Genomic DNA, 69,490 nt, shown 5'->3' with positions numbered 1-69,490 from the left:
AAACATGCATCCCAAATGGCGAGAGACGGACCATTTGGGTATTTACAAGCATGACCGAGGAACTCCAGCTTAGCTTCCAGAGAGGGACTTGAACCCGCGACCTCCGGATTTCAGGTCCGTCGCCCTCATCACTCGACCACGCTGCCTCCTCGACTTGTAATTTTTTCACGCTAATTGGCAAATATACTGCATGAAAACGGAAGCCAATTTATGTAAAATGCAAACGGAGAGCTTTAAAACCATAGGCTATTTGATATTTTTGGCATTTTTAAAGCTCCTGAAAATAAAAAGTGGGTGAAATAAAATGTTTAATGTTGAATAAAAACCTTTATGGGCGTTTCATTACTTTGAGTTTTTCATTATTTTATGAAAAGTCATATCTAGCATAGCTTTATAAATCTAATAAGGCCCGGCTTCGTTCAAAATATTATTACTTTATTATCACTGCACTAAAATGTAACCCATGGCTTTGATGTGTTTGTGGCCATTATCTGGTGAGTGTGTTGCCTCGTTTCCACACGTATTGGAGTCATCATGGGCTCCTCCTGTACCAAACCCGATTCTGGAATCACAGGTGTTGCAGTCGTTTTCCTGGTTACTAATGTAACCAATTCTCGCTTTAGTATATGAAGTCCCAGTACTCCTTGCGTTGAAGCCTTCTGTGTTACAGTTGAGCTGCAAAGATGCCTCTGAACCAATCAGCGTCTTCCACGTGTTACGACTCAGTGAGGTGGCGCGGTATTGTCTATCAGCGATCAGTGAGTACAGAGAGTTGGCCTGCTTGTTGATGACAATGAAGTTGATCTGTTGGCCGATCTTCATACCAAGACAGATCTTGGAGAAGGATGTGTTCCAGTAGGTTGGTAACTTGGTCTCTTGTGAGTCAAACACAGTCTCCCCTCCAGGAAGGTTGTATTCATTCTTATCGCTCCAGTACCCCGAGTCGTAGTGAAAAGTGTTCTAAAAAGAATGAAAAAACATATTTTCGAAGACTTTTCTAAAATTATCCAGAAGATAATCAATGTATATTTTTGTCAGTACTGACTTTTCATTCCGCCTGATACGTTTCGGTTGAAAAAGGTCTGCATACGAGCCATGTGGCCCATTAGGCCAGCGTTTGTCCCCTGTTGTAGTGACTAGTGCTATTTGTTACTTCCCCTGGATGGGATGCTAGTCCATCACAGGGTTATCCCCCATTTATACACTTGAGTGGAGAAAAGCACCATGACAGTGCAGTGTCTCGCCCAAGAACACAACCCAATGTCCCCGGCCGGGGCTTGAACCCTGACCGCACGATCCCAAAGTCGAATGCAATTACCATGAGGCCACCTTGCCTCTCCATAAGCCTGAGCTATGGTTATATAGTATTTTAATATCAGATTGAGCTAGTGACGTAAATATACAATACTGACAAATTCGTTGATATGTCCAATGTTTTCAAGATAAAACTAACCAAACACTCAGTGGTTGTGGCCTTGGATTCAGATTTCGCTGAAAAACAGGCGTCCCAATATCGATGTTATTGCTTAGGCCGGTAAAGCTATTTGCTTTCTTAAGCTAACCTCCAGTTAGCGAGGTTGTTCCCAGGCAGCGTTGAGCGGATTACACTTCATCGTCGAAATGTAACTAGTTTTGTATTACTTCGCTGCACTATTGGCTTAAAAAGACCCCGCCCCACTTTGCCATCCAATCAGAAGTAAAAACCCAAAACCAATCGTGACGTTTGACGCCTTTATTTTGATTGAAAACTCAGTGGAAAATCTCAATTTTTGAAACCACCATTCTGCGCTATACAACAGCTGATCAGTAAATACCATACCTTGTTGCCGTCCATCTTCATGACCGGGGTCCATGCTCCATTGCCACATCCAAAGTCTCCCATGTGACACAGAACGGTAACTGCTTTTGAGTTAAACCGGAGCAAAACCAGCTGACTGGCGTTCCTGCTGTTGGATATTAAAAATCTGTGAGAACCGGAGATGGTACTGTTATTGTAATGGATTGTTAGTTTTATAGTGCACATTTCTACGAGGCGTAGATTGCATTCATCTTGACATGATGCCATCATATGCATGTGACCGCGCGACATTGGAGGTGATGAATTGTGGAAGCCATAATTCACGCTTCCAAATGATTTATATAGATTATTAGTATAAATCTATTAGCGTTCTATCAAGAATTCCGTTCTCTGATTGGCTACGCTACTCACCATCTATTCTGTTGTAGATAGTGAGAAGCGTGCTAGTGTGCGCTATTTAACAAAGTCACGGCCGCGTCTTGGCGTTTTCAAAGTGTCTGTGAACAAGATTTATATAAAGTTTTGAACGACTGGTAGATTTATACCAAAACAATTTCTCGATTTCTACGCGTGATAGTTGACGAGGGCGTAACCCTCGTCAACTATCACGCGATAGAAATCTCGAGCTCATAGTCTAATTGTTTAATAGAAACGATAACTACAGCGAAATAACCAGTTGTTTTATGAAATCAATCACACTTAAACCGGCGACAAATCAGCAACCATTTTAAATTTCTTTTGTTGGCTAATTACGCCCAGTCCACACTACGCCAGAGAAATTTGAAAACGAAGATTTATTTCTACGGTTAGGCTAACCGTCTCCTCTAATGCGGAGAAACTGTCCACCGTGAGCGAGGCCGGAGGAATTCAAAAACGACGGCTTTGCGTTTTAGGGTAAACAATAAACATTTTGAAAACGAAGCTTTTCGGAAACGATAACAAAATACGCCGTTGTGATAAGTTGGAATTTACGTTAATTCCTTTCTTACTGCATTTCAAGTGTTTCAGACCCCGTCCACACTGCTCGCCGGAGAAATTTAAAACGCAGCTTTACTTCTTCCGTTAGGCTTTATGGGCTACCTTTCACACTAATCCGCCACGAAAACGAAGCTTTTCAAAACCGCTCCTCAAACCGGAGCAATTTGAAAACGCCGGCTTTGCGTTTTAGGGTGGACAGAAAACATGTGGAAAATTGAGCCTAACGAAAACGATGGCAACACGATAATCGTGCGATTTGCTTGCCCGCGTCTTCCTCAAACACATATCAAAATGACGGACGAAATGGTGCGTTTTCCATTTTTTTTTTTTTCGGGGTAATATGGACGGAAAACATTTGTTGTGTTTTCCGAGTGAAAACGCCGTTTTTCAATTTCTCCGGCGTAGTGTGGACGGGCTTCAAATACTTCAAGAAAAATTTCATCAAAGCAACTATAAAGCGAAGAAACAAACAAAAAAAAAATCGTAAAAGATTCGATGTGGATTTTAAATTCTGTTCGCGCAGCCGTGTTTATTTTCACAAAGCTTGTTGAGAAATGATGAAGTCATTAAGGCGCTTTCAAAATACAGCATTGCGTGAATTTGGAGATCTGAACGTGCTTCTAATTGATATCATCTGGCGGCTTTTAAAATTTACAGGTTCAACACGGAAACTTCTCCTTCGTGGGTTCACTGACTGAACAATGGCATAATTATAATAAATTATGACGCGGGCAGGTACGCAATTCACAGGCAACTAAACCACTCCGTATCCGAACCACTTCTAGAGATATAGGCTCAAAACTCAAGGAAAAGTTGAAAAGAACCTTTTAGTATGGGTTATTATTATTATTATTATTATTATTATTTTATTATTATTATTTTTTTATGTATTATTTGAATTCCGGCCAAGATCGTCTTTAAGATGAACAGGTTTTGCTGTGCACTAATTAAACTGCACTTGTAAACTCTAATTAACTTTCCATCTAAAAGTAGACAAATGAAAGAAACAAAACTTTTAATTATTTAAGACTAATTTCCATTCAAGATTAAATCAACTAACGCATCAAACGCACCACAATTTGAAAACGCAACAATGATTGGTCGTTTTGGATTTGTGTTTAAGGGATATCTTCCCGCGGGGAAATATCATGGTTATCGTAACGTCATCGTTTTCGAAAAGCTCCGCTTTCGAAACGTTTCCAGTCCACACTAAAGCGCAAACCCGACGTTTTCAAATTCCTCCAGTTTGAGGAGCGTTTTCGAAAAGCTCCGTTTTCATGACGGATTAGTGTGCACGGTAGGCCTGACCGTAGTAAACTGTTCACAGCCTCTCTATTTACGCTCTCGAAAGAAAAAGCGAGCGAAGCGAGCGAGAAGCAAGCGGGGGTGGGAGGTATGTGGGGTTTGCGAGCGAAACGAGCTATTTATCTCCGTCCTCACCACCTACCCAGTCATATTCTCCGTTTTGCACTGGCGTCCAGTTCTCTCGCGATTCTATCGGCGCGTTCAATGGTTGAATAAAAAATACGCGAAAATAGAGGGCTGTGAGCAGCCTAGACCGGAGAAATAAAGCTGTGTTTTCAAATTTCTCCGGCTTAGTGTAGACGCTGCCTTAACATGCTGGGGCTCTACTACTGTGTATCATAAATCCATGCTTTCAAAAAGGACTCATCGTAGAAACAAAATAAAACTAAAAAACAGACAACGACAACAAAAAAGACAACAGCGAGGTAATCACTTACTTGCTTAATTCGTACGCTTTATCGCAAGAGCCTGCAACAACTGAAAAAGCGAAAAACATTGCCTCGTCAAGGATGAATATGACAAATTAAAAAATTTAGTCACTTTTACCAGTCTTCCGGGCTAAACTAACTTAAAAATAAATAAAAAAACCGTGAAAATTTTGAAACGCAACATTTCTTCTAATGGCATAGTCAGAATGGAACCAAACTTTTATAGCAAAGTTACGCTGTTCTTCTATGAGGTGACAGTACCGCCTGGTTAGAACACAACTTGGAAAGGCCGCTCAATTGAATAAAAGGGGGATAAGCAAAAACATTATAGTGTTGTTGATTCAATGCACCTTTTTCACAGTATTCTCCGGCGAAGTTGTTTTTGCAATGGCATTTAAACTTGTCGTGTCTGTAGCTCGGCAGACAAGTACCTCCATTTTGACACGGCCAGGACGAACAAGGCGACTGCAGAAAAAAAGACATATTTAGTCTGCCATTGACTGCGAGTTTGTAAATACTGTAGCTGTGTTAATGCTGTCTTATGCTCATTCGCCATCATTATTTCAATCGTGAAGGAAAATCTTCTACATATTAAGGAACTAAAAAAAAAATCTCACCACAATGGAAAAGTGATGTGAACTCTTATTTCCCCCGTAGTCGTTGGGGTTTCTGTATTTATCAGAAGAAAGCAGCTCGCACCAAAGTACTCCGTTAGCTCCTTTGGAGGCGGCCATGTTCACAGAAAAACACAAAGGATTGCTGAGGCATTCAAAGGTGCAATCAAAGATGTCGTACACGGTGAATGTTCCAACTCGAGACACATTCAGATAATGGAACTCCACTTTTATAAACACATGCTGTCGGACAGTTTCTGAAACAGAATAGGCATCCTTGACGAGTAACCCTGCGTTTGAAAAAAAATAGATATCAAACTGAGAAAGTGAATAGCATTTTTGAACTTTGTTGGTTTACTGGTTTTTAAAATGTAAGACATGATATCTCCCTTGTATGTTTTTAAATAATTTTATCAAGAGCCAAACAATCCGCTTCTAAACCTCTTTCTCGTTGCAGTTATGTTCTCCGACCTATCATTTTTTTTTTTTTTTTTTAAACGACTTCTGCTTGACGAGTAGGCGAAAAGTTACACTGATGGTGGGCCACTGAACCCAAGACTGTTTGAAGCTTTAAACTTCGAAAATTGGAATACTTAGAATTGGAAATACTTACATCAAGCTAGTTAATCGCCAAAGTAAACCTGTCGTCGCCGAATGCGGCAATGTTTATTTTTTTAGAATAGCGGCATTCTCCATAGTCCCTGACGTGCACAACAAACACACGGTGCACTTGTCAGTCATGATAACTATTATCTGAGATACCGGAGCACGCAGGCGAAAATGCAGTATCAAATATTTACTAAAACATATTTAATGCATTGCGTACGAAATCAATTCTTCACGGATATGAAAGGCCTGCAGCCTTCTACTTTGGTTGCATGGACCAGTGAAGATGACCGAAAGGAAGTCTAAAATCAGTCTAAGAATATAAGGACCAGACAATGTGAGGACTTACCAGAGTAAGCACAACATAACGAGAAAATGATCCCAAGCGAAATATAAAGGATGTAGACCATGATTGCATCTTTCTGCTTGAAGTGAATTGCCGTTAAAGAAGACTCGTCTTCTTGATAGCGGCTGGAGAGTTTTAGCAAGTTTTCCACTCTATTCCGCAGATGTTCTTGTTTCAAGAATAATGTTAATGAAGGTTTTTTAATGGTTCATCACCTTGTGTTGACAGAATTAAACAAAGCAATATTTATATACATAACGCCGCGGTTATGTTTTGGCGAGTAACCGGTGAAAGTCAAATAATTAATAGCCTTAAAATGGCAATTTGGAAAGTTCTCCATAGCGGACGGCTAATGGCTAACTTTTTTTCTCTCCAGGTTGAAATGCTAAAATACCGAAAAAATTATTCTAATTTTACAGATGACATAAAATTTATCTTTAATTTAATATTTTACATTTGAAATTGCAAATGTAATTGCTATGGCAACGTTTGATGCAAAATTTCCCGATACAATGAAAAAGTCAAAACTCACGATCGTAAGTGAAATTTATAACCCATGATATTAAAATGTTGTTAAGTAGTATACTTGTAAAATTGAGAAATACTTTCACTTGCGTTTTGTCAAAATTCAAATAATTTAGAATTTTGTCAAAAAGCGCGTGAAATTATTTCGTAATTTCACTTGTCTTCATTTTCGTATACAACACCCATGAAAATTACATGTAATTACAAAAAATTACATATAATACTCAGGAAACCTACGGATTATTACATACTTTTACCCGACGGTTTTTTGAAAGTTTTAAAGTTACAAATGTTCTAGATCTCTCCTTTTCCTGTAACCATGGTAACCTGTTTAATAACATAACAACATCTAGAAAGAGATTTTCCCTTGATCATAGGTTGCTTTGTTTGTATAAATTGTTTTGACAAAAGTTGTTGTCTGAGTATTTTGGGTACCCGGGTAGTCTTTCGTTCTTCCGTTGCTTTATCGAGAGTAACGTTGTTTCAGTGCGAGGAAAAAAAAAAACGTAGCCGCACGTATTCTTTGTTTGTCCTTGGTAACGCGCCGAAACACTAAACGTGGATCAATTGGCGCTTAATTTAAGCTTAATCACTAATAAACACTTTTAGCATCACCTGGTGCGCCCAGCTAAGTCGGTTCTATGTTGTTTAATTGTAGAACGAGTTTTCCTCAGAACAGCTGCATCCGTTTTAACAGAATTCCACAAAGAGGTTTGTTGGTTATATATTTTAATGTGGAATAACTTTAAAAAATTCTGAAAAACACATTGATTCCATTTCAAAACTAATGGATCGCTAAGTTTTAAGTTCTGGTCTTATTTACCGCTTCCGCGTAGGATACAGGAGTTTACTATCCGGTGTTAAAATGCTAAACAAAGTGTATGAAAGTTAGACGTTTACATTACTCATGTCAGGTTTCGACATGTTGTCGTTGTGCTATTTCCAGGGAAGATGTTAGGCACTGTGTCGTCAAGTCAAGAAGCCGTAAGGTTTTAACTGATATTACTGTAGAATACCACACAGCGACAAGAGTGAAATCACCAAATAAGCTGGAAATAAATAGAGATTATTTTTTCCTCAAGCATCTGAGCGGGCCTGAATCTTAAATCCTCGAATTTGATTGGCTAATCATACGCAGGTGACCGGTCCAGCTTTTTACGATACGGTCCACGGGCCGGATTTTTTCCCTGGTTCCTTGAATATGATGTTGCGAAGTTCATCGTCTAAAAAAGAATGAAAGAAATTAAGAGTGCCTGCCTGTAAAAATCAGACAAATTCTTAATTTCGCGGCAAGGGTCGAAAATTCGATTTTGCTCATATCCTTATGGTAGATAGACTAGGGCATGGCAAAAACTACTGGATAGTTTTTTTGGCAAAATATCCTTTTATTTCAAAGAAGTATGCAAATAACCAAATTCCGTTAAAATCGTCATTTGACGCACCATTTTATTAAGCAAGTTTGAGAGCCTCGCATGCAAAACCACATCATTCTTCCGTCTTTAAAACACTCAAATATTTTTGTGCAATGTTTAAATGTGTACTGGGTTGATTTTAGGGAAAGTTGCGTTGTCGTTTTGGGTGCAAAATAATTAAATTTCGAAGACATGTATTTCATTCACTTAAAAGTACTTCGTGAATATAATTAATTTTCACCATGTGCGAAACCTTCAAATGGATCAAGCTTCTGGTGGTTGAATCGCAGAAGGATGGTCTACAGATTGCTGTAAAAATTTCTTTGGGCAAATGATTGTGAGCGACGCGAGAGCTTTCCAAAGTACGTCAAAAATGCAAACATTTGACCATCCGTCGTCAAATTTCAATTTACGGGTTAGACGTATATTTTAGCATGCGCCACATGACTTGACCTATGTTAAGTTGAAATAGACACAGAGCTGATAATTTCGAAATGTTCTAACCTCATTTGCTGTAAAAGGCAGGTCCAAAGTCGATTTGACGTGTTTTTCTCACCATTCGTCGCACATAAAGCAGAAGTTTGCTTTCGTTTACGTAACGTCCGATGTACATCGCCAACTGTCAACTTATTTAACGGTCGAATACCATAAATCTGTGACCCTCTTCCGACACATATGATCACCACTGCATCTAAGTCAAAAACAGCTAAGTGATTTGTAGATAGTTGCTTGCTTTGCACTGCACCAAACTATTACGTTTGATCATCATGGTTTGATGGCTTGAATCCTTGCTTGCAGCGGTTCCTTGGTCGTCACGCAATGCTGTCATCCCATTTTAGGGGGTAGGGGTAGGACAATTTCTATCCTAATACGTAAGGCTTTGTAAGGCTTGGAATCACTGGGAGCATACAATCGTGTTGAGTAGGAAGAGATTGAATTAAGAAATGAAAAGAATGAATAGTTTACCATTGCCCCTATTGTTATCTTTTACTCGACCACCGCTACCTACATGCCCTGCGTAATACTGTAACGCTAAACTCATACCTAGGTCTTTTCGCGCTATGCAATTATTTTTGTTTATACAGGTAATACAGTGGGCTACTCCCGGGGAAATGGGTGGTGACCGCTTAATGGGACTAGCCGCTCAAATAGAGGTTGGTGCACCTTGAATATTTAATTTTTGACCATCTTTCTGCCCTTATGAACATCACTGCATCTAAGTCTAAAACGGCTGAGTCATTTGTAGAAAGTTGCTTGCTTTACGCCAAAATATTGCGTTTGATCGATTGCTGACCAGTGTTGATAAGCGTGTCGGCGCAGCACAATCTTACAGCCGTTATTTGTTCTTCACGCAATGCTGTCACGGCATACGCTGCACATTATTATCTATTTTGTATAGAGTACTCTCAGGATAAGTGAAAAAATTTAATCATTGTTCATCTGTTTGTTCATATATATAATAATATGTGTATATTTATATAATCGTGTTCTATAGTGTACGTGGCGTCGGTACAAATCATGTTTGTTGTACGTTCTGAAGTTTCAGACAACAGCTGATAAAGCTAGTGCCTGTACTCACTAGAATTTTAAGAAAATCGCCAAAAACAAATTATAGATCAATGAAGCAAGAACTACCTAAAATAAAAATAGGAAATCACAACGTGTCTAATTCGTGAGAAAAACAGACTAAATTTAATTAGTAATTACGTGAGTAAATAGCCCTGGCCATGCCATTTTATTTGGCGTATTTTGTTTGCTTGGTGGCGAGGCATTGGTATGTAACAGAAAATAGTGGACTGTTGTCAATACAGTCGAAAATTATCGTCAGTAAAATATTGTAAATGAAACACGTATTGACCGGTTACCTCTGCGGCCACCATTTGGTCACTCCTATAAGGGTTTCATTATTGTCCTTACCCCTATTAAGCGGCCACCCAAAATTTAAGAACTTTGTTTTGGAAAGGGCGATGGCAGATAAGAGTCTGAAAGTGAAGTGCATGACGAGTGATAATTCAAACACACGTCTATCATGATTGTCTTGAATTGACTCCATGTTCGCCAAGAAATGTACAGCCCGACAGTGAAAAATTAAATATTCAAGGTACACCAACCTCTATTTAAGCGGCTAGCCCCATTAAGCGGTCACCACCCATTTCCCCGAGGGTAGCCCACTGTATTACATGTATAAACCAAAAATAATTGCATAGCGCGAAAAGACCCAGGTATGAGTTTAGCGTTACAGTATTACGCAGGGCATGTAGGTAGCGGTGGTCTAGTAAAAGATAACAACAGGGGCAATGGTAAACTATTCATTCTTTTCATTTCTTAATTCAATCTCTTCCTACTCAACACGATTGTATGCTCCCAGTGATTCCAAGCCTTACAAAGCCTTACGTATTAGGATAGAAATTGTCCTACCCCTACCCCCTAAAATGGGATGACAGCATTGCGTGACGACCAAGGAACCGCTGCAAGCAAGGATTCAAGCCATCAAACCATGATGATCAAACGTAATAGTTTGGTGCAGTGCAAAGCAAGCAACTATCTACAAATCACTTAGCCGTTTTTGACTTAGATGCAGTGGTGATCATATGTGTCGGAAGAGGGTCACAGATTCATGGTATTCGACCGTTAAATAAGTTGACAGTTGGCGATGTACATCGGACGTTACGTAAACGAAAGCAAACTTCTGCTTTATGTGCGACGAATGGTGAGAAAAACACGTCAAATCGACTTTGGACCTGCCTTTTACAGCAAATGAGGTTAGAACATTTCGAAATTATCAGCTCTGTGTCTATTTCAACTTAACATAGGTCAAGTCATGTGGCGCATGCTAAAATATACGTCTAACCCGTAAATTGAAATTTGACGACGGATGGTCAAATGTTTGCTTTTTTGACGTACTTTGGAAAGCTCTCGCGTCGCTCACAATCATTTGCCCAAAGAAATTTTTACAGCAATCTGTAGACCATCCTTCTGCGATTCAACCACCAGAAGCTTGATCCATTTGAAGGTTTCGCACATGGTGAAAATTAATTATATTCACGAAGTACTTTTAAGTGAATGAAATACATGTCTTCGAAATTTAATTATTTTGCACCCAAAACGACAACGCAACTTTCCCTAAAATCAACCCAGTACACATTTAAACATTGCACAAAAATATTTGAGTGTTTTAAAGACGGAAGAATGATGTGGTTTTGCATGCGAGGCTCTCAAACTTGCTTAATAAAATGGTGCGTCAAATGACGATTTTAACGGAATTTGGTTATTTGCATATTTCTTTGAAATAAAAGGATATTTTGCCAAAAAAACTATCCAGTAGTTTTTGTCATGCCCTAGCCTATCTACCATGAAAATATGAGCGAAATCGAATTTTCGACCCTTGCCGAGTTATTTTCCATTTTTATGGACAGGGACTCTTAATAATTAAGTTTTAAAAATTAGTTGCAAACAAAACAGGATAGTCTTTCTGAGTACAATATTGTTCTTCGTTTGAATTATTTGAAATATTGAAACGATTTATTTGAAACGCTGGAAGAGGCGACAATGTAGAAAGTTTCACTAGAGCATATTTCATGTTTTGCCTACGAAATCAATTTAGCAGGAAAAGCCCAGTCGACCCTGTGCTTGAATAGACCAGAAAAATTCAGGCTCTGTAAGACCATCTACTTGAAGACTCACTATAATAAGACAATAAAAAACAAGCTAGGAGAGCATGCTTACCAGAGCAACCACAACATAACGAGAAAATGATTCCAAGTGAAATATAAAGGATTTAAGTGTAGATTGCAAATTTGCGCTTAAACTGAATCGCCTGAAAAGAACCCATCATCTTCTGGAAGATAACTCAAGAGTCTCAGTCCGTTTCAGCAAGTTTCCGCTTTTAATTTGACCGCAGTTGTCCTTGGTTTAAAGATTAGTAAGTGTCATAATTCTAAAGGCTGGTTGGCCAATTTTGCCAGTATTGAATAAAGCGATTGGTTGCTAAGATGCTGCAGCGGGTGTTGACTAAAATTGCTAACTATCAACAGCAATTTGGAACGTTGATATTGACAAACTGGTAAGCACTTCATTGCCTTGTTTGCAACTGGTTCCTTGAACACAATGTCGGGACATTCGTCGTCTTTGAACTACACAAATTAAAACTTTCTATTTAAAAAATGCAAAAAGCCATAGTCTATGTGGATTTCTCTTCTCTGAGTACATTTTTTCTGATAGAGGACTGCATATCAGAATTTTTGTTTATAACTTTATTCTCCAATTTTTACTTTCGTTTCTCCCGCAGCGGGTGGCAATGAAAATTGCTAACTATTAACAGAAATTTGGAATGTTGATATTGACAAATGGGTAAGCACTTGATTGCCTTGTTTGCAACTGGTTCCTTGAACACAATGTCGCCACATTTGTCGTCTTTGAAATACATGAAATACATTAATTAAAACTTATAATTTAAAAAAATGCAAAAAGTATAGACTATGTGGATTTCTCTTCTCTAAGTACATTTTTTTCTGATAGAGTACTGCATATCAGAATTTCTGTTTATAATTTTATTCGCCAATTTTTACTTTCGTTTCTCCCCCAAAATTGTTTGGATTTCAAGGCCTTTACAAGCTGCACGGTGTTCTTCCCGTGTTGTGTTTATGCCAGCATTAAAACTGTAGTTTTCGTCGTTGAATTATTGACTATCTATTAGTCCCACATAACTCAATGGACACATAACATCGAATAGGTTAATATTCAAAGTAAACCTGTCTTCACGGAATGTGGCTATATATATATTTTTTCAGAATAACGGCATACTCCATAGTTCCTGACGTGCACAACACTCGGCGCTCTTGTCGGTCACTATCATCTGAGATATGGGAGCATGCAGAGGGCAATGCAGAATCAAACATTTACTAGAGCACATTTAATGCATTGCATACGAAATCATTTCTTCAGGGATATGAAAGGCCTACAGCCTTCTACTTTAGTTGCATGGACCAGTGAAGATGACCGAAATTCGGGTCGTGTAAAACCATGGAAGACTCAATCAAGACAATAAGTAACAGACAAGGTAAGGACTTACCAGAGCAAGCACAACATAACGAGAAAATGATCGCAAGTGGAATGTAAAGGATGTAGACCGTGACTGCAGATTTAGGTTTGAAGTGAATTTTCGCCGAAGAAGACATCATCTTCTGCAGCTTGAGAGTCTCAGCTAATTTCTGCTTTATTCCGCAGATGTTCTTGTTTCAAAGAATGTTAATGAAAGCTTTTAATGGTTCTATACCTTGTATTGACTGAATTAAGCAAAGCAATTGGTATATAAATAACTGCGCTGTAGTCTTTGACGAGCGAGAGGTGAAAATCAACTAATAGATAGCTCTAGAAAAAACCGCAATTTGCAAAGTTGACCTTGACGGACGTTTCACGGTTAACTTTTTTCTCTGCAGGGTGAAATACCAAAAATACAGACCAAATTATTTTAATATGGCTGGTGACATAGAATTAATCCTTAATTTAAAAGTTTACATGTGAAATTACAAAATATAATTTCCATGGCAACGTTTGATGCGAAATTTCTCGATACAATAAACATTCAAAAATCCACGATCTTAAGTGTAATTTATCACCCATGATATTAAAAAAGATTATTAAGTAGTATACTCGTAAAAATTAAGAAATAATTTCACTAGCGCTTTCTCAAAATTACCTCGCCTTTAGGTGAGAAAAATTATAACAATTTTGATAAACGCGCGTCACTCACGTTCATTTCACTCGTCACCAGTCGTAAAATTATGACACTCAGGAATCCTCAATTTTCCGTAACCATGGTAACCTGTACATTCAGAAGGCTGTCTTAATACTCTCAAATATTGTGACAATCAACAACATCTAGAAAGAAATTTCTCCTCCATCTTCGTTTTCTTTAATTGTTTGCATGAAATGTTTCGACAAAAGTTGTCTGCTAGGTATTTTGGGTACTCCGGTTGTCCTTCGTTGTTTTAACGAGGTTAACGTTATTCAGTGTAAGGGGAGGAAAAAACATGGCCGCACGTATTCTTTATTTGTTCTTCGAATCTCGCCGAAACACTAAGCGGTAAATTGACTCTTAACCACTAATAACCACTTTTAGCATCGTCTGGTACACCCTAAATGGCTTTTACGCTGTTTGTAGGACACGTTTTCCTCTAAACAGCTACATCTGTTTCAAGCGAATTCCACAGGGGTTTTAATCTGAGCGGTAGAATAATAAGTGGGATAACTTGAAAAGAATTCTGAAAAACATACCGATTTCATTGCAATACTAAAGACGGATAGCCATTTCATAAATCTGAGGCCCCGTCCACACTTATCCGGATATTTTTGAATCCGCAACTTTTTCTTTCCGGATACAGCTTCCGTCCACACGCATCCGGCGAATTCGGCAGCGAATCAGGATATTTGTGAGTGCACAGTTCGACCCTAAACGAGTGTCAGCTTATAACAGACCTAGATCAATTTCAGTTTATCAGGTTCGGCCGGTAGTCGGCCTCAACATCAGGATTCTGCGACTACTAATCGTTTAGGTACAGGCCAAAAATAATGCACGCGCAAGAAGTGGCACAAGAAGTTCTTGCGCCGCAAGAAGTAAAAATGTCGTGTTTTTGCGGTTTACCCACAATAACATTCGAAACGCAAGAAGTTGAAAGACTAACCGCAAGAAGCCGCAAGAAGTTGAAAATCTAACCGCAAGAAGCCGCAAGAACTTATGAATCTTACCGCAAGCCGCAAGAAGGCGCAAGAAGTTGTTGCAGATCAAACAGTCTGTTTGTTTATGAGTGCCCCATGTTGGTGGTAGAAATGCTCAGCGTTTGCTCGCAATGTTTTCCATAAGATATGTCACTGCAGTGGGAAGAGATATATTTCCAACAGCTAAGACCAGATCTGGATTTATGTCTGCTTATACTGTGAAAATAATATCGAACGCACTCGCGTGTTCATGACACCTACGGGAAAAAAGCCCTTCGATCACTTGAACAGTCTGCTGGCAGATTATGCGATAATCACAAAACGTCTCCAAATAATGAAGCTCATGAAGAAACAGTCCACGTAGAAAAATCGAACTACGATGTAGTCAGTCTGGGTTCCAACGCTTTTTGCTTCTGAATGCAAAATTCATTATCATTCAGAAGGGTTGACTTCTTCTTGCGGATATGTGAGCGAAGACAACTTTCGTTCAAATCGCACACTGAACCGCAAAGACTGCGTGTGCACTACGATGTTGTAAATTTCTTTAAGAACTTTTCGCAGAGTTAGTATTACAGGCGAAAAGCCCTTGCAGAAAATATATTTTGTGTTTCTAAACAAACGGTAATCAGGGAAACTTGAAAGTCGCCTATGGAAGCGAACTTCGTAAATTCTACCCTGTTTGCAATGCGGTAAAACATTACCGGTATAACTACGGTTGTGATAAACGCATAAATGATCTTCTAAACAGCGAAATCTCATGAGTTTGCCTTATGCATTCCTCTTATTTCGAAGAGAATCCCATTGAACGAAGTCTTTCAAGACAGCATACACTGATAACAATCATGTTGTTTTGACGCCTTGAATTTGCATAAACTCTTCAAACATTACTGATGCATGAAAAGTCACGCTTTTGTCATGCATATATGTAGTCCTGTGCTGGGAAACTTGCTTGTTTCAAAATCTGGGTTACACTTGGAAGCTACTTCCCAGTAAATATGTGATTTTTTAACCTTTGTCCCGGACAGAAAAAGCCATTTCAAATGAGCTCATTTCGCGCCGCTATCACACCGTGGGTCCGGGACTCCGGGACACATCGTAATAATAATTGTAAACAGTAAAATTTCCTTCATGTCGCCGAAAAGCAAAACAAAGTGAAACCAGTATCTAATTCAGAAACAACCGATAAAAAATGTACTGTTACTAAACTGATGAAAATAATTATGAACCAACAAAAAACCAAAGCCCTTATCTCTGTCTCAATCTGTAAAGTTATTTCGAGACACTCTCGATTCACAGGTTGCTCAGCACGTGACCAAAATCTTCCCACTGTCAGTGATAAAATCTACCGACTGATTTATTCGCGAACGAAAACTCTCTCCAAGGACGATCTCAACAGCGTTTAGACTTTATATGGCTTACACTTTAGAACTTATATTAGTCACATCATTAAGAAGCTTCCCAAGATCTCTTGTGTAACGGTAGCCGTATACGTACTAAGGTCGACGATTTGTTCAGTCGGTACGACTGAGAATCAACTTCTTCTTCTGTTATGTTTGTTTACGTTTTGATGGATTGAAATACAGCTTTATAGAACATGTAAACTGCAGCTCACGCCGATCAAAGAATTCGAAGTTTCATCAAAGGCGCATCCGTTCATTACTTTTTCTTTGGCCGTTCCCGGGGATCGGTCCAAATTCGAATTAAGTTAGACTCATGAAAAGTTCGTTGCCTGAACTGAACTTTAGAGTTTAAATCGTCAAGAGTTAAGAATTTGTCGTTTTAATGTTTCTTACGGTAAGAGCGGCGCTAGTTCTGTTTTTTTTTTCGTTGTGTCTGTTAGTTGTGTTTTTTAGAACCCGTCGCCAAGACGGTACTGTCTTGATACGGATTTTCGCGTGCTAAGATGTTAGCGCAAAGAAGTTCTTGCGGGTTGAAAATCCTACCGCAAAGAAGTTCTTGCGTATCGAAAATCCAACCGCAAAGAAGTTCTTGCGGTTTTAACTCCTAACCGCAAAGAAGTTCTTGTGTCTTGCAGGATCCAAGCGCAAGCGACCCGCAAGAAGCCGCAAGGTCAGCAAGAAGTTGACGGCTTGCGGATCCAAACAGAAGTTCTTGCGCGTGCATTATTTTTGGGTTGTACTGTAGTAACTCACATAGCTGCTCGAATTTTTTGTCGTTCGGATTCACCGGACTGCACAAGTCACGAAGAACGCTGCAAGTCTTCTTGTCGATCACAGAAATTGTTACGGCCACCTCATTCTTTTCTGCTGCACCGATAACTGCTTCCGATGCACTGGTTGGATAACTTCTAACGTTGTTTGCAACAAAGAACTGATCAAGTCCCTGCGAATAAACTGTAACTCACTCGGTCGTAGGATCAAATTTTCCAATGGCACCTAATTAGCGGCGAAGCCACGCCGGCGACTACCCTGGGTGCCAGAGGTTTTTCTTGCGAGGTTTCCGGTGTCGGTCATGTCTCATGATCAGCAAAGTATTTCCATCTGCCGCGTGCGCCGAAAAACCTGTGGAACCCAGGGTAGGCGGCGACAACCAAAAGCGTGAAAACACGAAACAGCGATGTTAACAATGTTAGAAGGAATCATGCGTTATACAAGTAATCCAGGAAGTACACAAAGTAACATCCATCCCATCCTCGTCACCAAATATTATAAACAGGGAAACGGAACCGTTCGAATAAACGAACGAGAATAAGCAACACACGCAAAACAACACTCTTTTAATCCACGTGTCGGGCCAAGCACATGCGCATTACAAACTCAAGAGGTCCTATGACGTAACAAGAATCTATGACGTAACAGTACCCTTAGAAGACCTTGGCCAATCGCACGTTTAATGTTATAATTGCCCTTCAAAACTCTGATAATCTCTTCTATAGATTCTGTCGCTACGGCATCAGACTTCATATGAAATACGACTTTCTAAAATGCTTCAATAAGACTCCTTTGTCATCTTTGCCTCTGCAAGCCTGTAAGATGTTACACGTCAGTCTTTATTTACCTTGGGTCACGCCAGAGATACGCCATCTCATGACTCTGAGATACAAAGTTTTCTTAAAAGCCAAACAAACAGACAACCATGGTCTCTGGTCTACACTAGCCTACATAGATTTTTTTGGTGAGATAAAAGATTGCAAGTACACTGGATGATAGTTAAGGCCGCTGCTTATAGTCAAGCGTCACAACCAACCAATACTGGGAATCAGGAGACCAGATGGGAAATTAGAAACTTCTGATCATGGGATAGCGCAAGTTCTTCATTTACATTTCTCCACTGTAAAGAAAGAGTTGTCAAGTGACCTCCTGCTTGTAGCCAAGAGCACCGTTGTACCCACGTCACTCGTGTAATGCCTCACGTGGGTATTACTGACAGTCTGAAACAGCTGAAGTCTGCTAAGGCCTGTGGTCGTTTCGCACCAAAACTACTTAAACACGGAAGCAAAACGCTGCTTCCATCATTGCAAGAGAAGATCATTGTTATCTCTTTATTCCAAAAGTGCTGTCTGCAATTCTGTTCCCGTTTCGTAGAAGTCTACCATAAATTTTACCTATGTTTCTCGGGGGTAGGAACGTAACATATTGGAAGCAGAGGTGGTATCAGATCTGTCAAGTTTAAGCTGGTTGGCCAGCTGTTGGGTAGGTTTAGGGGTATGGGTAGAGGAAAGGATTATGAGTAAAAGTTTACTTTTTTTCAGATATATATTTTTTATTTTTTTATTTTATTCCTCTAATTCCTCCAATTCCTCCAATGGTAAGATATTCTTACCATTCTTTATTGGTATGACTATTTTTGAATCCGGAGTTTTGTAGGTTTGTTTCATCATAAGTTCGAAGATGATGGATTGAACATACATCAGTACGAAAACACTTATGGAGGTGCTATATATGCTTATATAATAATTTACGTTTTATCGTCACAGTGTTAGTGCTCTGAAAGTTACAACGTGTTCGAAAGCCTTAAAATTCCCACCACGGTCTCAAAGAACGCTAAAAAAAACAAGTTTGGGGAGGGATAATTAAAACTTAAAATAGTAAGGTTTAAAAACTGCTGAAAGTTTTTGATGGCATTGGGTTTGAACTATATGCGATGAAAACTCTAACAATGGCAAAGGATGATTATTTTGTTTTAGGGTCAGAGTGAATTAGGACCCTTTGAGTGCATATTTAATTTATTATTTTGCTTATCAATGTACCAAGTTTCCATGCCACTTTCTTCTCACTGCACCAGGATGTAACCCATGCCTTTGATGTGTTTTCTCCATTGTCAGGGCATGTAATAGCAGTGTTTCCACTGTTATTGGTGTCATCAGAATACCCTCCTGTGCTAAACCCGAAACAATTTGTCGAAATCATTTTAGTTTCTAGTTTGCACTTTTCTGTTTTTCTATCTTCTACAGGTCAGTCTAAAGTTTCTATGTCAAATTCTTGTCACTGCACCAAGATGTATCCCATGGCTTTGATGTTTTTGTCTCCATTGTCAGGACTTAAAGAGGCAGTGTTTCCACAGGTGTTGGAGTCATCAGGACGCCCTCCTGTACCAAACCCGATTCTTGAGTTGCAACTGGCACAATCATTTTGCTGGTTGCCAAGAATACCAATTCGTGCTTTGGAATAAGAGACTCTGGAACCAACAGCATTGAACCCTTCTTTGTTACAGCGGAGCTGCAAGGAGGCCTGTGAGCCAATCAGCGTCTTCCACGTTTTACGACCCAGTGAGGTTTTGTGGTATTGCCCTTCAGCTATCAGTGAGTACAGAGAGTTGGCCTGCTTGTTGATGACGATGAAGTTAATATGATTGCCGACCTTTATACCAAGACAGATCTTGGAGAAGGATGTGTTCCAGTAGGTCGGTAACTTGGTCTCTTGTGAGTCGAACCCAGTCTCCCCTCCAGGAAGGTTGTATTCAGTTTTGTTACTCCAGTGCTTTGAGTCATAATGAAATGTGCTCTGAGGAGAAATAGAAGAAAATAAACTTCCCAAAACCTGTTTCTATTTAATGGAATTTACCAGACTAGAGATAACGTAAACAGTTTTCACATGTGATGCATGGCTTAAAAGGGGTTGACGAAACAACTGAATTGTGGATTGAGCTTTGAAAGCCTTGGTTTACAGTTATAATATACCTTGCTGCCGTCAATCTTCATGACAGGTGTCCATCCTCCATCTCCACATCCAAAATCTCCCATGTGACAGAGAACAGAAATTGGTTCTGAATCAACGTGGAGCGTAACCAGCTGACTCACCCTCGAGCTGTCAAGTACAAAAATGTCTTTCAACAGGCTGCCTTTAAATCGGCAATCTTCTGTGATTAGGCTTAAGAAACTTCCACTTTTGATTTTTACAGTGTAGAGGTCACAGGAAATAAAATAGTTACTCAAATACTATTGGCACTAAGATCCAAGAGTGTGCCCTTTTGTTTCAGCCTACACCTTTTTTAAAGCGAGAAAATGTATTCTACTTATTAAGTAATTAACTATGTAGTTTATCTGTTAGAGTCCCAGCCCTCATTGCTCAAGTTTTTTTCGTTTTGTCTAGAGTGGACTCCATTTCCAGCCGTTTTCGTAGTCCGGTTGTGAGCCTCCCTCCATGGTGTGGGTGCGGCCTTCCTTGCGTGCTTTGAACACTTTTCCCGAAAAGTTTAATGACTTACTTGTGTAGTTCATAGAGTTCCTTGCATGTTTTTGGGGGACCTATAGTAGAGGAATTAGAATAAAACAACTCACTGAAAAGTATTTTGATTAACAAACAGGTTTGTTTGCCGGTTTTTCTTCGTCCCTCCTTAACTAACTAACCATGGGTCTTCTAGGATACACGCATAGTGGCCACTGCATCGTTTTAACTTTTCAAGCAAATTAATAAGATAAGAAGGAGCTGGAGTTTGTGCAAGTGGTGTTCACATCACAAGCATAATTCGATGGGAAAGGACAATATATTTTGGAAAACTGAAAACTCCTTCCCCTGTGTGTTAAATAGATTAATTAATTTATCTATTGCATTATTTAATTAATTATTTTAATTCACCTTTACGACAGTTTGTTCCTGTGAATCCAGGGCGACAGATACAGCGATATCCTTTGCTAGTAAATCCAGCTTGACAGGTTCCATTGTTTAAACATGGGCTACTACTACAGGAATTCTGTTAGGAGAAAAAGTCGAGATATCTTCTATTAGACTGATTTTCAAAGTGCATGAGAGGGTTCTCGTCTCTGAAGCAGGTTGGAAAAAGTTTTAAATATACAATGAACGTCTACCACGCACAGCAAACAACAAATTGGAAGGAGTTCAAAGAAGTAAGGTAACCTTAGCATAATGGAATTTTAACTGTAAAACTTTTATTTTACAAATTTACATTGTGGGCTTTCTTTCAGTTGACTGTAATTAATCGGGAGTCTTTTGTATGACAGTACCTCGATAGCAAGATAGGTAAAAGCCGGTTTATTTACAAGAGAATTTGCAAACTGTTTTTCATCTGTAGCGTTGTTCAGCTCGCATTTGTGTTTTCCTCCCTTCAATGGTCCTAAATTGATGGACACACAATTGGGCTCCATATAGCACATTAAGCGACAGCTCCCTTCACTGGGCACTGCCTCACTTTTGATCACGTGGTTCTTCATTGCCTTGTTTGCAACTGGTTCCTTGAATATGATGTTGCGACATTCATCGTCTAAAAAAGAATTAAAGAAATTAAAAATTAAGTTTTAAACGTTAATTGCAAACAAAACAGGATGGTCTTTCTACGTGCAATATTTTCTGTTTAAAGACTGCGTATCTAAATTTCCGTTGAGCTTTTTATTATTATTTTTTTAATTATATTTTTGCCTTTATTTCGCCATATATATTGCTTACATATACTGCATGATTTACTTTCTAAATTTTTATTATGCCGATATTCATATACAATATTGCTCTTCGTTTGAATTATTTCACGCATAACATAAAGGGTGGTAATCGATTTTTGACCGTTGTCATCATTTGAGATTCTGGAAGAGGCGATAATGTAGAAAGTTTCACTAGAGCATATTTATATTTTGCCTACAAAAACAATTCGACAGGAAAAGCCCAGTCAACGCTGCACTTTCATAGAGACAAATTCAGGCTCCGTAAAACTATCTATTCCGAAAATCCAACTAAGACAATAAAAAAACAAACTGGGAGAGTATGCTTACCAAAGCAACCACAACACATCAAGGAAATGATTGCAAGTGAAATACAAATGATGTAAAGGTTGATTACAAATTTATAGTTAAACTGAATCTCCAGTGAAGAGGCCATCATGTTCTGGATGATAAATTAAGAGTCTGAGGGAGTTTCAGCAAGCTTCTGCCTTTAATTTGACAGCAGATGTTCTTGTGAGTAATTTCGTAAGTCTAATGGTTGGTTTTCCAATATTGACAGTTTTGTATAAAGTGGTTGGTTGATAAGATGCTGTAGCGGGTGGCAATGAAAATTAGCTAATTATCAACTTAAACAGTTAGCTATAAAAAATTGCCAAAAAAACTTTTCCTAAAAACATTTAAGAAATTTTTAAAAACGGTTAAAAAATACACGACGTTTCGACGTTCTCGGACGTCATTATCGATGACGGCAACACGATCAGAATAGTTCTTCCCTTCAAAGATCAGATAGCCGGTAATGCAGTCCGTAGGCAATTACGTGATCTCAGCAATAAGATTGCCGTCACTTTACAGCCAAGTTTTGTGAGGAAAAAATTGGAGCAAGATCATAAGCCGAAAGAAATTAAGCCGAGTATCGTAAGTCACCATTGCGTTGTTTATAAATTTGAATATGATCCGTGTGAGGCAGATTATGTTGGTTATACAGCCCGACACCTTCATCAACGCATTGCTGAACACAAGTATTCGGCTATAGGTAAACAACTTTTAGAAGTGCACGGTGACAAAACCTTCTTAATGAGGGCCAATTTCGCGTTCTCAAGAAGTGCCACGGGAAATTTGACAGCCTCGTTTACGACATGCTATTCATCAAAGAACTGAGGCCTAGCCTTAACACTCAGAGTGACTCCATCAGTGCTAAACGCTTTGTTTAGCTTGTAGCATATTTTTATGTTACCTCTTTTTTTTAATGAACTATTGTTTTCCTTGTATTTATAGAATATTGATACTGTTTTTTTCACTTAATAATGACGTCGGAAAACGTCGAAACGTCGTGTATTTTTTAACCGTTTTTAAAATTTTCTTACATGTTTTTAAGAAAAGTTTTTTTCGCAATTTTTTATAGCTAACAGAAATTTGGAATGTTGATATTGACAAATGGGGAAGCACTTGATTGCCTTGTTTGCAACTGGTTCCTTGAACACAATGTCGCGACATTTGTCGTCTTTGAAATACATCAATTAAAACTTAATGTTAAAAAAATGCAAAACGGTATAGTCTATGTGGATTTCCCTTCTCTGAGTACATTTTTTTCTGATAGAGGACTGCATATCAGAATTTCTGTTTATAATTTCAATCTCCAATTTTTACTGTCGTTTCTCTCCCAAAATTATTTGGATTTCAAGGCTTTTACATGCTTCACGGTGTTCTTCCCGTGTTGTGTTCATGCCAGCATTAAAACTATAGTTTTCTTCGTTCAATTATTGACTATCGATTAGTCTCACCCAATTCAATGGACACATAACATCCAGCTGGTTAATATCTGTCTTCGCGAAATGTGGCAATATTTTTTTATTCAGAATAACGGCATACTCCATAGTCCCTGACGCGCGCAACACTCGGCGCACTTGTCGGTCACTATCATCTGAGATACCAGAGCACGTAGCTAGGTGATAATGCAGTATCAAAGATTTACTAGCGCATATTTCATGCATTGCGTGCGAAATAATTTCTTCAGGGATAGAAAGGCCTGCAGCCTTCTACTTTAGTTGCATGGACGAGTGAAGATGACCGAAATTCGGGTCGTGTAAAATCATGAAAGACTCAATCAAGACAATAAGTAACAGACAAGGTAAGGACTTACCAGAGCAAGCGCAACATAACGAGAAAATGATCGCAAGTGAAATGTAAAGGATGTAGACCGTGATTGCAGATTTAGGCTTGAAGTTAATTTCCGTCGAAGAAGACATTGTCTTCTTGATGGCAGCTTGAAAGTCTCAGCTAGTTTCCGCTTTATTCCGCAGATGTCCTTGTTTCAAAGAATGTTAATGAAAGTTTTTAATGGTTCAATACCTTGTGTTGACTGAATTGAGCAAAGCAATTGGTATATAAATAACGCCGCTGTAGTCTCTGGCGAGCGACAGGTGAAAATCAACTAATTGATAGCTATAAAAAACGGCAATTTGGAAAGTTGACCTTAACGGACGTTTCATGGTTAACTTTTTTCTCTCCAGGGTGAAATACCAAAAATACAGACCAAATTATTTTAATATGGCTGGTGACATAGAATTAATCCTTAATTTAGAATTTTACATGTGAAATTACAAAATATAATTTCCATGGCAACGTTTGATGCGAAATTTCTCGATACAATAAGCATTCAAAAATCCACCATTGTAAGTGTAATTTATCACCCATGATATTAAAAAAAATTATTAAGTAGTATACTCGTAAAAATCAAGAACTAATTCCACTAGCGCTTTGTCAAAAGTCAAATAGTTTCCCTCGCCTTTAGGTGAGAGAAATTATAAGAATTTTGATAAACGCGCGTCACTCACCGTCATTTCACTCGTCACCAGCCTTAAAAATGTGACACTCAGGAATCCTCAATTTCCCGTAACCATCGTAACCTGTACATTCAGATGGCTGTCTTAATACACTCAAGTATTGTGACAATCAACAACATCTAGAAAGAAATTTCTCCTCCATCTTCGCTTTCTTTAATTGTTTGCATGAAATGTTTCGACAAAAGTTGTCTTCTAGGTATTTTGGGTATTCGGGTTGTCCTTCGTAGTTTTAACGAGGTTAACGTTATTCAGTGTAAGGGAAGGGAAAAACATGGCCGTACGTATTCTTTATTTGTTCTTCGTATCGCGCCGAAACACTAAGCGGTAAATTGACTATTAACCACTAATAACCACTTTTAGCATCGTCTGGTACACCCTAAATGGCTTTTACGCTGTTTGTAGGACACGTTTTCCTCAAAACAGCTACATCTGTTTCAAGCGAATTCCACAGGGGTTTTAATCTGAGCGGTAGAATAATAAGTGGAATAACTTAAAAAGAATTCTGAAAAACATATCAATTTCATGACAAGACTAACGACGGATAGCCATTTCATAAATCTGAGGCCCCGTCCACACTTATCCGGATATTTTCGAATCCGCAACTTTTTCTTTCCGGATACAGCTTCCGTCCACACGCATCCGGCGAATTCGGCAGCGAATCAGGATATTTGTGAGTGCACAGTTCGACCCTAAACGAGTGTCAGCTTATAACAGACCTAGATCAATTTCAGTTTATCAGGTTCGGCCGGTAGTCGGCCTCAACATCAGGATTCTGCGACTACTAATCGTTTAGGTACAGGCCAAAAATAATGCACGCGCAAGAAGTGGCACAAGAAGTTCTTGCGCCGCAAGAAGTAAAAATGTCGTGTTTTTGCGGTTTACCCACAATAACATTCGAAACGCAAGAAGTTGAAAGACTAACCGCAAGAAGCCGCAAGAAGTTGAAAATCTAACCGCAAGAAGCCGCAAGAACTTATGAATCTTACCGCAAGCCGCAAGAAGGCGCAAGAAGTTGTTGCAGATCAAACAGTCTGTTTGTTTATAAGTGCCCCATGTTGGTGGTAGAAATGCTCAGCGTTTGCTCGCAATGTTTTCCATAAGATATGTCACTGCAGTGGGAAGAGATATATTTCCAACAGCTAAGACCAGATCTGGATTTATGTCTGCTTATACTGTGAAAATAATATCGAACGCACTCGCGTGTTCATGACACCTACGGGAAAAAAAGCCCTTCGATCACTTGAATAGTCTGCTGGCAGATTATGCGATAATCACAAAACGTCTCCAAATAATGAAGCTCATGAAGAAACAGTCCACGTAGAAAAATCGAACTACGATGTAGTCAGTCTGGGTTCCAACGCTTTTTGCTTCTGAATGCAAAATTCATTATCATTCAGAAGGGTTGACTTCTTCTTGCGGATATGTGAGCGAAGACAACTTTCGTTCAAATCGCACACTGAACCGCAAAGACTGCGTGTGCACTACGATGTTGTAAATTTCTTTAAGAACTTTTCGCAGAGTTAGTATTACAGGCGAAAAGCCCTTGCAGAAAATATATTTTGTGTTTCTAAACAAACGGCAATCAAGGAAACTTGAAAGTCGCCTATGGAAGCGAACTTCGTAAATTTTACCCTGTTTGCAATGCGGTAAAACATTACCGGTATAACTATGGTTGTGATAAACACATAAATGATCTTCTAAACAGCGAAATCTCATGAGTTCGCCTTATGCATTCCTCTTATTTCGAAGAGAATCCCATTGAAAGAAATCTTTCAGGACAGCATGCACTGATAACAATCATGTTGTTTTGACGCCTTGAATTTGCATAAACTCTTCAAACATTACTGATGCATGAAAAGTCACGCTTTTGTCATGCATATATGTAGTCCTGTGCTGGGAAACTTGCTTGTTTCAAAATCTGGGTTACACTTGGAAGCTACTTCCCAGTAAATATGTGTTTTTTTAGCCTTTGTCCCGGACAGAAAAAGCCATTTCAAATGAGCTCTTTTCGCGCCGCTATCACACCGTGGGTCCGGGACTCCGGGACACATCGTAATAATAATTGTAAACAGTAAAATTTCCTCCATGTCGCCGAAAAGCAAAACAAAGTGAAACCAGTATCTAATTCAGAACCAACCGATAAAAAATGTACTGTTACTAAACTGATGAAAATAATTATGAACCAACAAAAAGCCAAAGGCCTTATCTCTGTCTCAATCTGTAAAGTTATTTCGAGACACTCGATTCACAGGTTGCTTAGCACGTGACCAAAATCTTCCCACTGTGAGTGATAAAATTTACCGAGTGATTTATTCGCGAACGAAAACTCTCTCCAAGGACGATCCCAACAGCGTTTAGACTTTATATGGCTTACACTATAGAACTTATATTAGTCACATCATTAAGAAGCTTCCCAAGATCTCTTGTGTAACGGTAGCCGTATACGTAGTAAGGTCGACGATTTGTTCAGTCGGTACGACTGAGAATCAACTTCTTCTTCTGTTATATTTGTTTACGTTTTGATGGATTGAAATACAGCTTTATAGAACATGTAAACTCCAGCTCGCGCCGATAAACGAATTCGAAGTTTCATCAAAGGCGCATCCGTCCAATCATTACTTTTTCTTTGGCCGTTCGCGGGGATCGGTCCAAATTCGAATTAAGTCAGACTCATGAAAAGTTCGTTGTCTGAACTGAACTTTGAGTTTAAATCGTCAAGAGTTAAGAATTTGTCGTTTTAATGTTTCTTACGGTAAGTGCGGCGCTAGTTCTGTTTTTTTCCGTTGTGTCTGTTAGTTGTGTTTTTTAGAACCCGTCGCCAAGACGGTACTGTCTTGATACGGATTTTCGCGTGCTAAGATGTTAGCGCAAAGAAGTTCTTGCGGGTTGAAAATCCTACCGCAAAGAAGTTCTTGCGTATCGAAAATCCAACCGCAAAGAAGTTCTTGCGGTTTTAACTCCTAACCGCAAAGAAGTTCTTGTGTCTTGCAGGATCCAAGCGCAAGCGACCCGCAAGAAGCCGCAAGGTCAGCAAGAAGTTGACGGCTTGCGGACGCAAACAGAAGTTCTTGTGCGTGCATTATTTTGGGTTGTACTGTAGTAACTCACATAACTGCTCGAATTTTTTGTCGTTCGGATTCACCGGACTGCACAAGTCACGAAGAACACTGCAAGTCTTCTTGTCGATCACAGAAATTGTTACGGCCACCTCATTCTTTTCTGCGGCACCGATAACTGCTTCCGATGCACTGGTTGGATAACTTCTAATGTTGTTTGCAACAAAGAACTGATCAAGTCGCTGCGAATAATCTGTAACTCACTCGGTCGTAGGATCAAATTTTCCAATGGCACCTAATTAGCGGCGAAGCCACGCCGGCGACTACCCTGGGTGCCAGAGGTTTTTCTTGCGAGGTTTCCGGTGTCGGTCATGTCTCATGATCAGCAAAGTATTTCCATCTGCCGCGTGCGCGAAAAAACCTGTGGAACCCAGGGTAGGCGGCGACAACCAAAAGCGTGAAAACACGAAACAGCGATGTTAACAATGTTAGAAGAAATCATGCGTTATACAAGTAATCCAGGAAGTAAACAAAGTAACATCCATCCCATCCTCGTCACCAAATATTACAAACAGGGAAACGGAACCGTTCGAATAAACGAACGAGAGTAAGCAACACACGCAAAACAACACTCTTTTAATCCACGTGTCGGGCAAAGCACATGCGCATTACAAACTCAAGAGGTCCTATGACGTAACAAGAATCTATGACGTAACAGTACCCTTAGAAGACCTTGGCCAATCGCACGTTTAATGTTATAATTGCCCTTCAAAACTCTGATAATCTCTTCTATAGATTCTGTCGCTACGGCATCAGACTTCATGTGAAATACGACTTTTTAAAATGCTTCAATAAGACTCCTTTGTCATCTTTGCCTCTGCAAGCCTGTAAGATGTTACACGTCAGTCTTTATTTACCTTGGGTCACGCCAGAGATACGCCATATTATGACTCTGAGATACAAAATTTTCTTAAAAGCCAAACAAACAAACAACCATGGTCTCTGGTCTAATTATCACACGCTAAGGAAGAAGGTCACCCATGAAATCCGGTTTGCTAAGAGAGTATACTACATAGATTTTTTTGGTGAGATAAAAGGTTGCAAGTCATACTGGATGATAGTTAAGGCCGCTGCTTATAGTCAAGCGTCACAACCAACCAATACTGGGAATCAGGAGACCAGATGGAAATAAGAAACTTCTGATCATGGGATAGCGCAAGTTCTTCATTTACATTTCTCCACTGTAGAGGAAAAGCTGTCTAGTGACCTCCTGCTTGCAGCCAAGAGCACCGTTGTGCCCACGTCACCCGTGTAATGTCTCACGTGGGTATTACTGACAGTCTGAAACAGCTGAAGTCTGCTAAGGCCTGTGGTCGTTTCGCACCAAAACTACTTAAACACGGAAGCAAAACGCTGCTTCCATCATTGCAAGAGAAGATCATTGTTATCTCTTTATTCTAAAAGTGCTGTCTGCAATTCTGTTCCCGTTTCGTAGAAGTCTACCATAAATTTTACCTATGTTTCTCGGGGGTAGGAACGTAACATATTGGAAGCAGAGGTCAGATCTGTCAAGTTTAAGCTGGTTGGCCAGCTGTTGGGTAGGTTTAGGGGTATGGGTAGGGGAAAGGATTATGAGTAAAAGTTTAGTTTTTTTCAGATATATATTTTTTATTTTTTAATTTTATTCCTCTAATTCCTCCAATTCCTCCAAGGTAAGATATTCTTACCATTCTTTATTGGTATGACTATTTTTGAATCCGGAGTTTTGTAGGTTTGTTTCATCATAAGTTCGAAGATGATGGATTGAACATGCATCAGTACGAAAACACTTATGGAGGTGCTATATATGCTTATATAATAATTTACGTTTTATCGTCACAGTGTTAATGCTCTGAAAGTTACAACGTGTTCGAAAGCCTTAAAATTCCCATCACGGCCTCAAAGAACTCTAAAAAAAACAAGTTTGGGGAGAAATAATTAAAACTTAAAATAGTAAGGTTTAAAAACTGCTGAAAGTTTTTGATGGCATTGGGTTTGAACTATATGCGATGAAAACTCTAACAATGGCAAAGGATGATTATTTTGTTTTAGGGTCAGAGTGAATTAGGACCCTTTGAGTGCATATTTAATTTATTATTTTGCTTATCAATGTACCAAGTTTCCATGCCACTTTCTTCTCACTGCACCAGGATGTAACCCATGGCTTTGATGTGTTTTCTCCATTGTCAGGGCATGCAATAGCAGTGTTTCCACTGTTATTGGTGTCATCAGAATACCCTCCTGTGCTAAACCCGAAACAATTTGTCGAAATCATTTTAGTTTCTAGTTTGCACTTTTCTGTTTTTCTATCTTCTACAGGTCAGTCTAAAGTTTCTATGTCAAATTCTTGTCACTGCACCAAGATGTATCCCATGGCTTTGATGTTTTTGCCTCCATTGTCAGGACTTAAAGAGGCAGTGTTTCCACAGGTGTTGGAGTCATCAGGACGCCCTCCTGTACCAAACCCGATTTTTGAGTTGCAACTTGCACAATCATTTTGCTGGTTGCCAAGAATACCAATTCGTGCTTTGGAATAAGAGGCTCTGGAACCAACAGCATTGAACCCTTCTTTGTTACAGCGGAGCTGCAAGGAGGCCTGTGAGCTAATCAGCGTCTTCCACGTTTTACGACCCAGTGAGGTTTTGTGGTATTGCCCTTCAGCTATCAGTGAGTACAGAGAGTTGGCCTGCTTGTTGATGACGATGAAGTTAATATGATTGCCGACCTTTATACCAAGACAGATCTTGGAGAAGGATGTGTTCCAGTAGGTCGGTAGCCTGGTTTTTGTGAGTCGAACCCAGTCTCCCCTCCAGGAAGGTTGTATTCAGTTTTGTCACTCCAGTACTCTGAGTCATAATGAAATGTGCTCTGAGGAGAAATAGAAGAAAATAAACTTCCCAAAACCTGTTTCTATTTAATGGAATTTACCAGACTAGAGATAACATAAACAGTTTTCATGGGGGTTGACGAAACAACTGAATTGTGGATTGAGCTTTGAAAGCCTTGGTTTACAGTTATAATATACCTTGCTGCTGTCAATCTTCATGACCGGTGTCCATCCTCCATCTCCACATCCAAAATCTCCCATGTGACAGAGAACAGAAATTGGTTTTGAATCAACGTGGAGCGTAACCAGCTGACTCACCCTCGAGCTGTCAAGTACAAAAATGTTTTTCAACAGGGTGCCTTTAAATCGGCAATCTTCTGTGATTAGGTTTAAGAAACTTGCGCTTTTGATTTTTACACTGTAAAGGTCACAGGAAATAAAATAGTTACTCAAATACTATTGGCTCTAAGATCCAAGAGTGTGCCCTTTTGTTTCAGCTTACACCTTCTTTAAAGCGAGAAAATTTATTCTACTTATTAAGTAATTAACTATGTAGTTTATCTGTTAGAGTCCCAGCCCTCATTGCTCAAGGTTTTTTCGTTTTGTCTAGAGTGGACTCCATTTCCAGCCGTTTTCGTAGTCCGGTTGTGAGCCTCCCTCCATGGTGTGGGTGCGGTCATCCTTGCGTGCTTTAAACACTTTTCCCGAAAAGTTTAATGACTTACTTGTGTAGTTCATAGAGTTCCTTGCATGTTTTGGGGGTACCTACAGTAGAGGAATTAGAAAAAGAAAAACAACTCTCTGAAAAGTATTTTGATTAACAAACAGGTTTGTTTGCCGGTTTTTCTTCGTCCTTCCTTAATTAACTAACCATGGGTCTTTTAGGATACACGCATAGTGACCACTGCATCGTTTTAACTTTTCAAGCAAATGAATAAGATGAGAAGGAGCTGGAGTTTCTGCAAGCGTTGTTCACATCAGAAGCATAATTCGATGGGAAAGGACAATATATTTTGGAAAACTGAAAATTCACAAGATCTTCCCCTGTGTGTTAAATAGATTAATTAATTTATCAATTGTATTATTTAATTAATTTTTTTAATTTACCTTTACGACAGTTTGTTCCTGTGAATCCAGGGCGACAGATACAGCGATATATCCTTTGCTAGTAAATCCAGCTTGACAGGTTCCATTGTTTAAACATGGGCTGCTACTACAGGAATTCTGTTAGGAGAAAAAGTCGAGATATCTTCTATTAGACTGATTTTCAAAATGCATGAGAGGGTTCTCGTCTCTGAAGCAGGTTGGAAAAAGTTTTAAATATACAATGAACGTCTACCACGCACAGCAAACAACAAATTGGAAGGAGTTCAAAGAAGTAAGGTAACCTTAGCATAATGGAATTTTAACTGTAAAACTTTTATTTTACAAATTTACATTGTGGGCTTTCTTTCAGTTGACTGTAATTAATCGGGAGTCTTTTGTATGACAGTACCTCGATAGCAAGATAGGTAAAAGCCGGTTTATTTACAAGAGAATTTGCAAACTGTTTTTCATCTGTAGCGTTGTTCAGCTCGCATTTGTGTTTTCCTCCCTTCAATGGTCCTAAATTGATGGACACACAATTGGGCTCCATATAGCACATTAAGCGACAGCTCCCTTCACTGGGCACTGCCTCACTTTTGATCACGTGGTTCTTCATTGCCTTGTTTGCAACTGGTTCCTTGAATATGATGTTGCGACATTCATCGTCTAAAAAAGAATTAAAGAAATTAAAAATTAAGTTTTAAACGTTAATTGCAAACAAAACAGGATGGTCTTTCTACGTGCAATATTTTCTGTTTAACGACTGCGTATCTGAATTTCCGTTGAGCATTTTATTGTTCTTTTTTTTTTTATTACATTTTTGCCTTTATTTCGCCATATATATTGCTTACATATACTGGATGATTTACTTTCTAAATTTTTATTATGCCGATATTCATATACAATATTGCTCTTCGTTTGAATTATTTCACGTGTAACATAAAGGGTGGTAATCGATTTTTGACCGTTGTCATCATTTTAGATTCTGGAAGAGGCGATAATGTAGAAAGTTTCACTAGAGCATATTTATATTTTGCCTACAAAAATAATTCGACAGGAAAAGCCCAGTCAACGCTGCACTTTCATAGAGACAAATTCAGGCTCCGTAAAACTATCTATTCCGAAAATCCAACTAAGACAACAAAAAAACAAACTGGGAGAGTATGCTTACCAAAGCAACCACAACACATCAAGGAAATGATTGCAAGTGAAATACAAATGATGTAAAGGTTGATTACAAATTTATAGTTAAACTGAATCTCCAGTGAAGAGGCCGTCATGTTCTGGATGATAAATTAAGAGTCTGAGGGAGTTTCAGCAAGCTTCTGCCTTTAATTTGACAGCAGATGTTCTTGTGAGTAATTTCGTAAGTCTAATGGTTGGTTTTCCAATATTGACAGCTTTGTATAAAGTGGTTGGTTGCTAAGATGCTGTAGCGGGTGGCAATGAAAATTAGCTAATTATCAACTTAAAGAGTTAGCTATAAAATATTGCCAAAAAAACTTTTCTTAAAAACATTTAAGAAATTTTTAAAAACGGTTAAAAAATACACGACGTTTCGACGTTCTCGGACGTCATTATCGATGACGGCAACACGATCAGAATAGTTCTTCCCTTCAAAGATCAGATAGCCGGTAATGCAGTCCGTAGGCAATTACGTGATCTCAGCAATAAGATTGCCGTCACTTTACAGCCAAGTTTTGTGAGGAAAAAATTGGAGCAAGATCATAAGCCGAAAGAAATTAAGCCGAGTATCGTAAGTCACCATTGCGCTGTTTATAAATTTGAATATGATCCGTGTGAGGCAGATTATGTTGGTTATACAGCCCGACACCTTCATCAACGCATTGCTGAACACAAGTATTCGGCTATAGGTAAACAACTTTTAGAAGTGCACTGTGACAAAAACCTTCTTAATGAGGGCCAATTTCGTGTTCTCAAGAAGTGCCACGGGAAATTTGACAGCCTCGTTTACGACATGCTGTTCATCAAAGAACTGAGGCCTAGCCTTAACACTCAGAGCGACTCCATCAGTGCTAAACTCTTTGTTTAGCTTGTAGCATGTTTTTATGTTACTTCTTTTTTTTTAATGAACTATTGTTTTCCTTGTATTTATAGAATATTCATACTGTTTTTGTCACTTAATAATGACGTCGGAGAACGTCGAAACGTCGTGTATTTTTTAACCGTTTTTAGAAGTCTCTTAAATGTTTTTAAGAAAAGTTTTGCGCAATTTTTTATAGCTAAATGTTTTAAAAAGGCACTTCTTTTTATCAAATTAAAGAACAGAAATTTAAAGAGTGGAAATTGACAAATGACTAAGCACTAATTTCTCTTTAAAAATATAACCAAATTATTTTGGCCGGCTTATTACTGCATACTGGGCCCTAGCCAGAAAAAAATAAATAAATAAATAAATAAATATGACTGAGGCCATGTCCATGGTTTACTCTCCCTAGGTATTAAGAGTGCTCATGATGACTATAAACAACAAAAACGGCACTGGCACAACAGCCGAAAAAGTAAATTATGCTGTAATTATGCAAACCATGGACAATTAACAAGTGTAAAACAGCGACTTTGTCATCACGCTCCTCAATTCATTGAGAACCTTGAAAGAAGAGTCTTTGTTTTCGGGGCGCCCTTCCTGTAGGCCAACATTCTTGAAAAAACGAACAAGCAGCGCTTTATGTTTATTTCCATCCTTCAAATTATCTTTCTTACCTTTGAACCCCTTTGAAACAAATCCTACATTAGCTATTAACTCTCACAAGCTCTGCATGCAGATATCGCGGTTACATGGATCAGACACCACTATGTGAAAGAGACTTCAGTTGATATAAATCCTCCTCGTCTTTACCTCTGTAAGCGAGGAAATGCTCGTTTGTTGCTTGTAGTCATAACTGACATAATGTTCTCGCGTGAATTTTCTCTTCCTTTGCAAGTCTCCACTACGACATATACCTTCCAATAATTCTGTCTAATATCAGTCAAGAACAAAGTCGAATGGTTTCTGCTATCTCTAATTTCACCAGATCCTGTCAGACCCGTATGAGAAAATGGTACCAAAAACGCTTATTTTAATCTAATTTTTTTTTATTTTCCTATTACCATTAAATTGAAAGGATTTGCTTCAAAAACATTAACATTCCTTACTGGGTGGGAGCATAGCATAGGCGAGGTGATGAGCCCGTACGAGTTGTCATCAAATCAGCTAAATTACGACCTCCTGGGTTGGGTGAGTACTTGGACGGGTGACGGAGTTAGTAATGAAATGGAAAATAAAAATTAAAATGCACGCACCCGCCTTTAGAGTAGGGGCAAGAGTTGGGATGAAGTAAGAGTAATACATAAACTCAAGCTGCCGTTTTGTCACTGTTTGACAGCCATTTTGACAATTTATTTATAGTTTTCTTCTCGCTCATGACAGAAGGGCTACGTGAATAAAATGCCGTGATTGCAATAACTTCGCCTCACCAGGGAATGCAGTTATGTTCTAAGTAGTAAATATTTGTCAATCTTAAAATAGTTTAATTTTTATGCTCTGAACTATGTGAAAGCTACATCCGACATGTCTTCAAAACAGGTTTTTAAACTCTTTTTTGCTTTCCTTGTCAATGTACCAGGATGTAACCAATGGCTTTGATGTGTTTATGTCCATTATCTGCTGAGTGCCTAGCGACGTTTCCACACGTGTTGGTATCATCAGGATACCCTCCTGTTCCAAATCCGATTCTGGAATCACAAGAATTGCAGTCGTTTTCATTATTTCCAACCATGCCGATTCTTGCCTTACCAATTGCAACGTTAAACCCTTCCTTGTTGCAACTGCGTTGTAAGGACGCCTGCGATATAATCAGCGGCTTCCACATGTTGCGGCCGAGAGACGTGACACGCTATTGCCCGTCAGCGATCAGTGAGTAACGAGAGTTGTCCTGCTTGTTGATGACAATGAATTTAATCTGTTGGCCGATCTTCATACCAAGGCAGATCTTGGTGAAGGATGTGTTCCAGTAGGTCGGTAACTTGGTCTCGTGTGCATCAAACCCAGTCTCCCCTCCGGGAAGGTTGTATTTGCTTTTAACACTCCAGTACCCTGAGTCATAATGAAAGGTGTTCTGAAAAGAAAAATAGCGTAAAATATTCATGTAACATTATGGACCTTACTGAGGTTTAGTTCAGTCGACATAGGTATTTATTTACATATGTATTTGTTTATTTATAGACAGGAAAAAAACTCTTGTCGGAAAGCAAATGACCAGTACAGGCTCTTTACCATAAGATCACTACCAGGGATGATCACTCGCCTCCCACCAATGTGGCCCATTTCGATTCTGGCCCAGTGTCTTATGTGGGTTGAGGTCGTTGTTTGTTCTGGCCTCACATCAAGGGTTTTTCGCCGGGTTTTCCGGTTTTCCTCCCTCCACAAAAAAACAAACATGTCCAAATTATAATTCCAACCGGATAGAGCACCCGCATGAAAACCACTTAGGGATGATGTGGCATCCCATCTAAATATTATATTTAATCAATCAATCAATCAATCAATCAATCAATCAATCAATCAATCAATCAATCAATTTATCTATTCATTCATTCATTCATTCATTCATCTATTCTTTCGTTTATTTATCTATTTATTTACGATATTGTTGGTACGAAAAGAATAACAAAACCAAGCAACAATCAATAACAAAAACAACAAAACGTATTATTGATTAGTTCATATTCATACAATGTTCCCCACCTTATTGGAAAAGTGATGTGAACTCTTGTTTCCTTCATACTCTGTGGAGTTTCTGTATTTAGGAGAAGACAGCAGCTCCCACCAAAGTTCTCCGTTAGCTCCTTTGAAGGCGGCCATGTTCACAGAAAGGCACGAAGGACTTCTGAGGCATTCAAAGGTGCAATCGAATATGTCGTACACGGTGAATGTTCCAACTTGAGACACATTCAGATAATGGAACTCGTCTTTTACAAATGTATGTTATTGGACATTTTGTAAAGTTGAATAAGCTTTCTGGGGATGGGGCAAAATGTTTGACTTTGTGTAGGAAGAATGGAATGTCAGAATCCAAGACTAATTGGCAAATTTATCGACTGCAGTATTCGCTATTTTAAATTGACAAAATACCTCGGAGCTCATCAGTTGTTTGTTCGATATGAAAGAACGAAACAACACTTGCTGGCGTTTGTGTTTTTACATTAAACCAAAACCTAGCCCTTTTCAGTTTGGGAGCAATTCTCCAACGACAAATAAGTTCCTTTCGATCTTGGCTATTATGAGCAATTTGATGCTCTTCATCCCTAAAACAAAGAAACAAAAACACTTGTGCAATCCTGAAAGTAAAAAATTAAAGCATATTCCACTTAATGCCACCAGCAGGAATTTGTATTAACAAAAGGTTAAAGGCGCAAACAGCCTAAATATCACGAATGATTTTTATGATTTTGGCTTCACGCTAAACCGGGATTTAGTGTTGGAGCAAGATGTCTCATCCTTCGTCGTTACTGAAGCAACGTTAAGACTGTTAACGCGATGCATCACGCTAGACACGAAATGACTAAAAACGTTTACTGCGCCTTTCAATAACATGCGGACTCTAAAATTCAAAACTCAACCGCAAGCGCGTTTTTCGCTACCGTCAATCAAATGTTCGGTGGCTCCTCCCAGCTTTCGATTATTGCCGAGCGCGCGGTAATCAAATCAAATCGTTGAAAACAGTTCAGACAACATAGTCGGAAGCTGGGAGGAGCCGCCGAACATTTGATTGACGGTAACAAAAAAAAAACATTTGTCGGTTGAGCTTTGAATTTAGAGTGCGCATGTTATTGAAAGGCGCAGTAAAGAGCGCTTGTGAAAGTTAGTAATTCGTAAACGTTTTGGCTCTGTGGGTGTGATATTTGAGAAGAAATTGGCTTTCAAAAATGGCAAAAGTACTTGTTGGCAAAAGCGTTAATGAGCTCATGCATTCTTTGTAAAATTTTAAGTTTTTAACTCCATGTCGCACAAAAAGAATTCGATTCATCGGGGCTCAAATTCTTTGTGACGGTTAATCGTGCTGTGATGTTTCATTATTCCGAACCTATGTTTTTGTATCTCCATGAGAAACAGCATCGCTTATGCTACAGCTATTGAGCAAATTTTGTAAACAAAGATTCTCCTATTCCCTTCTCTGCGAAAAGTCCTATGTTGACGAAGAAAAAATGAAAACAGCGACATCAGCAAAGATTCGCCTATACAAATATAATTTGCTGGAATTAACCCCATACACGTTAATTTGGTTCATTTTGCCATTGAGTATAAGTAATTTTTTGAATGCGAGTGCAATTAACATTTTAAATTGCAGGTGAATTTTAGAATTCTCTCGAAATTGCACGCACCTTTATCCGGGGACAACTTAAAAGGATTTTCAAATACCACGAGGAGTGTAAATCCCTAATTGCGTCAGCGGTCACTCAATTACTCTTTTATTATATGAAAGAGAATTTTTACGATATAAAAGAGAAAATTACGAACGCAGGAGTATTGATTTTTCCCGCAGTGCGATAACGATAAATTGTCCATCTCCCCTACGATCACAGTGAAGTTATCATTTTTTTTTTTTTTTTTTTTTTTTTTTGTGCATGGCTTTTAGGATCGGAGAAGAAAATTTCTTAGATGAAATACCGTTGAGCTATAAATCAAGCGAACCAACAAAAATACGTTCCTAAACAGCCTTGATAGTGAACTTCTTCGATCAAAGTTAGACTCTTGCGAGAAAAAAAAGCAGGAGATAATAATAAGCATGCATTTTATACATTGGAAAATGAGTCAGAAAATAACAAGACTGAGCTCACCATTAGCACAGGTTGCCTCTTGCACGAGAACAGACGAAATCAACAGAACGGCGAAGATCAAAACATAAAGCATAGTGACGGGTATCGAAGGCTAAATAAGTTATAGTAAATCCTAATGCGACGCTCACGGCTTTTCTCTTTCCTCACAAAAAAAACTGAAAGCTTTGAAATCAATATTTGGCTTGTTGGGAACCCATGGTTTTATATTTCCGTTTTGTGTTTGTAGCCAATCAGATAAGCTCTTATAAATGGGCTGCCTTGATTCTCCGTTAAACTGCAGCGCCAGCATTATTCTCTGTTACTGACAGTAAACAGAAAGTTGTCTTTCGGAAAATGGGTAACGAATGTTTTCTCTTTTTTTTGGAAAAAGCTAAAATTCCTGCTAGCGCCTTTGTTTGTTTGTTTTTTTCCGAGAAATATATTAAACACAGTCATAACTTATTATGAAAATAAACTGGAAATAATAACGGTTCAAATACCATGCTTAAGGCAGCAAACCAGAAAAGGGACAAGAGAGAAATTCAAAATCCCTGCTGGCGTCCTTTTTCGAGAAATTTTCCATTCAGTCATTATTTTTTTGATGAAAATAAACTAGAGAGAACAAATTCCTCCAACCAGTGCCATGGTTAAGGTAAGGAGAGTTTGTGTTTTGATATTGGGGTTTGAATCTTCAGTTCATATTTTCACGAGTCTTTTTTCTCGTTTTGCTGTTTATATGATTTTTAGTTAAGATCTTTAGCAAACGTTTCACTTAAATATAACGTACGTAGCAAGTGCGTTAGTGGTTAACCACTACGAATTAAATTATTAAATAATTTATTGGGATATTGATGTCTTGATTGTAGTCCTACAGCTTATTATGGCAACATATCTAAATATGGAAAATTAGTGTTCGTGTTGATTAAGGTATTTGAAATTAACACAACTTAAAGCGAATTGAATAAAAGCGAACTTTTAAGATTCCCGTTAATTTTCTAAAGCGTTAATTTCTTGTAGGGTTTTTTTTTCTTTTAATCAGGAGATGGTGCTTTAAATAAGCCTTATTCACGATAACCGCCATGTTTTTACATTATAATCCAAATTATGCACGTCATTTCTTAGGGGGCAAACAAGCTAATATCGGCAAATTTTAACTGGTTTCTTATCATGTCCGATAATTTTTTTTCATGCCCATGCTTTGGTTTCAGTATTGGGGTGAAAATATTCCAAGTTTTACAGAGTTTCGGCTCTTTTATAAAAAGAAAACGGCTCGCGTAGTAAATAAGTCAAGTTCTCAAGAAACGTTTTTTTTCAACTTAAATTAATAATAAAATCATTATTCCGTAACTTGGCTCCAAAATGTGATTTTTGTGCAGATACTTGACCATTTAGACGAGCCGATTTTCAAAGAAATGGGAACCATTTAAATGTTTGCCCCTTGGCAGACAACGTGGCTAATTTGCATTGTAATAAGAAAACCATCATGGCGGCTATTGTCAATATGGGCTATTAATCATGTGCACAATTATTAGACTTCATTTGATATGGAATACTTTGTTGTAATATTCAACTTAATGTTGACGCCAACGCAGCACAACACTTCCACTAATAACCTTGCTGGTTCTTTTCATTTTATATTAAATAACGATTTCCTCAATTAACCAAAGAAACAGAAAAAGAGAAGGATTCTGGTGGTTGTACAGTAGTCAAATGACGCCATCATGCAAATCGCCTATTGTTAGAATATGAACCATCAGTACTCACAACATTGAACTCTTCTTTGTAACAGTTGATCTGTAAGGAGGCCGGGACGATTTTAATGAGGGTAAAAACTAGTTGATGTTCTAAACTACATTTACAGTATATGTTTTTAAGTCTCATTCCATGCGACTTCAAAACGTTTATTATATATCTTACTAAATGTTTTGGTGTGTGGTATCGCTACACTTTTATGACTTGTGGCGTAGTTTGACTCGCCCTACGGGTTAGTCAAAATGCAAACAACGAGTAAAAATATAAAGCGATACTACAAACCAAAACATCTGATAAGGGATTTATTATCCAACTGCTGTAGTAAATAAGTTTATCAATGAAAGAGGAAGAGCGTGACAGTTTTTTTGTGCGCGCGCCAACCTCACCGGCAAACAGGTTTTCTACCGTACAAATAACTGTACAATATCGCTGTATATTTGTGGTATTATTTGGACGGTATTCGCTGCAGTTGGACAATAAATTCGCTATCATTGCACCAAGACGAATCCCATGGCTTTGATGTGTGTCTGTCCATTATCTGGCTGGTGTTTTGAAGCTTCGTTTCCACATGTGTGGAAATCTTGAGGATACCCTCCTGTGCCAAACCCGATTCTGGAGCCACATGTAAAGCAGCCATTGTCGTTGTCACTAATGATACCAATTCTTGCTTTGGAAAAAGTTACGTCGTCACACACAGCATTGAACCCTTCCCTGTTACAGTTGTTTTGCAAAGAGGCCTGTGAACCAATCAGCGTCTTCCACGTGTTACGACCCAGTGAGGTGGCGTGGTATTTCTCTTCAGCGATCAGTGAGTACAGAGAGTTGATTTCCTTGTTGATAATGGTAAATTTCATTTGTGGACCAATCTTCATATCAAGACAGATCTTGGTGAAGGATGTGTTCCAGTAGGTCGGCAACTTGGTCTCTTTTGAGTCAAACCCTGTCTCCCCTCCAGGAAGGTTGTATTCAATTTTATTACTCCAGTACGCTGAGTCATAATGAAAGGTGTTCTAAACAAAAGAAAATGACAATACATGTATATTCATATAACATTATGGACCTTACTAAGTTCTTGTTTGAAATAGATATTTATTTATACATTTATTTGTATATTTATTGACAGGGAACAAAACAGTTGTTTTGAAAGCAACTGGTCAGTATAGGCTTTTACCATATGATCACCACGATCGTTGTAAGAGACTGAGGAGCAGGGAAGGCGCAGTGGTACGAAAGAAACGTTTCTGGCCAACATTAGAAATATTTTATCGGGCACTGAGGTTCATTTTACGAGCTTAACTTCCTTAAAAGCGTTTTTTCTTAAATTCGAGTTCTTGATGGGGGAGCTGTAATCTAATCAATTATCAGTTCAACTTTGGCGATCTGTCAGCCCATCTTCCAGAAGTATTTGACCTTTGCAGCTCTCAGTTTTCTAAGAATTAAGACCGGTGTCCATCCTCCATCTCCACATCCAAAATCTCTTATGTGACAGAGAACAGAAATTGGTTTTGAGTCAACATGGAGTGTAACCAACTGACTCACCCTCGACCTGTTAAATATAAAAATATCTTTAAACAATCTGCTCTTAAATCAGGAACTTTCTCTGATCAGTTTTAAGTAATTTGCGTAGAAAATACAATAATTGCTCAAATGCTACTGGCTCCAAAGAAACCACAGCTCTGCCCGTTTGTATCAGCTTGGCACCTTTTTTTAAAGCCAGAAAATATATTCTAGTTTTTAAATAGTTAACTATTTAGTTTATCTGTTAGAGTCTCATCCCTCATTAATAAAGTGTATTATCGTTTGTCTCACGATGTGGTCACTTGAGATGTAGATCGCGAGTATATACGACTCGCCCGTACCCAGACCTCCGCCGTTTCTGAACACACCCACGAGACCGGCCACTATCCTATCTGGAATGAGGTCAAGTTTATTGATCGAGATCCTCACTGGTACACACGTAGGGTCAAGGAAGCTATTCACATAAGACTTCACCCTAACAACATCAACAGGGATAGTGGAATTGAAATTCCTGAAGCATGGATACCCACGATCAAGAAACACAACAACAGGAGAACGGTACAACAGCGGACCACTGAGGGAACAGCTACTCGCCGGAACAATGGAACAATAGGAGGATCGAAATGCACCAATCACAGCCGACCTTTGTGATATAAATGATACCGTGCAATCAGTCGACCTTATCGCCTGAAGAAGACTAGCAGTAAGCAGTCGAAACGTCGCGATCTACATCTCAAGTGACCACATCGTGAGACAAACGATAATACACTTTATTATTGCATCTACCACGATGAATAACAACAACCTTTTCCTCGACATCATCCCCCCTTGTCCAAGTTTTTTCGTTTTGTCTGGAGTGGACTGCGATTGCTTGCGTTTTCAGAGTCCGGTTGAGAGCCTCCTCCCATGGTGTAGGTACGGTCTCCGTGCGTGCTTTGAACACTTTTCCCGAAAATTTTAATAACCTACTTGTGTATTTCATAGAGTTCCTTGCATGTTTTTGCGGCACCTGCAGTAGAAGAACTGGAAAACAAAAGGAGTTTAATTTACAAACAGGTTTGTTTGCGGGTTTACTTCGTCCCTCCCCAATTAACTACCCCTGGGTATTCGAGTATACACGTATCGTCAACATTACATCATTGTAACGTTTCAAAAAAAAAATTAATGAGATGAGGAGGAGTTTAAATTTGTGCAATCGATGTTCACATTACGAACATAACTGGATGGGAAAAAACAATACGTATCGGAATACTGAAACCCCATAAGATTTTCCCCCGTGTGTTAACTGGTTAATTATTTAGTTACTAGTTAAGTCATTAATTTATTATTTAATTAATTATTTTAATTTACCTTTACGACAGTTTGTTCCTGTGAATCCAGGGCGACAGATACAACGATATCCTTTGTTAGTGAATCCAGCATGACAGGTTCCATTGTTCAAACATGGGCTGCTACTACAGGGATTCTGTTAGGAGAAAAAGTCGAGATAACTTCTATTAGACTGATTTTCAAAGTGCATGAGAGGGTTCTCGTCTCTGAAAAAGGTTGTAAAAAGTTTCAAATTTACATTGAACGTCCACCTCACGCAGCAAATAACAAATTGGAAGGAGTTCAAAGAACTATTGTAACGTCTGAATACTAGGTTTTTAACTATAAAACTGTTATGGTACAAATTTTCATTGTGGGCTTTCTTTATTCACTGTAATTGATCGGGAGTCTTTTGAATGACATTACCTCCATAACAAGATAGGTAAAAGCCGGCTTATTTACAAGATAATTTGCAAACTTGTTTTCATCTGTAGCGCTCTTTAACTCGCATTTGTGTTTTTCTCCATCCAATGGTCCTAAATTGATGGACACACAATTGGGCTCCATATAGCACTTCAAGCGACAGCTCCCTTCACTGGGCACTGCCTCACGTTTGATCACGTGGTTCGTCATTGCCTTGTTTGCAACTGGTTCCTTGAATATGATGTCGCGACATTCATCGTCTTTGAAATACACAAATTAAAACTTAATATTAAAAAAATGCAGAAAGCAATAGTCTATATATGTGGATTTCTCTTCTCTGAGTACATTTTTTCTGACAGAGGACTGCATATCAGAAGTTTTGTCGATAATTGTATTCTCCAATTTTTACTTTCGTTTCTCCCGCAGCGGGTTGCAATGGAAATTGCTAACTATCAACAGAAATTTGGAATGTTGATATTGACAAATGGGTAAGCACTTGATTGCCTTGTTTGCAACTGGTTCCTTGAACACAATGTCGCGACATTTGTCGTCTTTGAAATACATCAATTAAAACTTAATGTTAAAAAAAATGCAAAACGGTATAGTCTATGTGGATTTCCCTTCTCTGAGTACATTTTTTTCTGATAGAGGACTGCATATCAGAAGTTCTGTTTATAATTGCAATCTCCAATTTTTACTGTCGTTTCTCTCCCAAAATTATTTGGATTTCAAGGCTTTTACATGCTACACGGTGTTCTTCCCGTGTTGTGTTTATGCTTGCATTAAAACTATAGTTTTCTTCGTTCAATTATTGACTATCGATTAGTCTCACCCAATTCAATGGACACATAACATCCAGCTGGTTAATATCTGTCTTCGCGAAATGTGGCAATATTTTTTTATTCAGAATAACGGCATACTCCATAGTCCCTGACGCGCGCAACACTCGGCGCACTTGTCGGTCACTATCATCTGAGATACAAGGGCACGTAGCTAGGCGATAATGCAGCATCAAAGATTTACTAGCGCATATTTCATGCATTGCGTGCGAAATCATTTCTTCAGGGATAGAAAGGCCTGCAGCCTTCTACTTTAGTTGCATGGACGAGTGAAGATGACCGAAATTCGGGTCGTGTAAAATCATGAAAGACTCAATCAAGACAATAAGTAACAGACAAGGTAAGGACTTACCAGAGCAAGCACAACAAAACGAGAAAATGATCGCAAGTGAAATGTAAAGGATGTAGACCGTGATTGCAGATTTAGGCTTGAAGTGAATTTCCGTCGAAGAAGACATTGTCTTCTTGATGGCAGCTTGAGAGTCTCGGCTAGTTTCCGCTTTATTCCGCAGATGTTCTTGTTTCAAAGAATGTTAATGAAAGTTTTTACTGGTTCGATACATTGTTGTGAGTGAATTGAGCAAAGCAATTGGTATATAAATAACTCCGCTGTAGTGTTTGACGAGCGACAGATGAAAATCAACTAATTCATAGCTCTAAAAAACCGGCAATTTGGAAAGTTGACCTTAACGGACGTTTCATGGTTAACTTTTTTCTCTCCAGAGTGAAATACCAAAAATACAGACCAAATTATTTTAATATGGCTGGTGACATAGAATTAATCCTTAATTTAAAATTTTACATGTGAAATTACAAAATATAATTTCCATGGCAACGTTTGATGCGAAATTTCTCGATACAATAAACATTCAAAAACCCACGATCGTAAGTGTAATTTATCACCCGTATACTCGTAAAAATTAAGAAATAATTTCACTAGCTCTTTCTCAAAATTCAAATAGTTTCCCTCGCCTTTAGGTGAGAGAAATTATAAGAATTTTGATAAACGCACGTCGCTCACGGTCATTTCACTCGTCACCAGCCGTAAAATTATGACACACATGAATCCTCAATTTCCCGTAACCATGGTAACCTGTACATTCAGATGGCTGTCTTAATACTCTCAAGTATTGCTACAATCAACAACATCTAGAAAGAAATTTCTCCTCGATCTTCGCTTTCTTTAATTTTTTGCATGAAATGTTTCGACAAAAGTTGTCTTCTCTATTTTGGGTACTCGGTTTGTCCTTCGTTGTTTCAACGAGGTCAACGTTATTCTGTGTATTTGGAGGAAAAAACATGGCCGCACGTATTCTTTATTTGTCCTTTGTATCGCGCCGAAACACTAAGCGGTAAATTGACTCTTAACCACTAATAACCACTTTTAGCATCGTCTGGAACACCCTAAATGGCTTTTACGCTGTTTGTAGGACACGTTTTCCTCAAAACAGCTACAGCTGTTTCAACCGAATTCCACAAGGGTTTTAATCTGAACGGTAGAATAATAAGTGGGATAACTTGAAAAGAATTCTGAAAAACGTATCAGTTTCGTCGCAATACTAACGACGGATAGCCATTTAATAGATCTGGGGCCCCGTCCACATTTATCCGGATATTTTTGAATCCGCAACTTTTTCTTTCCGGACACGGCTTCCGTCCACACGCATCCGGCGAATTCTGCAGCAAATCCAGATATTTTGTATTCCCTCTCCAGAGATGAAAAAAAAAGAAAAATTAAATAAATAAATAAATAAATAAAATAAACCCGCAAAGAATCCGACAACGTGTGGACGGTGAATCCGGATATTTTGGAGTCCGATGACGTAGCAAAATGTCCAGTCTGTTATCGAACAATAAGCCAATATGGTGGCACAACGTGTGGGCCTAGCTTCGGAATCGACAGATGAGTACGACGAAACAGAAGAATTCTTGGAAATAGATTTTACAGATTGGGCCAGTTGCTGCTGAACTTGTACGCTCTCCTTCACCGCGATTTGATCCGCTATAGTCACCTCCAAGGCTTGTTGAAATGTGTGATCTTTACTTAGGAGCTTTTTAAGGGTCGCTGGATTTCGAATGCCGCAGACGAAAAAAAAAAATGCAAGTCAACGCCAGACGTCTCAAACGGGCGTTGTAAACAGAGACGGTTTCGTTTCCTTCTTGAATGCAACGATGGAATCTATAGGATTCTGCGAGTACTAATCGTTTAGGTTTAAAATGCTACCGTAGTAACTCACATAGCTGCTCGAATTTTTTGTCTTTCGGATTCACCGGACTGCACAAGTCACGAAGAACGCTTCAAGTCTTCTTGTCGATCACAGAAATCGTTACGGCCACCTCTTTCTTTTCTGCTGCACCGATAACTGCTTCCGATGTACTGGTTGGATAACTTCCAATGTTGTTTGCAACAAAGAACTGATCAAGTCGTGCCGAATAAGCTGTAACTCTCTCGGTCGTAGGATCAAATTCTCCAATGGCACCTAATTAGCGGCAAAGCCATGGCGGCGACTACCCTGGGTGCCAGAGGTTTTTCTTGCGCGGTTTCCGGTGTCGGTCATGTCTTATGATCAGCGAAGTATTTCCGTCTGCTGCGCGCGAGAAAAAACCTCTGGGACCCAGGGTAGGCGGCGACAACCACAAGCGTGAAAACATGAAACGGCGATGTTAACAATGTCATGACGAGCTTTGCTCAGGAAAAAAATCTATGCAAATTAGGTTAATAATAAGCCATGGGTGTGTTGAATCCACCCATGGCTTATTATTAACTGTAACTGAAGATCGAAGTTCGCAAGTTTTGTACGATCGAGGTGTTATTTGTCACATTTGCGGTAACACATAATGACACTAATTTAGTTACAAAGCCCATCCAGCGGCATTATTTTTCTCATGCGGTCCGCAGCTTTGTATATTGTCACGTTTCATGAAATGGCCGTAATAATATCTATTAAAATGTCCTGAAATCTCAAGTTAACATATAAGACTGAGGTAAGATATTTCCAAACTTTCGTGTTCGCGGAACAAATACCGCTAGCAGACCAGTTCCCTATGGAGAAAGAAAAAAAGAGGCAGATATTATGTTAAGCACGAAGATGATTCCTTTCTCAAAATATTGAAACAACTCAAAATACGGACCTCTCAAAGAAGGCAAGAAATGCTGGGGTGCAAGCAAGTGAAATAAATAAAGCAGAAAAGGTTAGCATTATTATTCTGCTCGACAGATAACAACAGTTCAATCAAGAACTGACTACCCAAGTAAGACGGAATTAGCTAAAGCGCGAGGTTAATATTCTGCCCACAGATAACAACAGCTCAGTAAGAACTGACTACCCAAGTAAGACAGAATAAGCTGGCGCGCGAGGTTAATATTCTGCTCGACAGATAACAACAGCTCAATAAGAACTGACTACCCAAGCAAGACAGAATGAGCTAGTGCGTCAGGTTTATATTCTGCTCGACAGATAACAACAGCTCAATAAAGAACTGACTACCCAAGCAAGACAGAACAAGTTAAGCCGAGTTAAGCATGTATTTGGCGCAAAGTGAATCAGATAATTCGCTTCATTGCGACATATGACAACCGTTCTCTACAGAACTCTTTTCTCTGGTTTAGGCTAGATAGGTACGCAAATATGAGAGCTCTCTGATCTGATATCAGCATATTTAATAATTTCAGTGCAACTTACCACTGCAGTCTTTTCCTTGTTCCATGGCATCGTGGATCGGAGGATTGATGGCAATGCCGTGCGGAAATTTCCCGCCAAAAATAATTTAGTCCGACATGAACAATGATCATCGAGACACAAAAACACCAAATGCATGCCTCGTTGTCTTAACCCAAGAAGACGTCATTTATTCCAAGACCTGGCTTTGAGGATTCGCACTCGTCTATACTAGCTATATAGCTAGAAAAAATAATATTGCAAGGTAAACTGCGATATCTTGACATCATTCTAACATAAGAATGTGGCTCAAACAAAACATAGAATGTACTCGAAGTCGTAGTCATCAATCGAAAGTGCCGTGCGCCATGTATCCCCATTTCGCTATGCCAAAATTAAGACTAACGATATAGTAATTACTGATTTCAATCTTGTTCGGCATTCATACATATGTTACCACAGTAGATTTCTACTGGCGGCTTTCGCCATAATTGTTCATAATTATTTTGGTACAAACCGGCTTCCCTTGACGCGACGGTGTTGGCAATGTTTCCACACAGAAAAATGTCATAAAATTATAACCATCTCTTTTAAGCCCCACAGTGAGCTATTCTGGCGGTTTAGCAAGGAAAGTACCGTAACAAAAATGCGACAAACGCATCACTGGCTTCAAGCATGTTCGCAAAGGCAAAACTGCGTGATAAATAAAAGCAAGTATCGGGTCCTGTTTCATGTTACATTTCCTGGCGTGCGATGATAAGTCGTGTACAAGATTAAAAGACCTCCTGGACAGAATTTTTTTAGAGGGTAAAGCTCCTCATGAAAAGGAATCATGCGTTATACAAGTAATCCAGGAAGTAAACGAAGTAACATCTATCCCATCCTCTCCGCCAAGTATTATAACCAGGGAAACGGAACCGTTCGAATAAACGAATGAGAATAAGCAACACACGCAAAACAACACTCTTTTAATCCACGTGTCGGGCGAAGCGCATGCGTTTTACAAACTCCAGAAGTCCTATGACGTAACAAGAATCTATGATATAACAGTACCCTTAGCAGACCATGGCCAATCGCACGTTTAATGTTATAATTGCCTTCCAAAACTCTGATAATCTCTTCTATAGATTCTGTCGCTACAGCATCAGACTTCATGTGAAGTACGACTTTTTGGATGTGATAAAAGATTGCAAGTCATACTGGATGATAGTTAAGGCCGCTGCTTATAGTCAAGCGTCACAACCAATACTGGGAATCAGGAGACAAGATGGGAAATTAGGAACTTCTGATCATAGGATAGCGCAAGTTCTTAATGAAGATTTCTCTACTGTAGGGGAAAAGTTGTCTAATGAGCTTCATGCTTGCAGCCATGAGCACCGTTATACCCACGTCACCCGTGTAATGTCTTGTGTTATGAACATTGTTTTATCTCACGCGGGTATTACTGACAGTCTGAAACAGCTGAAGTCTGCTAAGGCCTCTGGTCATTTCGCACCAAAACTACTTAAACACGCAAGCAAAACGCATTGAAAGAGAAGATCATTGTTATCTCTCTATTCTAAAATGGCTGCCTGTAACACTGTTCCTGCTTCATAGAAGTCTGCCAAAATTTTAGCTCTTTTTCTCGTGGGTAGGAACGTAACATATTGGAAGCAGGGGCTGTCATCAGATCTGTCAAGTTTAAGCTGCTTGAACAGCTGCTGGATGGGGGTAGGGCTATGGGTAGGGGAAAGGATTATGAGTAAAAGTTTACTTTTTTTCAGATATTCCTAGCATTCTTTATTGATATGAGTGTTTTAGAGTCAGTTTTGTAGGTTTGTTTAATCATGAGTTCGAAGATCATGGATTTAACATGCATCTGAACGATTTGTGACGTCATAGTTCTATGTGAAACACTTATGGAAGTGCAATAAATCCTTTATATAATAATATGTTTTATTGTCATAGCGTTAGTGCTCTGAAAGTTACAACGTGTTCGAAGGCCTTAAAATCCCCCCGACGGCCTCAAAGGACTCTAAAAAACAAGTTCGGGGAGGGACAATTAAAACTAAAAACAGTAAGGTTTAAAAACTGCTGAAAGTTTTTGATGCCATTGGGTTTTAATTATATGCGATAAAAACTCTGACGACGGTAAAGGATTATTATTGTGTTGTAGGTTCACAATGAATTAGGACCGTTTCTTGAAACTTTAATATTTTGCTTGTCAATATACCAAGATATAACCCGTGGCTTTAATGTTTTTCTTTCCACTACCTCTTGCCTTGTTTCCACACGTGTTGGAGTCATGTTGTCCTCCTGTTCCTGTTCCAAACCCAATTCTGGAATCACAAGAAGTGCAGTTTTTTTCATTATTTCCAAGGATGCCGATTCTTGCTTTTGAAAAGAAAGAAGTACACTCAGCATTGAAGCCTTCCTTGTTACAGTTTGGCTGTAAGGATGCCTGTGAACCAATCAACTTCTTCCACGTCTTACGGCCCAGTGAGGTGGCGCGGTATTGCCCGTCAGCGATCAGCGAGTAGAGGGAGTTGGCCTGCTTGTTGATGACGTGGAAGTTAATCTGATTATCGACCTTCATTCCAAGACAGATCTTGGAGAAGGATGTGTTCCAGTAGGTCGGTAACTTGGTCTCTTGTGAGTCAAACCCAGTCTTTCCTCCAGGAAGGTTGTATTCAGTTTTGTCACTCCAGTACTCTGAGCCATAATGAAATGTGTTCTGAGGAGGAATAGAAGAAAATTCTTCCCAAAACCTATTTCTATTGAATGGAATTGACCAGACCTGAGATAACTTAAACAGTTTTTACATGTGATGCATGGCTTAAAAGGGGTTGACGAAACAACTGAATATTGTGAATTGAGTTTTGAAAGCCTTGGCATACACTTGTAATATACCTTGCTGCCGTCAAGCTTCATGACCGGTGTCCAACCTCCATTTCCACATCCAAAATCTCCCATGTGACAGAGAACAGAAATTGGTTTTGAGGCAACATGGAGCGTAACCAGCTGACTCACCCTCGAGCTGTCAAATACAAAAATGTCTTTCAACAGGCTTCCTTTAAATCGGCAATCTTCTGTGACTAGGCTTAAGTAATTTGCGCTTTTGGTCTTTACACTCTAAAGGTCACAGAAAATAAAATAACTACTCAAACACTATTGGCTCTAAGAACCGAGGGTGTGCAACTTTATATCAGCTTGGGACGTTTTCTTAAAAGCAATAGAATGTATTCTACTTATTAAATAAATAGCTATGTAGTTTATCTGTTAGAGTCCCATCCCTCATTGTCCAAGTTGTTTTGTTTTGTCTGGAGTGAACTCCATTTCCAGTCGTTTTCGCAGTTCGGCTGTGAGCCTCCTCCCATGGCGTCGGTGCGGCCTCCGTATGTGCTTTGAACACTTTTCCTGAAATGTTTAATGACTTACTTTTGTAGTTCATAGAGTTCCTTGCATGATTTTGCGGGACCTACAGTAGAAGAATTAGAAAACAAAACAACTGACTGAAAAGCAGTTTAATGAACACACAGGTTTTTTTTTTTTTTTTTTTTCTTTTTTTTTTTTTGCCGGTTTTACTTCGTCCCTCCCTAATTAACTGACCATGGGTCTTCGAGGATAGACGTGTAATGGCCATTGCAATGTTTTAACGTTTCAGCAAATTAGTACGATGAGAAGGAGTTGGAGTTTGTGCAATTGGTGTTAACATCACGAACATAACTGGAGGGGAAAGAACAATATGTTTCAGAATACTGAAAACTCATAAGATCTTCCCCAGTGTTTTAACTGGAGTAATTAATTTATCTATGGTTTATTATTAAGTCATTAAGACGGAATTCACCGGAAGTTTGAATAACAAGTGGACAAAAACTTTGTACCAAGATTATTTACATCGTATTGCAAACTTCACTACGACTGTATCTTCTCAAAAAAGAAAAAAAAAATCATTTCTAGCAACGCCAAACGTCGAAAACAAATGTTGCATGAGCTTCGCATGAATCACTTGAAAGTATTGGTGAAATGAAACTGATGATGAAATTTTACCTGTGTTTGCACAATTTCTCTGAAATTTGAATTCTTTTTTTCTCTCGTTCCCAAGGGAAATTGTTTTCGGTGTTATTTCAGGCAACTATTTATATCTTTAGCTTTACGAAAATGTAAAAAGGACTGTAAAATACATAAAATTATTCTCGTAGCAGATTTTTGTCCACTGAGAATTGAAATTGTTCGATTTTCTATCGAATTTCGTCTTAACTTGATTTATTATGTAAGATAAGTGATAAAAATATTTTACGAAGTTAAAAAGGGGACCTAAAAGAATAATACAATAAAGCAATACTAATAACCTTAAAGAACTGATTTAACCAATAATTTAGCGCGAATTGAATCACACTATTCTCCCATTTATTTAATTTTTTGGGGGCAATCAGGTATAAAAAGAGACTGGAACCTAGAAAGCCAGGCAACCCAGGGAAAAACAGCATGGCTAATCAAGGAAATATACTCTGCTGATGGATTTCCCTGCTCGGTTTATCAGGAATATCATATTTCGTCGACCAGAAAACACGAAAATTACAGAGAAACAATTTCTAAAAACGTAATGGATACAAAGCCCTGAGAAAAGTTAATCACTACGTCTTAAAGTTTGGCTTCGACGGTTTAAAAATCGAAGTGAACAAAGTTGTTACACTCTAAAGGTTTTAGGCGAAAGGACATCTAGTGAGAGCTGGTGATGTTGCTCTCGCACTGCGGCCATACTGTTACTAAGTAGCATCATCTGTATTGATGTGAAGTTTATATGAAATAATTCATATATGAACTGCGGTTGTAGATGAAAGGGAAGAATGATCATCGCAGTTAATTTTCCAATTTAAGCAAGCCCCGTTGAAGCCCTGATTTTTTCAGGCTTCTTCTTTCCAATTGCTTAAATTGGAAAATTAACTGCGATGATCATTCTTCACTTTCATCATCTGTATTATTATACTTAAAAAACGCAACGATTAAAACATGGAAGCCGACAATTTCCCAACAATATTTTTGGTCTCGGCTTATACCAAAAGACAGTCAGTGAACATTTGAGACTTTGCACCGGAGTAACGAGGTATGCGGGATGTTAAATCTGTTTTCTCAGTAAAGTATTTAAGTCGTTACGTGAGGAATTACGTGACTCGCTGTTGCTTCATCTGGCCTTTTCAACTGAGCGTGCGTGTCCGAGATCTCTAGCCATGCAATGTCATCCGGCGTTTTATCGTGCTGCTTTTTAAGGTGTTGTCCAACTGCCGATCTGTTGTGTCCTCAATTCGTTGGTGTAGCTGTCGAGTTAAGTATAGCCGACATAACCTGCATCGCAAAGGTCACACTTTATTATTTACTTAATTATTTAAATTTACCTTTATGACAGTTTGTTCCTGTGAATCCAGGAAGACAGATACAACGAAAACCTTTACTGGTGAATCCAGCTTGACAGGTTCCATTGTTCAAACATGGGCTGCTACTACAGGGATTCTGTTAGGAGAAAAAGTCGAGATATCTTCTATTAGACTGAATTTCAAAGCATATGAGAAGATTCTGGTGGTTGAAGCAGGTTGTAAAAAATTTCAAATACACATTGAACGTCTACCGCACACAGCAGCAAATAGCAAATTGGAGGGAGTTCAAAGAACAACTGAGAACAAGGATTTTAACTGGAAAACACTTATTTTACAAATCATTGTTCTACTGCGCGCTTTTTTTATTGACTGCAAGTAATTAGGAGTCTTTTGTATGACATTACCTCGATAGCAAGATAGGTAAAAGCCGGTTTATTTACAAGAGAATTTGCAAACTGGTTTTCATCTGTAGCGTTGTTCAACTCGCATTTGTGTTTTCCTTCCTCCAATGATCCTAAATTGATGGACACACAATTGGGCTCCTTATAGCACATCAAGCGACAGCTCCCTTCACTGGGCACCTCCGCACTCCTGATCACGTGGTTCTTCATTGCCTTGTTTGCGACTGGTTCCTTGAATATGATGTCGCGACATTCATCGTCTTAAAAAAGAATTAAACAAATTAAAACTTATGTCTTAAACGTTAATTGCTAACAAAACGGGATGGTCTTTCTGAGTACAATATCTTCTGAGGAAAGACTACGTATCTAAATTTCCGTTGAGCATTTTATTGTTGTCTTTTTTAATTAAATTTTTGCCTTTATTTCGCCATATATATTTTGCTTACATATACTGCATGATTTACTTTCTAAATTGTTATTATGCCGATATTCATATACAATATTGTTCTTCGTTTGAATTATCTGAATTGTTGATCACTCGAATCTAATTCAATTGACATATAACATGAAGGGTGGTAATCGAATTTTGACTGTTTTCATCATTTGAGATTCTGGAAGAGGGGAGAATGCAGAAAGTTTCACTAGAGCATATTTATGTTTTGCCTAGGAAATCAATTCGACAGGAAAAGCCCAGTCAACGCTGTGCTTTTATGCAGACAAATTCAGGCTCTGTAAAACCATCTATTCCGAAAATCCAACCAGGAAAATAAAAAACAAACTAGGAGAGTATGCTTACCAGAGCAACCACAACATATCGAGGAAATGATTCCAAGTGAAATACAAATGATGTAAAGGTTGATTGCAAATTTATGCTTTAACTGAATCTCCAGTGAAAAAGCCATCATTTTCTGGATGATAAATTGAGAGTCTCAGGGAGTTTCAGCAAGTTTCTGCCTTTAATTTGACAGCAGATGTTCTTGTGAGTAATTTCGTAAGTCTAATGGTTGGTTTTCCAATATTGACAGCTTTGTATAAAGTGGTTGGTTGCTAAGATGCTGTAGCGGGTGGCAATGAAAATCGGCTAATTATCAACTTAAACAGTTAGCTATAAAAAATTGTCAAAAAAACTTTTCTTAAAAACATTTAAGAAATTTTTAAAAACGGTTAAAAAATACACGACGTTTCGACGTTCTCGGACGTCATTATCGATGACGGCAACACGATCAGAATAGTTCTTCCCTTCAAAGATCAGATAGCCGGTAATGCAGTCCGTAGGCAATTACGTGATCTCAGCAATGAGATTGCCGTCACTTTACAGCCAAGTTTTGTGAGGAAAAAACTGGAGCATGATCTTAAGCCGAAAGAAATTAAGCCGAGTATTGTAAGTCAGCTTTGCGTTGTTTATAAATTTGCATGTGATCCGTGCGAGGCAGATTATGTTGGTTATATAGCGCGACACCTTCATCAACCCATTGCTGAACACAAGTATTCGGCTATCGGTAAACAGCTTTTAGAAGTGCACGGTGACAAAAACCTTCTTAATGAGAGCTAATTTCGTGTTCTCAAGAAGTGCCACGGGAAATTTGGCAGCCTCGTTTACGAAATGCTATCCATCAAAGAACTGAGGCCTAGCCTTAAGACTCAGAGTGACTCCATCAGTGCTAAACTCTTTGTTTAGCTTGTAGCATATTTTTATGTTACCCTTCTTTTTAATGAACCATTGTTTTCGTTGTAGTTGTAGAATATTCATACCGTTTTTTTGTTTTTTTTTTCACTTGATAACGGACGTCCGAGAGCGTCGAAACGTCGTGTATTTTTTAACCGTTTTTAAAAATCTTTTGAATGATTTTAAGAAAAATTTTTTTCGCAACTGTTTATAGCTAAATGTTTTAAAAAGTCGCTTCGTTTTATCAACTTTAAGAACAGAAAGTTAAAGAGTGGAAATTGACAAATGACTAGGTACTAATTTCTCTTTAAAAATATAACCAAATTATTTTGGCTGGCTTATTATTGCATACTGGGCCCTAGCCAGAAAAAAAGAAATATATGAGTGAGGCCATGTCCATGGTTTACTCTTCCCAGGTATTAAGGGTGCTTATGATGACTATAAACAACAAAAACGGCACTGGCACAACAGCCGAAAAAATAAATTATGCTCTCACTATTGAAACCATGGACAATTAACAAGTGTAAAACAGCGACTGCATCATCACGCTCCTCAATTCATCGAGAACCTTGAAAGAAGAGTCTTTGTTTTCGAGGCGCCCTTCCTGTAGGCCAACATTCTAGACAAACGAGCAAGCAGTGCTTCATGTTTATTTCTATCCTTCAGATTATCTTTCTTGTCTTTGAACCCCTTTGAAACAAATCCCACATTAGCCATTAACTCTCACAAGCTCTGCATGTAGATATCACGGTTACAGGCATCAGACACCACTATGTGAAATAGACTTCAGTTGATGTAAATCCTCCTCAACTTTACCTCTGTAAGCGAGGAAATGCTCGTTTGTTGCTTTTAGTCATAATTGACATAATGTTCTCGCGTGAATTTTCCCTTCCGCTGCAAGTCTCCACTAAGACATATCCGTCCAATAACTCTGTCTAATATCAGTCAAGAAAAAGGTCGAATGGTTTTTGCTATCTCTTATTTCACCCGATCCTGTCAAACCCGTATGAGAAAATGATGCCAAAAAACGCTTATTTTTTATCTAATTTTGTTATTTTCCTATTACCATTAAAATGAAAGGATTTGCTTCAAAAACATTAACATTCCTTACTGGGTGGGAGCATAGCATAGGCCAGGTGATGAGCCCGTACGGGTTGTCATCAAATCAGCTAAATTACGACCTGCTGGGTTGGGTCAGTACTTGGACGGGTGACGGAGTTAGTAATGAAATGGAAAATTAAAATTAAAATATACGCGCCCGCCTTTAGAGTAGGGGCAAGAGTTGGGATGAAGTAAGAATAATATATAAACTCAAGCTGCCGTTTTGTCACTGTTTGATAGCCATTTTGACAATTTATTTATGGTTTTTCTTCTCGCTCATGACGGAACGGTTACCTGAATAAAATGCCGTGCAATTTGATGCTCTTCATCCCTAAAACAACGAAACAAAAACACTTGTGCAATCCTGAAAGTAAAAAATTAAGGCAATTTCCACTTAATATTACCAGCAGGAATTTGTATTAGCAAAGGGTTAATGGCGCAAACAGCCCAAATATCACGAATGATTTTATGATTTTGGCTTCACGCTAAACCGGGATTTAGTGTTGGAGCAAGATATCTCATTCTTTGTCGTCACTGAAGCAACGTTAAGACTGTTAACGCGATGCATCACGCTAGACACGAATTGAATAAAAACGTTTACTGCGCCTTTCAATAACGTGCGGACTCTAAAATTCAAAAGTCAACCGCAAGCGCGTTTTTCGCTACCATTAATCAAATATCCGGCGGCTCCTCCCAGCTTTCGATTATTGCCGAGCGCGCCGTAATCAAATTAAATCGTTGAGCACAGTTCAGACAACATAGTCGGAAGCTGGGAGGAGCCGCCGAACATTTGATTGACGGTAGCGAAAAACGCATTTGTCGGTTGAGCTTTGAATTTAAGAGTCCGCGTGTTATTGAAAGGCGAAGTAAAGAGCGCTTATGAAACTTAGTAATTGGTGAACGTTTTGGCTCTTTGGGTGTGATATTTGACGAGAGATAGGCTTTCAAAAATGGCAAAAGTTCTTGTTGGCAAAAGCGTTAATAAGTTCATACATTCTTTGTAAAATTTTAATTTTTTAACTCCACGTCGCACAAAAAGATTTCGATTCATCGGGGCTCAAATTCTTTGTGACGGTTAATCGTGCTGTGCTCTTTCATTATTCCGAACGTATGTTTTTGTATCTCCATGAGAAACAGCCATCGCTTATGCTACAGCTACTGAGCAAATTTTGTAAACAAAGATTCTCCTATTCCCTTCTCTGCGAAAAGTCCTAGGTCGATGAAGAAAAATGAAAACAGCGACATCAGCAAAGATTCGCCTATACAAATATAATTTGCTGAAATTAACCACATACACGTTAATTTGGTTCCTTTTGCCAGAGTATAAGTGATATTTTTAATTACGAATGCAATTAACATTTTAAATTGAAGGTGAATTTTAGAATTCTCTCGAAATTGCACGAACCTTTATCCGGAAACAACTTAAAGGAATTTTCAAATACCACGAGGAGTGTAAATCGTTAATTGCGTCAGCGTTCACTCAATTACTCGTTTATTATATAAAAGAGAATTTTTACTATACAAAAGAGAAAATTACGAACGCGCGAGTATTAATTTTTCCTGCAGTGCGATAATGATAAATTGTCCATCTCCCCTACGTTCACAGTGAAGTTATCATTTTTTTTTTTTTTTTTTTTCTTTTGCATGGCTTTTAGGATCGGGGAAGAAAATTTTTCAGATGAAATATCATTGAGCTATAAATCAAGCGAACCAACAAAAATACGCTCCTAAACAGCCTTGATAGTGAACTTCTTCGATCAAAGTTAGACTCTTGCGAGAATAAAAAGCAGGAAATAATAATAAGCATACATTTTATATATTGGAAAATGAGTCAGAAAATAACAAGACTGAGCTCACCTCTAGCACAGGTTGCCTCTTGCACGAGAACAGACGAAACCAACAGAACGGCGAAGATCAAAAAATAAAGCATAGTGACAGGTAGCGGAGGCTAAATATGCTATAGTAAATCCCAATGCGACGCTCACGGCTTTTCTTTTTCCTCACAAAAAAACTGAAAGCTTTGAAGTCAATATTTGCCTTGTTTGGAACCCATGATTTTATATTTCCGTCTTGTATTTGTAGCCAATCAGATAAGCTCTTATAAATTGGCTGGGTTAATTCTCCGTTAAACTGCAACGCCAGCATTCTTCTCTGTTACTGACAGTAAACAGAAAGTTGTCTTTCGCAAAATGGGTAACGAATGTTTTCCCTGTTTTTTTTTTTGAAAAAGCTAAAATTTCTGCTAACGCCTTTTTTTTCTTCGAGAAACATATTAAACACAGTCATAACTTATTATGAAAATAAACTGGAAAGAATAACGGTTCAAATACCACGCTTAAGGCAACAAACCGGTAAAGAGAAAAGAGAGGAATTCAAAATCCCTGCTCGCGTCTTTTTTCGAGAAATTTTCCATTCTTTGATGAAATTAAACTAGAGAGAACAAATTCCTCCAAGCAGTGCCATGGTTAAGGTAAGGAGAGTTTGTGTTTTGATATTTGGGTTTGAATCTTCAGTTCATATTTTGATGAGTCATTTTTCTCGTTTTCCTGTTTATATGATTTTTAGTTAAGATCTTTAGCAAACGTTCCACTTAAATATAACGTACGTAGCAAATGCATTAGTGGTTAACCACGGTGAATTAAATTATTCAATAATTTATTGGGATATTGATGTCTTGACTATAGTCCTACAGCTTATTATGGCAACATATCTAAATATGGAAAATTAGTGTTCGTGTTAATTATGGTATTCGAAATTAACACAACTTAAAGCGAATTAAATAAAAGCGAAATTTTAAGATTTCCGTTAATTCTCTCAAACGTTAATTTCCTGTAGAGTTTTTTTTTAATCAGGAGATGGTGCTCCAAATAGGCCTTATTCACGATAACCGCCATGTTTGTTTTTACATTATAATGCAAAACAGGCACGTGATTTCTTAAGGGTCAAACAAGCTAAAGTCGACAAATTTCAGCTGGTTTCTTATCATGTCTGATAATTTTTTTCATGTCCATGCTTTGGTTTCAGTATTGGGGTGAAAATATTCCAAGTTTTACAGAATTTCGGCGCTTTCAAAAACGAAAACGGCTCGCGTAGTCAATAAGTCAAGTAATCAATAAACTTTTTCAAACTTAAATTATTAATAAAATTATTATTCCATAACTTGGCTCCCAAATGTGATTTTGGTGCAGATACTTGATCATTTAGGCGAGCCGATTTTCAGAAAAATGGAAACCATTTAAATGTTTGCCTCTTGGCGGACAACGTGGCTAATTTGCATTGTAATAAGAAAACCATCATGGCGGCTATCGTGAATATGGGTTATTAATCATGTGTACAATTATTAGACTTCATTTGATATGGAACACTTGGTTGTAATATTCAACGTAATGTTGACGCCAACGCAGCACAACACTTCCACTAATAACCTTGCGAGTTCTTTTCATTTAATATTAAATAACAATTTCCTCAATTAACCAAAGAAACAGAAAAAGAGAAGGATTCTGGTGGTTGTACAGTAGTCAAATGACGCCATCATGCAAATCGCCTATTGTTAGAATATGAACCATCAGTACTCACAACATTGAACTCTTCTTTGTAACAGTTGATCTGTAAGGAGGCCGGGACAATTTTAACGAGGGTAAAAACTAGTTTATGCTCTAAACTACATTTACAGTATATGTTTTCAAGTCTCATTCCATGCGACTTCAAAACGTTTATTATATATATCTTACTAGATGTTTTGGTGTGTGGTATCGCTACACTTTTATGACCTGTGGCGTATTTTGACTCGCCCTACGGGTTAGTCAAAATGCAAACAACGAGTAAAAATATAAAGCGATACTACAAACCAAAACATCTAATAAGGGATTTATTATCCAACTGCTGTAGTAAATAAGTTTATGAATGAAAGAGGAAGAGAGTGACAGTTTCTTTGTGCGCGCGCCGACCTCACCGGCAAACAGGTTTTCTACCGTACAAATAACTCTACAATATCGCTTTATATTTGTGCTATTATTTGGACGGTATTCGCTGCAGTTGGACAATAAATTCGCTATCATTGCACCAAGATGAATCCCATGGCTTTGATGTGTGTCTCTCCATTATCTGGCTGGTGTTTTGAAGCTTCGTTTCCACATGTGTTAAAATCTTGAGGATACCCTCCTGTGCCAAACCCGATTCTGGAGCCACAGGTAAAGCAGCCATTGTCGTTGTCACTAATGATACCAATTCTTGCTTTGGAAAACGTTACGTCGTCACACTCAGCATTGAACCCTTCCCTGTTACAGTTGTTTTGCAAAGAGGTCTGTGAACCAATCAGCGTCTTCCACGTGTTACGACCCAGTGAGGTGGCGTGGTATTTCCCTTCAGCGATCAGTGAGAACAGAGAGTTGGCGTGCTTGTTAATAATGGTAAATTTGATTTGTGGACCAATCTTCATACCAAGACAGATCTTGGTGAAGGATGTGTTCCAGTAGGTCGATAACTTGGTCTCTTTTGAGTCAAACCCAGTCTCCCCTCCAAGAAGATTGTATTCAATTTTATTACTCCAGTACGCTGAGTCATAATGAAAGGTGTTCTAAACAAAAGAAAACGACAATACATGTATATCCATATAACATTGTGGACCTTACTAAGTTCTTGTTTGAAATAGATATTTATTTCAGTATATATTTATTTGTATATTTATTGACAGGGAACAAAACAGTTGTTTTGAAAGCAACTGGTCAGTAGAGGCTTTTACCATATGATCACCCCGATCGCTGTAAGAGACTGAGGAGCAGGGAAGGCGCAGTGGTACGAAGGAAACGTTTCTGGCCAACATTAGAAATATTTTATTGGGCACTGAGGTTCATTTTACGAGCTTAACTTCCTTTAAAGCGTTCTTTCTTAAATTGGAGTTCTTGATGGGGGAGCTGTAATCTAATCAATTATCAGTTAAACTTTGGCGATCTGTCAGCCCATCTTCCAGAAGTATTTGACCTTTGCAGCTCTCAGTTTTCTAAGAATTAAGACCAGAAAAATACCACACCTTGTTGCCGTCAATCTTCATGACCGGTGTCCATCCTCCATCTCCACATCCAAAATCTCTTATGTGACAGAGAACAGAAATTTGTTTTGAGTCAACGTGGAGCGTAACCAACTGACTCACCCTCGACCTGTTAAATATAAAAATATCTTTAAACAATCTGCTCTTAAATCAGGAACTTTCTCTGATCAGTTTTAAGTAATTTGCGCAGAAAATACAATAATCGTTCAAATGCTACTGGCTCCAAAAAAACCATAGTTCTGCCCGTTTGTATCAGCTTGGCACCTTTTTTTAAAGCCAGAAAATATATTCTAGTTCTTAAATAATTAACCATTTAAGTTTTTTCGTTTTGTCTGGAGTGGACTCCGATCGCTTGCGTTTTCAGAGTCCGGTTGTGAGCCTCCTCCCATGGTGTAGGTACGGTCTCCGTGCGTGCTTTGAACACTTTTCCCGAAAATTTTAATAACTTACTTGTGTATTTCATAGAGTTCTTTGCATGTTTTTGCGGCACCTACAGTAGAATAATTGGAAAACAAAAGGAGTTTAATTTACAAACAGGTTTGTTTGCCGGTTTTACTTCGTCCCTCCCCAACTAACTACCCCTGGGTCTTCGAGTATACACGTATCGTCAACATTACATCATTGTAACGTTTCAAAACAAAATTAATGAGATGAGGAGGAGTTTAAATTTGTGCAATCGATGTTCACATTACGAACATAACTGGATGGGAAAAAACAATATGTATCGGAATACTGAAAACCCATAAGATTTTCCCCCGTGTGTTAACTGGTTAATTATTTAGTTACTAGTTAAGTCATTAATTTATTATTTAATTAACTATTTTAATTTACCTTTACGACAGATTGGTCCTGTGAATCCAGGGCGACAGATACAGCGATATCCTTTGCTAGTGAATCCAGCATGACAGGTTCCATTGTTCAAACATGGGCTGCTATTACAGGGATTCTGTTAGGAGAAAAAGTCGAGATAACTTCTATTAGACTGATTTTCAAAGTGCATGAGAGGGTTCTGGTCTCTGAAGAAGGTTGTAGAAAGTTTCAAATTTACATTGAACGTCCACCACACACAGCAAATAACAAATTGGAAGGAGTTCAAAGAACTATTGTAACGTGTGAATACTAGGTTTTTAACTATAAAACTGTTATGGTACAAATTTTCATTGTGGGCTTTCTTTATTCAGTGTAATTAATCGGGAGTCTTTTGAGTGACATTACCTCCATAGCAAGATAGGTAAAAGCCGGCTTATTTACAAGATAATTTGCAAACTTGTTTTCATCTGTAGCGTTGTTCAACTCGCATTTGTGTTTCTTCCCATCCAATGGTCCTAAATTGATGGACACACAATTGGGCTCCATATAGCACATCAAGCGACAGCTCTCTTCACTGGACACTGCCTCACGTTTGATCACGTGGTTCGTCATTGCCTTGTTTGCAACTGGTTCCTTGAATATAATGTCGCGACATTCATCGTCTAAAAAGAAAATTAAACAAATTGAAAATTAAGTTTTAAAAATTTGTTGCAAACAAAACAGGATAGTCTTTCTGAGTACAATATTGTTCTCCGTTTGAATTATTTGAAATATTTGAAAGGGCCAGTTTCCAATTCCCTGGGTTTCAATAGGTAAGATTCACTCTAGCTCACTGACTTTAGTTCGACTAACACTCTAATAAGACGCTCCTGTTTGCTTGTACATAATTCCATCAATCGTCCGCGTCTTTATCCGTCTTATCCGTCATTATCCGTCTTATCCGTCGTTACTTCAAGTGAATCGCATACACAACTACAACGTTTGCCGACGTTCGCCATTACATGCACACTCGAAAAAATCACGTGACTTAAACGCGGGAACTAAACGGCGGGAAAAATACATGAACAATACAGGGAACCCCGCAACAATATCAAAACGATTCATTTGAAACGCTGGAAGAGGCGACAATGCAGAAAGTTTCACTAGAGCATATTTCATGTTTTGCCTACGAAATCAATTCAGCAGGAAAAGCCCAGTCGACCCTGTGCTTGCATAGACCAGAGAAATTCAGGCTCTGTAAGACCATCTACTCGAAGACTCACTGTAATAAGACAATAAAAAACAAACTAGGAGAGCTTGCTTACCAGAGCAACCACAACATAACGAAAAAATGATTCCAATTAAGTGAAATGTAAAGGATGTAAGTGAAGATTGCAAATTTATGCTTAAACTGAATCTCCTTTAAAGAACCCATCATCTCCTGGAAGATAACTCAAGAGTCTCAGTCCGTTTCAGCAAGTTTCCGTTTTTGATTTGACCGCATGTGTCCTTGGTTTAAAGATTATTAAGTGTCACAATTCTAAAGGCTTGTTCGCCAATTTTGCCAGTATTGAATAAAGAGATTGGTTGCTAAGATGCTGCAGCGGGTGGCAACGAAAATTGCTTACTATCAACAGAAATTTGGAACGTTAATATTAACAAACGGATAAGCACTTCATTGCCTTCTTTGCAACTGGTTCCTTGAACACAATGTCGCGACATTCGTCGTCTTTGAAATACACAAATTAAAACTTAATATTAAAAAAATGTAGAAAGCAATAGTCTATGTGGGTTTCTCTTCTCTGAGTACATTTTTTCTGATAGAGGACTGCATATCAGAAGTTTTGCTGATAATTTTATTCTCCAATTTTTACTTTCGTTTCTCTCGCAGCGGGTGGCAATGAAAATTGCTAACTATCAACAGAAATTTGGAATGTTGATATTGACAAATGGGTAAGCACTTGATTGTCTCGTTTGCAACTGGTTCCTTGAACACAATGTCGCGGCATTTGTCGTCTTTGAAATACATCAATTAAAACTTAATGTTAAAAAAATGGAAAACGGTATAGTCTATGTGGATTTCTCTTCTCTGAGTACATTTGTTTCTGATAGAGGACTGCATATCAGAATTTCTGTTTATAATTTCAATCTCCAATTTTTACTGTCGTTTCTCTCCCAAAATTATTTGGATTTCAAGGCTTTTACATGGTGTTCTTCTCGTGTTGTGTTCATGCTAGCATTAAAACTATAGTTTTCTTCGTTGAATTATTGGCTATCCATTAGTCTCACCCAATTCAATGGACACATAACATCCAACTGGTTAGTATCTGTCTTCGCGAAATGTGGCAATATTTTTTTTTCAGAATAACGGCATACGCCATAGTCCCTGACGCGCGCAACACTCGGCGCACTTGTCGGTCACTATCATCTGAGATACCAGAGCACGTAGCTAGGCGATAATGCAGTATCAAAGATTTACTAGCGCGTATTTCATGCATTGCGTGCGAAATAATTTCTTCAGGGATAGAAAGGCCTGCAGCCTTCTACTTTAGTTGCATGGACGAGTGAAGATGACCGAAATTCGGGTCGTGTAAAATCATGAAAGACTCAATTAAAACAATAAGTAACAGACTAGGTATGGACTTACCAGAGCAAGCACAACATAACGAGAAAATGATCGCAAGTGAAATGTAAAGGATGTAGACCGTGATTGCAGATTTAGGCTTGAAGTGAATTTCCGTCGACGAAGACATTGTCTTCTTGATGGCAGCTTGAGAGTCTCAGCTAGTTTCCGCTTTATTCCGCAGATGTTCTTGTTTCAAGAAATGTTAATGAAAGTTTTTACTGGTTCAATAGCTTGTGTTGACTGAATTGAGCAAAGCGATTGGTATATAAATAGCTCTGCTGTAGTGTTTGACGAGCGACAGGTGAAAATCAACTAATTGATAGCTCTAAAAAAACGGCAACTTGGAAAGTTGACCTTAACGGACGTTTCTGGTTAACTTTTTTCTCTCCAGGGTAAAATACCAAAAATACAGACCAAATTATTTTAATATGGCTGGTGACATAGAATTAATCCTTAATTTAAAATTTTACGTGTGAAATTACAAAATATAATTTCCATGGCAACGTTTGATGCGAAATTTCTCGATACAATAAACATTCAAAAACCCACGATCGTAAGTGTAATTTATTACCCGTATACTCGTAAAAATTAAGAAATAATTTCACTAGCGCTTCGTCAACATTCAAATAGTTTACCTCGCCTTTAGGTGAGAGAAATTATAAGAATTTTGATAAACGCACGTCGCTCACGGTCATTTCACTCGTCACCAGCCGTACAATTATGACACTCAGGAATCCTTAATTTCCCGTAACCATGGTAACCTGTACATTCAGATGGCTGTCTTAATACTCTCAAGTATTGCTACAATCAACAACATCTAGAAAGAAATTTCTCCTCGATCTTCGCTTTCTTTAATTGTTTGCATGAAATGTTTCGACAAAAGTTGTCTTCTCTATTTTGGGTACTCGGTTTGTCCTTCTTTGTTTCAACGAGGTTAACGTTATTCTGTGTATTTGGAGGGAAAAACATAGCCGCACGTATTCCTTATTTGTCCTTTGTATCGCGCCGAAACACTAAACGGTAAATTGGCTCTTAACCACTAATAACCACTTCTAGCATCGTCTGGTACACCCTAAATGGCTTTTACGCTGTTTGTAGGACACGTTTTCCTCAAAACAGCTACAGCTGTTTCAACCGAATTCCACAGGGGTTTTAATCTGAACGGTAGAATAATAAGTGGGATAACTTGAAAAGAATTTTGAAACACGTATCAGTTTCGTCGCAATACTAACGACGGATAGCCATTTAATAGATCTGGGGCCCCGTCCACACTTACCCGGATATTTTTGAATCCGCAACTTTTTCTTTCCGGACACGGCTTCCGTCCACACGCATCCGGCGAATTCGGCAGCGAATCCAGATATTTTGTATTCCCTCTCCAGAGATGAAAAAAAAAAAAAAAGAAAAATTAAATAAATAAATAAATAAATAAATAGATAAATAAAATAAACCCGCAAAGAATCCGACAACGTGTGGACGGTGAATCCGGATATTTTGGAGTCCGATGACGTAGCAGAATGTCCAGTCTCTTATCGAACAATAAGCCAATATGGCGGCACAACGTGTAGGCCTAGCTTCGGAATCGACAGATGAGCACGACGATACAGAAGAATTCTTGCAAATAGATTTTACAGATTGGGCAAGTTGCTGCTGAACTTGTGCGCTCTCCTTCACCGCGATTTCATCCGCTATAGCCACCTCCAAGGCTAGTTGAAATGTTTGATCTTTATTTAGGAGCTTTTTAAGGGTCGCTGGATTTCGAATGCCGCAGACGAAAAGAAAAATTGCGAGTCAACGCCAGACGTCTCAAACGGGCCTTGTAAACTGGACGGTTTCGTTTCCTTCTTGAAAGCAACGATGGAATCTATAGGATTCTGCGACTACTAATCGTTTAGGTTTAAAATGCTGCTGTAGTAACTCACATAGCTGCTCGAATTTTTTGTCTTTCGGATTCACCGGACTGCACAAGTCAAGAAGAACGCTGCAAGTCTTCTTGTCGATCACAGAAATTGTTATGGCCACGTCATTCTTTTCTGCTTCACCGATAACTGCTTCCGATGCACTGGCTGGATAACTTCCAATGTTGTTTGCAACGAAGAACTGATCAAGTCGCGCCGAATAAACTGTAACTCTCTCGGTCGTAGGATCGAATTCTCCAACGGCACCTAATTAGCGGCAAAGCCATGGCGGCGATTACCCTGGGTGCCAGAGGTTTTTCTTGCGCGGTTTCCGGTGTCGGTCATGTCTCATGATCAGTGAAGTATATCTGTCTGCCGCGCGCGACAAAAACCTCTGGTACCCAGGGTAGGCGGCGGCAACCACAAGCGTGAAAACACGAAACAGCGATGTTGACAAAGTTAAAAGGAATCATGCGTTATACAAGTAATCCAGGAAGTAAACGAAGTAACGTCTATCCCGTCCTCTTCGCCAAATATCATAGCCAGGGAAACGGAACCGTTCGAATAAGCGAATGAGAACAAGCAACACAGGCAAAACAACACTCTTTTAATCCACGTGTCGGGCCAAGCACATGCGCATTACAAACTCAAGAAGCCCTACGACGTAACAAGAATCTATGATATAACAGTACCCTTAGGAGACCTTGGCCAATCGCACGTTTAATGTTATAATTGCCCTTTAAAACTCTGATAATCTCTTCGATCGATTCTGTCGCTACGGCATCAGACTTCGTGTGAAGTACGACTTTTTAAAATGCTGCAATAAAACTCCTTTTTCATCTTTGCCTCTGCAAACCTGGAAGATGTTAGACGTCAGTCGTTATTTACCTCGGAAAACACGTCACAAATACGACATCTGATGAGTCTGAGATGCAAAATTATCTTAAAAGCCTAACAAACAAACAAACAACCAAGATCTCTGGTCTACTTATCACACACTAAGGAACAAGTTCACACATGAAGTCCGGTTATTAAGAGTAAATACTACATGGATTTTTTGGATGTGATAAAACATTGCAAGTCATACTGGATGATAGTTAAGGCTGCTGCTCATAGTCAAGCGTCACAACCAACCAATACTGGGCATCAGGAGACAAGATGGGAAATTAGGAACTTCAGATCATGGGATAGCGCAAGTTCTTAATGAACATTTCTCTACTATAGGGGAAAAGTTGTCTAATGAGCTTCATGCTTGCAGCCAAGGGTACCGTTATCCCACGTCACCCGTGAAATGCCTTGTGTTAACATCTCACGCGGGTATTACTTACAGTCTGAAACAGCTGAAGTCTGCTAAGTCCTGTGGTCATTTCGCACCAAAACTACTTAAACACGCAAGGGAAACGGTGATTCCACCATTGAAAGAGAACATCATTGTTATCTCTCTATTCTAAACTGGCTGCCTGTAATACTGTTCCTCCTTCGTAGAAGTCTGCCAAAATTTTACCTGTTTTTCTCGTGGGTGGGAACGTAACATATTGGAAGCAGGGGTGTCATCAGATCTGTCAAGTTTAAGCTGCTTGCATTGGACAGCTGTTAGGTAGGGGTAGGGGTATGGGTAGGGGAAAGGATTATGAGTAAAAGTTTACTTTTTTCAGATATTCTTACCATTCTTTATTGGTATGACTGTTTTAGAGTCAGTTTTGTAGGTTTGTTTAATCATGAGTTCGAAGATGATGGATTTAACATGCATCTGAACGATTTGTGATGTGACGTCATAGTTTTATGTGAAACACTTATGGAAGTGCAATAAATCCTTATATAATAATTTATGTTTTATTGTCATAGTGTTAGTGCTCTGAAAGTTACAACGTGTTCGAAGGCCTTAAAATCTCCACCACGGCCTCAAAGGACTCTAAGAAAACAAGTTTGGGGAGGGATAATTAAAACTAAAAATAGTAAGATTTAAAAACTGCTGAAAGTTTTTGATGCCATTGGGTTTTAATTATATGCGATGAAAACTCTGACGATGTTAAAGGATTATTATTGTGTTGTAGGGTGACAGTGAATTAAACCGTTTCTTGAAACTTTATTATTTCTTGTCAATATACCAAGATATAACCCATGGCTTTAATGCTTTTGTTTCCACTATCTGCTTTGATCCTTGCCTTGTTTCCACACGTGTTGGAGTCATGACGTTTTCTTCCTGTTCCAAACCCAATTCTGGAATCACAAGTATGGCAGTCTTTTTCATTATTTCCAAGGATGCCGATTCTTGCTTTTGAAAAGAAAGGAGTACACACAGCATTGAAACCTTCCTTGTTACAGTTTCGCTGTAAGGATGCCTGTGAACCAATCAACTTCTTCCACGTGTTACGGCCCAGTGAGGTGTTGCGGTATTGCCCGTCAGCGATCAGCGAGTGGATGGAGCTGGCCTGCTTGTTGATGACGATGGAGTTGATCTGATTGCGGACCTTGGGGAGAGATAATTGAAACTTAAAATGGTAAGGTTTAAAAACTGTTGAAAGTGTTTGATGCCATTAGGTTTTAATTATATGCGATGAAAACTCTGACAATGGCAAAGGACTATTATTTTGTTGTAGGGTCACAGTGAATAAGGACCGTTTGAGTGCATATTTATTATTCCTTATCAATGTACCAAGTTTCTATGTTAGTTTCTTTTCACTGCACCAAAACGAATCCCATGGCTTTGAGGTGTTTCTTTCCATTATCTGGTGTTTTTTAAACCTTTTTTTGTTTTCCATGTCACTGCACCAGGATATAACCAATGGCTTTGATGTATTTGTCTCCATTATCTGATGAGTGCCTAGCGACGTTTCCACACGTGTTGGGGTTATTA

At 38.7% G+C, this 69,490-nt stretch overlaps 6 protein-coding genes, 1 long non-coding RNA gene and 1 pseudogene across 7 annotated transcripts in view; all 8 read right to left on the bottom strand.

The window, feature by feature from the left end:
- Nucleotides 1–150: 150 nt before the first annotated feature.
- LOC145484273 (putative skeletal organic matrix protein 5) lies at nt 151–5,084 on the bottom strand. Its single transcript, XM_081462917.1, has 4 exons — nt 4,860–5,084; nt 4,519–4,558; nt 1,820–1,946; nt 151–960 (listed from the first exon to the last, which is right to left on the bottom strand). Exons 1-4 carry the CDS (start codon nt 4,990–4,992, stop codon nt 442–444), a joined length of 819 nt encoding a protein of 272 aa, XP_081319043.1. The 5' UTR covers nt 4,993–5,084; the 3' UTR covers nt 151–441.
- A 13,996-nt stretch (nt 5,085–19,080) lies between these two features.
- On the bottom strand, nt 19,081–36,414 carry LOC145484358 (uncharacterized; the record flags this gene model as incomplete). Its single annotated transcript, XM_081462979.1, has 5 exons — nt 19,081–19,693; nt 19,870–19,996; nt 20,397–20,436; nt 20,768–20,882; nt 36,181–36,414. Coding segments are annotated over 5 exons (1,035 nt in total), but the record flags the coding sequence as incomplete, so codon positions are not given.
- LOC145484258 (uncharacterized) lies at nt 29,520–32,713 on the bottom strand (annotated as a pseudogene).
- A 4,690-nt stretch (nt 36,415–41,104) lies between the features above and the next one.
- On the bottom strand, nt 41,105–42,618 carry LOC145484328 (uncharacterized). Its single transcript, XR_014049004.1, has 2 exons — nt 42,340–42,618; nt 41,105–41,773 (listed from the first exon to the last, which is right to left on the bottom strand). It is a non-coding gene; the product is annotated as an uncharacterized LOC145484328 (long non-coding RNA).
- A 240-nt stretch (nt 42,619–42,858) lies between these two features.
- Nucleotides 42,859–44,569, bottom strand: LOC145484291 (coagulation factor IX-like). Its single transcript, XM_081462933.1, has 3 exons — nt 44,445–44,569; nt 43,257–43,513; nt 42,859–42,987 (listed from the first exon to the last, which is right to left on the bottom strand). Exons 1-3 carry the CDS (start codon nt 44,548–44,550, stop codon nt 42,859–42,861), a joined length of 492 nt encoding a protein of 163 aa, XP_081319059.1. The 5' UTR covers nt 44,551–44,569.
- Nucleotides 44,570–49,813: 5,244 nt separating this feature from the next.
- On the bottom strand, nt 49,814–54,980 carry LOC145484310 (putative skeletal organic matrix protein 5). Its single transcript, XM_081462949.1, has 6 exons — nt 54,303–54,980; nt 53,510–53,766; nt 53,127–53,241; nt 51,169–51,208; nt 50,641–50,767; nt 49,814–50,464 (listed from the first exon to the last, which is right to left on the bottom strand). The coding sequence occupies exons 1-6, from the start codon at nt 54,409–54,411 to the stop codon at nt 49,955–49,957; spliced, it is 1,158 nt and encodes a 385-aa protein (XP_081319075.1). The 5' UTR covers nt 54,412–54,980; the 3' UTR covers nt 49,814–49,954.
- A 4,136-nt stretch (nt 54,981–59,116) lies between these two features.
- On the bottom strand, nt 59,117–64,886 carry LOC145484261 (uncharacterized). Its single transcript, XM_081462902.1, has 6 exons — nt 64,757–64,886; nt 62,536–62,792; nt 62,158–62,266; nt 61,771–61,810; nt 61,303–61,429; nt 59,117–60,849 (listed from the first exon to the last, which is right to left on the bottom strand). Exons 1-6 carry the CDS (start codon nt 64,860–64,862, stop codon nt 60,328–60,330), a joined length of 1,161 nt encoding a protein of 386 aa, XP_081319028.1. The 5' UTR covers nt 64,863–64,886; the 3' UTR covers nt 59,117–60,327.
- A 3,763-nt stretch (nt 64,887–68,649) lies between these two features.
- Nucleotides 68,650–69,490, bottom strand: part of LOC145484357 (putative skeletal organic matrix protein 5) — a 5,666-nt gene continuing 4,825 nt past the window's right edge. Inside the window, exon 5 of the mRNA XM_081462978.1 lies at nt 68,650–69,490. This exon is cut by the window's right edge and continues 416 nt beyond it. Coding sequence (XP_081319104.1) covers nt 69,397–69,490 — 94 coding nt within the window. The 3' untranslated portion in view covers nt 68,650–69,396.

This window comes from Orbicella franksi, chromosome 4 (genome assembly GCF_964199315.1).
Source record: "Orbicella franksi chromosome 4, jaOrbFran1.1, whole genome shotgun sequence".
In the NCBI taxonomy this organism is placed as follows: Eukaryota; Metazoa; Cnidaria; class Anthozoa; order Scleractinia; family Merulinidae; genus Orbicella; species Orbicella franksi.
The sequence above is the reverse complement of the archived record's forward strand: the minus strand, read 5'-3'. Positions and strand labels throughout refer to the sequence as shown.

Coding starts and splice junctions, on each gene's coding strand:
- LOC145484310 (XM_081462949.1), bottom strand. CDS start 54,411: ATGATGGCTTTTTCACTGGAGATTCAGTTAAAGCATAAATTTGCAATC. Junction 51,209..53,126: donor AGGAACAAACTGTCATAAAG/GTAAATTTAAAT, acceptor CTTCTACTGTAG/GTCCCGCAAAATCATGCAAG. Junction 50,465..50,640: donor TGAAGCTTGACGGCAGCAAG/GTATATTACAAG, acceptor ATTCCTCCTCAG/AACACATTTCATTATGGCTC.
- LOC145484261 (XM_081462902.1), bottom strand. CDS start 64,862: ATGTCTTCGTCGACGGAAATTCACTTCAAGCCTAAATCTGCAATCACG. Junction 61,811..62,157: donor ATTCACAGGACCAATCTGTC/GTAAAGGTAAAT, acceptor ATTCTACTGTAG/GTGCCGCAAAAACATGCAAA. Junction 61,430..61,770: donor GAACTCTATGAAATACACAA/GTAAGTTATTAA, acceptor TATATTTAACAG/GTCGAGGGTGAGTCAGTTGG.
- LOC145484273 (XM_081462917.1), bottom strand. CDS start 4,992: ATGTCTTTTTTTCTGCAGTCGCCTTGTTCGTCCTGGCCGTGTCAAAAT. Junction 4,559..4,859: donor CGGAGAATACTGTGAAAAAG/GTGCATTGAATC, acceptor TCGCTTTTTCAG/TTGTTGCAGGCTCTTGCGAT. Junction 1,947..4,518: donor AAAGCGTACGAATTAAGCAA/GTAAGTGATTAC, acceptor AATATCCAACAG/CAGGAACGCCAGTCAGCTGG.
- LOC145484291 (XM_081462933.1), bottom strand. CDS start 44,550: ATGTCTTCTTCGACGGAAATTCACTTCAAGCCTAAATCTGCAATCACG. Junction 43,514..44,444: donor GTTTTGTTGTGCTTGCTCTG/GTAAGTCCTTAC, acceptor TGTATTTCAAAG/ACGATGAATGTCGCGACATC. Junction 42,988..43,256: donor TTACCTATCTTGTTATGGAG/GTAATGTCATTC, acceptor TTCTCCTAACAG/AATCCCTGTAGTAGCAGCCC.